Source organism: Pan paniscus, chromosome 13, assembly GCF_029289425.2.
Source record: "Pan paniscus chromosome 13, NHGRI_mPanPan1-v2.0_pri, whole genome shotgun sequence".
Taxonomy (NCBI): Eukaryota; Metazoa; Chordata; class Mammalia; order Primates; family Hominidae; genus Pan; species Pan paniscus.
The window spans coordinates 51,898,885-51,970,973 of NC_073262.2; the positions used below are offsets into that span (position 1 = coordinate 51,898,885).

Consider the following 72,089-nt stretch of genomic DNA (forward strand, 5'->3'; position numbering starts at 1 on the left):
CGGTGCTCCAGCCTCTCCTGTACTGAAATACAATGAAAAATAATTTGCTAAACAGCACACTCAACAGAGTCTAGGAAAACTTCTTTGAGGTTTATAATAACCTCTTATTAACTTACCTGGCCAACTTAAGATCAATAATAATAATCAGTCACATGAGTAAAGAATAAACATGTTTTTCTTTAAAGTTCTAAAAATAAAATTATTCTTAAACTGCTTTCCTCAGTCATTATATTTCTTTACCTTCTTCCCAATATGACCTAAAATCAAAAGTCTATTTTAAAGATAGTTCTTCCGGATACCTCTATTCTTGGAAGAAGCTTTCTGCCACAGTAGAAACAATAACGTTGATTCTTGGGCACAAGAGGTTATTAGACTAAGAACATCTGGTGCATTTTGTAAAATGTCAGAAGATTCTGAACTGATCTTTTATTGTACAGTTATATTAAGAATGATTAGGCCAACTTATTGAATCATTAAAATTTAGTCCATTTTTCAACAAAAACAAATAACTAAATTTGCTTTTCTATTATCATTATTATGCTCTATTAGGAAAAAAATGTGTTTATTTAAAGGTAAAATAATTTTTGCTCAGGTAAGATTTTCTGCAATCAGAAAGTAACCAACCTTTAGCATTTATATAATTTAGACACATTATCACAACAGTTTTAATATAAGAAAAAGGTTATTTTGTACCAAGTTACTTTAAATAAGTTTATACCACAAGGCAATGAATACATTATTGGCATGATCTTTTAAGAAAGCAGGGTAAAAGTGAGACGTATAGCAGCACATGGAGAAAACATAATTTAGAAACAATAGATTCTAGAACAACGTATTGATCCTAGATTTAGTTCACACTGTTAAGAGAAAGTTACACTCACTAAGGAAAGTCATAAAATTTTCCTTTACGATGATATAATTTAATTTACACTGTGGAGATTTTTAGAAAACTTTGTTTTACTCTAACCGAAGCTGTTGAGAACCAAAACTTATCACTTCAAAAATTGCTCAATAAATAAAATGAAAAAAAGGTGATGATATTGATATATAGAAATATAATGTAAGGCAGAAAGGCTCTTTGTGACATGGTCTGACTTTGTCTTTCTCACTCAAATACTTATTCCTTCCATGGATATGAAGGGATATAGACTGTATTTCTCTGTTCTCTCACTGCTATAAAGAAATATATGAGATTTATGAAGAAAGGCTATTTATAAAGAAAGGTAATTCATAAAGAAAGGATATTTAATTGGCTCAAGATTCTGCAGGCTGTACAGAAGGCATAACAGCATCTGCTTCTGAGGAGGCGTCAGGGAGCTTTTACTCATGGCGGAAGGCAAAGGGGGAGCAGGCGTCTCACATAGCAGGAATACAAACAGAAAGGGGGAGGTGCCACACACTTTTAAGCAACCAGATATCATGAGACCTCACTCACTATACAGTACCAAAAGGGGATGGCACTAAACTATTCATGAAAACTCTGCCCCCATGATCCAGTCACCTTCTACCAGGCCCCACCTCCAATAGTGGGGATTAGAATTTGACATGAGATTTGGTGGGGGCACAGTTCAAACCATATGACAGATTCTTTAAAAAGTTACCAGAATAATAAAAATAGAGTAGACTAACATCACAATGAGCTGTAGGAGTGGATATAAACCAGCTCATTGAATTACACTGAAGCACATTAGTAGGAAAGTAATTTTCTGCCTTGGTATAAAAAAAAGACTAAATACAAACAAATAAAAAATTTATATATTGTATATACATATACTATGTAAATACATGTTATATATTTATAAGCTTAAGTAGGGAAATAGTATGAAATCCAATAGAATGCTGAAAAGCAGATACAGATTCAGACTTGAGGAAAGCTTGGATAGAAGTATATGATGCCCCTTCTTTCCACCTCTGCAGCAACAACAAACACAATGTGAGCATAAAAATTATTGCTCACTATTGGAAAGGAGGGAAAAGTGATATTGAGATGTTCCTACCTTTGAGGAAAGACAGGACTGATACTTTACTTCTGAAAAGACAGCTTGGTCTTTCAGGAAGTAACAAAATCTTGAATTCCATGAGTCCTCTAAAGTTTGAAACGGAGAGAGGAGGCTGAGTTATCTGGAGAAAGTGCCACTTGGATCCAGTGGACAGAGGGCTATGAGTGGTGAGTATGGAACTGAGAGAATGTTCCCACAGTGGAAATGTGCTGTCCCACAAAATCAGTGCTCAGAGCGACGTTGATAGCAATGTATACCAACATTAAAAGAGGAAGATTTCAAATAAACAATGCAATCATACACTTCAGGGAACTAGAAAATCAAAAACAAACCAAATCCAAAATTAGCAGAAGAAAAAATAATACAGATAAGAGCAGAACTAAACAAAATAGAGACTAAAAAATGAGAATAAACAAAATGAAGTTTGTTCTTTGAAAAGATAAAAAATTGGATAAATCATTAACTAGACTAATCAAGAAAAGATGAGAAGATCTAAATAAAAGAGAAATAAAAAAGAGATTTTAAATAATACCACAGAAATAGAAAAGATCATCAGAGACCATTATGAACAACTATACACTAACAAACTGGAATACCTAGAGGAAATGGGTAAGTTCCTGGAAATATACAGCCTATCAAGAAGATTGAATCAAGAAGAATTAGAAAACCTGAACAGACTAATAATGAGTAGTGATATTTAATCAGTAATTAAAAAAAAAAAACTCATGACAAAGAAAAACCCAGGACTGAATGGATTCGCTACTGAATTTTACCAAGTGTATAAAGAAATACTAATCCTCCTCAAACCATATTTAAAAAATTGAAGTGGAGAAACTTCTTCAAACTCATTCTACAAGGTTAGCATTACCTTGATACCACAACCAGACAAGGACACAACAACAAAAGAAAACTACAGGCCAGTATCCCTAAAGAATATAGATGCAAAAGCCTTCAACAAAATATTAGCAAACAAAATCCAACATCACCTCAAAAAGATAATACACCCTAATTAAGTGAGATTTATCTCAAGGATGCAAGGACGCAAGGACAGTTTAACGCACATAAATTCATAAATGCTAGGAATCATAACAATAGAATAAATGGCAAAAAACATATTATCATTTCAATAGATTCAGAAAAAGCATTTGACAAAATTCGACATCCCTGCATAATAAAAACTCTCAACAAACTAGGTGTAGAAGGACCATACCTTGAAATAACAAAGACTATAAACGACAAACCCCACAGCTAACGTGATACTTAATGAGAAAATATTGAAAGTCTTTCCTGTAAAAACTAGAGCAAGGCAACGATGCCCACTTTTACTCCTATTCAACACAGTACCGGAAGTCCTAGCCATAGCAATCAGGCAAGAAAATAAATAAAAGGCATATAAATTGTAAAAGAGAAAGTCAAATTGTCCCTTTTTGCAGACAATATGATTTATATCTAGCAAAACAAAAAGACTCCACCAGAAAACTCTTAGAACTGATAAATTAAGTAAAGTTTTAGGATACAAAATTATCTTACAAAAATCTGTAGCATTTCTGTATACCAATGACAAACTAGCCAAAAAAAGAAAGAAAGAGGGCAATCTCATTTACAATAACTACAAAAGAAAACCCTAAGAATAATTTTAACCAAGGAGATGAAAGATCTCTACAAGGAAAATTACAAAACACTGTTGAAAGAAATTGAAGAAGACACAAACCAATAGAAAGACATCCTATGATCACGGATTGGAGGAATTAATGTTGTTGAAATAACCATACTGCCCAAGCAATCTGCCGATTCATTGCAATTCCTTTCAAACTACAAACATCATTCTTCATAGAAGTAGAAAAAACAATTCTAAAATTCATAAAACAAACAAAGAGCCCAAATAGGCCAAAGTGATACTAAGCAAAAGAACAAAGCTAGAGGCATCACATTACCTGAGTTCAAAATAGATTACAAGCCAATAGTAGCCAAAATAGCAAGACACTGGTAGAAAAATAGATACACAGACCAATGAAACAGAATAAAGAACCCAGAAGTAATGCCACATACCTACAACCAACTGATGTTTGACAAAGTCAGCAAAAATATACACTGGGAAAAGAACACCCTATTGAATAAATGATGCTGGGATAATTGGAGAGCCATATGCAAAAGAATGCAAATGGAGCCGTATGTCTCACCATATATAAAAATTGAGGTAAATTAAAGACTTAAATGCAAGACCTGAAAGGTCTTCTATAGGTCTACAAAAATCCTAGAGGAAATCCTAGGAAAATTCTTCTGGACATTGTTCTAGGCAAATAATTTATAACTAAGTCCACAAAAAGAAACACACACAAACACACAAAAAAAAAAAAAAACAGAAAGAGGCAAATGGGACTTAGGTAAACTAATAGATGCCTGAACTGCAAAGGGAATAATGAACAGAGTAAACAGACAACCAACAGAATGAAAGAAAATTTTTGAAAACAATTCATCTGAAAAAGTTATGATTCAAAATCTAAAGGAACTTAAACAACTCAACAGAAGAAAAGCAAATAACTCTATTGAAAAGTGAGCAAAGAATATAAAGAAACATTTTTCAAAAGAAGACATACAAGAAGACAGCAAAGATATGAAAAAATGCTAAACATCACTAATCATCACAGAAATGCAAATTAAAACTATAATGAGATACCATCTTATATAGATTAGAATGGCTATCATTAAAAAGTCAAAAACCATCAGATGTTAGTGAGGATGTGGAAAAGGAAATGCTTATTCACTGATGGGAATGTATATTATTGCAAATTCTATGGAAAACAGCATGGAAATGTCTCAAAAAACTAAAAATAAAACTACCTTTTGATCCAGCAATTCCATTACTGGGTATCTACTCAAAAGAAAATAAATAAATATCAAAATTGTCACCTGTACTCATGTTTATTGCAGCAGTATTCAGAGTAACAAAAATCATGAAATCAACCTCTGTGTATCAATGGATGATTGATTTAAACTGTGGTGTGCGTGTGTGTATATATATGTATATATATGTATGTGTATATATATGTATATATATGTATGTGTATATATATGTATATATATGTATGTGTATATATATGTATATATATGTATGTGTATATGTATATATATGTATGTGTATATATATGTATATATATGTATGTGTACATATATGTATATATATGCATGTGTATATATACACCATGGATTACTACTCAGCCATAAAAATGAATGGAATAATGTTTTTGCAGCAATATTTGTGGAACTGAAGGCCATTATCTTCAGTAAAATGACTCCAAAACAGAAAATCAAAAACCACATGTTCTCACTTAAAAGTGGGAGCTAAACAATGGTACACATGGACATACAGAGTGGAATAGACATTGCAGACTCCAAATGGTGGGAGGGTAGACATTGCAGACTCCAAATGGTGTGAGGGATTATATACCAACTATTAGGAATGATGTACATTATTTGAATGATGGGTACACTAAAAGCTCAGATTTTACCACTGCACAATATATACATGAAACACAGCTATACTTGTACCTCTAAATCCATAAAAATGAAAAATTTAATTTAAAAAAGTGAATGTCATTCCCTGACCCTGAAGGTGACAATAGCAAGAAAGCAGGTAAGCCTCATGAGATTTGGTGCCTAGCAGAGGTAATGTAATTTCCCCTTGTGAATTCCCCATGTCCCTGGCCCACTGTATATGTCTAGAGTGAATCAACCGTCCAGCCAATATTCAACAGAAAAATCTAAACATAAATGTGAAGAGTCAAGGACAATTATTTTTACTTTGTTTTAGAATAAACGCTAAATCTTACAGCTGCCTCCTTTTAAATAGATAAGGACAGGAAGGAAAAAGAATAATACTATTCCAAAGGAAAGCTTCTATTATGTTATAGAAACAAAACATAATAAAGGCAGAAGTACATATTTTTTAACAGATTCACTGTAGGGAAGAGAAGTAAACTTTAAACAGCATCTGCTATTATCTCAGTCAAATTTATGGAGCATAGATTCTATAAAATGAAATAAGATAGGAGAACAGTGTGAGGTAAAAAGTTAATTGAGAGGTAAGTGGAAATTTACAACAAAGAAGCTAGATAATATAAAGAAAGAATGCTTTAAAACCAAAATGCATCCACATAATTATAAACAATACACATTAAACATTAAAAAAGAATAATTTAAAAAGCAAATCAGTGATATAGTGGACATTTGTATGTGTGCCTTTAAATTTGGGAGTGTCTAGCCAACAGATGTGCTAGCAGTGACAAGAAACAAGTGTTTGAATATTCAAATGAGTTTGGAAAGCTTTGGATGAAGAACAGTTCACCAGATTTCTCAACTACAGGGCTTCTCAGCCTCGAAATGCTAGTGTGCCTGGTGGTTCTTCAAGGATGATAACAGTATATTCCACTTACCAAATTATTCGACCACAAAGACTTTTAACAAGAATATATCACTTGAGTATATTGTCTGACCTAACATATCAGCAAATGCTAAAACACACATATTCTTGTGAAAACCATGACCTTCGAAGTTAAGTAATTAATTATTTTAGCACCAGACATAAAAAAAGGCAGTACCTTACAGAAAAAATAAAATAAAATAACAGTGATATGCGACTTTTCTATAGCATCACTGTCAGGAAAGCAATTAAGTCAATTGAGAATTTTGAGAGGAAAATAATATGTTTCAGAAATGTTCTACCTAGCCACGTTGTCATTCATATGAGAAAGTTACAGAGGACATTCTCAGATTTGAGCAGTATCTGAAAATATAACATCCAACTACTGTCTCATATTTTTGCCTGTCTGTGAAAGATATATACAACTCATTCTAGATATATAAAACTAATTCATTTTGTAATTGAATAAAATCACATATGTTATAGGACTCAATATGTGGTACGGTGGTTGGGAAATTGGAGAAGTCATAATACAACAGCCAGAAAGGGAGCCATATACACCTTCTCTTTCAAGCCATCTTAGAAAAATGAGATAGCAGTTTGCTCATGTGGTCATGGCTAAGAGATGAATAAGGGGAACATTATATATTATTATAGTCTATGTATAACTTTAAAGACCCCAGGAAGTGTAGAAGAGGGCCTCTGAGCTTTAATATATCCAATAAGGGTTTGCTGATGACAACTATCTGAGTAAATAACATTGTACTAGGTGCTATGAAAAATATAAAATAGACTGAAAGCAATTTAAGTACATTCCCCTGAGTACTTGAGAGGAGTCACAGTCTGCAAACAATCATTCCAGATACTTTCCTACATTAATGCCATTTTTTAACAATTTGAAATGATATAAAAATACATAGGTAGCTTTTAAATTAATAGATTAACAACCTTGCAAGCTGTGGAGCACCAGACTGTAAGCAGATGGCTCAAGCATAGCCCTGTAGGCTGGTCTCGTTTCCAGTTAGCACTTGGTTTTACAATCTCCTGACCATATGCAGTGGTCTCCCCCAACTCTCTTGTTTTTATCTTCCTTTAACAAGATATGACAGTCACAACAGACTTGTTTATTCAAACTGCTTTATCAGAGTCATAATTGATTATAACAAGGTGAGGCAGAGTTTGATGTTGTCAACCCAATTGAAATTTAACGATGATCTGGTGCTAGATATAAGGTGTATATTAATAATAATAATAATAATAATAATAGTTCTTCTCTTTTTGAAATGAATTTAGATATTTTGACTACACTCCTTGCTCTGACTTGGATTATAATGTTTTTAAATTATATAATTAAATAACACAGAGATTCAATTTTTAATACAAAACTCTTGGGACCAGAAATATTTCATATATATGAGTTAAGAGTGGGAATACAGTGTATACATAATATATATTATAGTATACCTTCCTATACAAAAAATAAAACACAAAAAATATTAGTTACCTAAGTGGAAAAACTTAAGATGATAAATACTTCACATCATTTGCAGTCAATTTTCAGCATAAATGAGTTCAGGTAGGGTGAGCTACTTCTATTGCCAATACAAAAATAAAAATAAAGATAAAAGAAAGAAAAGCTTTTAGTTTTCTGAGCTTTATGGATTTCAGAATTTTGTATAAATTGTTGTGGGCCTGTAATACATTTTGGACAACTCTTTCATATTCATGAGTGTACACATATACCTTATTTTATGCAGCAGCTATGTTACTAAGGAATAGTATCTATATAAAAATCTTTTCTTATACATTAAAATGTCAACTCTTTCTTCTCACTTGCAACCAGAACTATCCAACCAGTTAACAAGGTGTAGAGATTTTCTCTCTGAAGGTGTTTAAATTCCTCTAACTTTGCTGACAGAGTGTTTTTCTAAAACACAAATTTATGCACAGAATTTCTCTACATGAAATATGTCTCTAACTTCTCACAAATTCCAGTTGGGAGGTCCAGAACTTCCCTAGAACACAATATACTTTTGTCCCTTGCCTTCATCACTTATCCTCTGCTGCTGCTGGACCATGAACTTCTCACCTTAGTTTCCACTGTGGTTCCTTTCCACGGGTTTGGTTTTCTTCCTACAGTCCACAGTCCTGCTTCTCTTTTCATCTATTTCTACTCATTTAGAGTTATCTTCTCAATCATGTTTGCACACCCCATTTCTGAGCTTCCGTAGAATCTTGCAAATGCATTTATCAAAATACTTAAACATTCAACTGTATATGTTTTTGCTTTTTCTTATCTACCTTTGGTTTTATGTGTACTATTATACATGTACAGCTAATGAAGGTTATTATATGCCAGAAACTATTCCATATTTTTCATTTAATCTACGAGGTTGGTTTCTATCATTAGCTTTCTCATGCTATAGTACAAATAAGAATTCAAAAGTCAAAGAGTAATACCCCAAATCATACATCAAAGAAATAACCAACCCCAAATTTGAATCCAGGTCTTCTCTATCTAAAGCTTGTGACCTTAATTACTATATTATTCTCCTCCACAAATACTCTATAAGTGATTGCTTGATTAGTATTCTCAACCAGAGGATGTGGAAATTGGTTTTAAAGGAAATAGCATTATATTTATATAATCCCTAAAAGGATATTTAAAACTGTATATGCTTCCTAAAAATCTTTTATTTTTATTTTTTATTATTATTATAATTTTTGAGACAGAGAGTTTTGCTCTTGTTTTGCTCTTGGAGTGCAGTGGTGTGATCTTGGCTCACAGCAACCTCCACGTCCCGGGTTCAAGTGATTCTCCTGTCTCAGCCTCCTGAGTAGCTGGGATTACAAGCACAACCTCCTAAAAATCTTTTAAATATTCCATGTTTTATGGTGATGCACTGGGTTGTCACAAAACTGACATCAATAAATCACACCTTGCTAAATTCATCCCCTGTGTGTTCCCTTCCACACTGAACCATGGCTGATGTTAAAACTTGCTTAGATAAGGAGAATCTAAGTGTTTCATTGTGAAAGTTGTAATGCTTGGCCTTAAGAGGCATTGTACTTTATGCTTTGGTTCTGCGGTTGCTCTGAGATTTCATTTAAAAAAGCTCAGACTAGCCCCCTAAAGGATGAGAGGCCACATGAAGAGACAAGCCCTGGAAAATAAAAGAATTAAAAAATAGAGAGAGGTCCAGCCAGATCCCAGCCTTGCCAATCAAACCAGCTGAGACAGTAGATTTTTGAATGAGGCCATCTTGCATGTTCCAGACAATCACTAGAAATGCATGAGTGAGCCAAATAGTATAGAGGTAAAATACACAGTTAAGACTGAATGCAGAACTGTGAAGATACAACTGGTAGTTGTGGTTTTAAGCTACGGAGTTTTGAGGTGTTTTTTATGTGCTGTTACAGTAATTGCTGTCAGTAAATGAAGTGTTGACCTAACAAAAACCTAAAATGTGGCACTGGCTTTGGGACCAGGAGGTGGGTAAAAGTTGAAAGAATGGTGATAAAACTGTTATTAGAGACTTGAAAAAGGGCAACCAGTGAAAAACAGCGGCAGAACAATTGGCAAATTGTTTTTTGTGGTAGCTTAGAAGCTAGAATATAAATTTAATTGATGTGTGAAACTAGCTAATGAGGTTTCCAGATGACCTACTGAAAGTGGCAGGTTTTTTTGTTTATTTGTTCATTTTGGCTGCATAAATGATGCATAAAACATAAATAAACTTATTTAAAAACTGTTTAATTTTCTAATCTAATGTATTTTTGATATATTAAAAAAACCATGAAGTTCTAGAATGTACCGAGTTGGAAATACAGCTATTTCTCATCTCCACTCATCTAGAAAATATTCCCAAGGTGAGAAATGGCCCTGAGACAAAAAATAAATTAAAAGTAGCAGAAAACTTTTTTTTAAGATTCTGAATGCGTAAAAAAAGTCCATTAGAACTTCACAGCTTAAAAAAAGAAAAAATAAATAAATGAGGGTTTTATAATAATAGAATGGCATGCCACAGCAACATCACACATGAACAAAGCAGAGAGATGGTTTCCAAAACAATTATAGCTATGTCTATCAAGGAATGAAGAAAATCTCAATCATAGTCCTAGAGCCAAGCTTCAAGAAATCAGAGCCCGAGCCATTTACAATGTGCTAAAAAAGGACTCACAAGGGAAAAAAAAAATAGATGTTTATCAAGGACCATACCCTGCTGTCAAAGTTGGGGAAACTGGCAATGTATGCCAGGTTGAATTACAAAATTGCTACAAATCAGTGATTGCTATGTGATCCCATTCTTCCTGTTTTTTAATGTGTCTGATGATTATGCTGTCCTTGTCCCATCGTTGTGTACTGGGTGAAGGGATGATATAGATAACTTGTTTTTCTAATTTGTACATCTCTGGATTAAGAGGAGTTGTACTCAAGAAGTCTATCTACATATAGGTCAGATTCAGATCACGGTATCCTAATTTTGAGCATGATGCCATAATTAGATAAAACTTTCATGGTCCTAAGAGTGAAGGAGTATTTTTTTTTTTTTTTTTTTGGCAACAGGATCTCGCTTTGTTACCCAGGCTGAAGTGCAGTGGTATGATCATGGCTCATGGCTCACTGTAGCCTCAAGCTCCCGGGCTCAAGAAATTCTCCTACCTCAGCCTCCTAAGTAGCTTGGACTACAGGTGTGCACTGCCACATCCAGTTATTCTTACTGTAGAGATGAGGTTTTCCTATGATGCCCAGGCTGGTCTCAAACTCCTGGGCTCAAGCAATCCTCCTCCCTTGGCCTCTCAAAGTGCTGAGATTACAGTCATGAGCCACTGTGCTGGGCCAGAATGAGTACATTTTTAAGGATGAAGATATATAAAGAATTCTAGTGAGAGAGGGTTTAAAGTAGATTTCAATATTTGGTCACAAATTCTTCCCAATTTCCTATGCACAACCTTTGGATTCTGACTTTGCTAATCCTCCAATCCAAAGGTGGAATCTGTTTCCTACTCCTTAGATGTGGGCTGACTTTGTGACTTCTTTTGACCAACACTATTAAACAGAAGTGACATTGTGAAAGTTCTGAGACTAGCCCTTGAGTGGCTTTGCATATTCTGTCTTCAATGTCTTGGAATGCTGTCCTAATACGTTCATGTCTAATGTATTGAATTATGAAAGGCTGCATAGAGGAGAAACTGAGGCTTATCAGCCACTAGCCAACAACAACTTTTGGATATGTGAGTGAGGTCATCATTCCAGAAACTGCATGTCTAAGACCAAGATAAACCAACAAAAAACTGACAGAACTATAAGAAGTTTGTTGTTTTTTTGTGGGGAGGGTATTATGCAGTAGAGACTATTATGTGGAAAAAGTAGTATGTTTTCCTGGCTAAAAATCACTGATAATTACAAGAGTTGATGCTGGTGAGAAAATGACAGAAATGTGAGCCAATTGTGGAGGTAGTGAAATAAGGTTGATCACTGCTATGTTCTACTGGGGCCATTAAATTGGGGTATCTCAATCAAAGCAGCATATACTCTACCCTGATACTATTTCAAAATTCTTTTAAAACTTAAATATGATAATTTCTGCCAAATAGATACTCAACATTTAATAAATTTAAGGTTAAATTTAAGTCAAATTTAATCTTATTATTGCACATCCTGCTGTTTTTCAACACTTGGCTAATTTTTAAAAATTTTATATAGGATTTTATGTGAAAAGTGTTGGCATTATAAATATCTCAAATGTCAAAAAAAAAATTGCTTACATTTGAGGAAACAAAACAAGCAACACTTAAGGTCAAAAGTATTAGCTTAATCTTCCTGGTTACTTCTCAGGGAGAAAATGAAAATAGCAGCTAGAATACAGAGAACAGATATGAGGTTATTTCTATATTGATGGAGCAGATGGAGACTTTCAGAGATAGACCACTGCAATGTCACGTGATGAAAATTCTAAAATAGGTGGTTTTGAATAATATTAGACACAAAGATATAAAAAAATTGACAATGTCATTTCAAGCAGGTGGACATTAAAAGTATGCTTTTGTGCTGGAGCCAGTTTATTTAAAAATATATCCATCTAATTATTGCTAAGATGAAACACTATTTTAGAAAACAATTTTAAATATATAACAAAGGCTAACATTTCATAATTTAAAAATTTGATTTTTGACTTTTATAAATTTATTTTTAGATAATTTAAATTTGGGGAGAACGTTGCTTTCTGCTTTGCTTGTAGACATGTCTGTCACAATATTAGACATAATAGGGAAAAATCAGATCCAACACAAATCCCAAAAGTAGCAGAGTAGCTACTGCAAACATGTTTTACTAACACTAGTAAATGCTATGGAAATATTGCAAACTGTGTTCACAGCCATTTTAAATGAATACATTTAATTTTTAGTATAAATTAAAACACGTTAAATTTAAACAGGAAAAAGAACTATAAAGACATGCCTATCAACATTAATGGTAGAAACTTCTGAATTATGAGATCTTTGAGTATTATTTTTCGTCTTCATACAAATTTAACAACAATTAATACATGTATCTTCTATAATAATTTTTTATCGAATTAATTTAATTGAAAGTAAGTAAATAATTTGTGGCAATGATAAAACTTAATTTAAAAACAATACATGCCTAAGAATCTGAATAAGTGATCAAACATAAGGAATAAATAGAACCAAAAATTTTATCAGGAAAACAATTCCTCTTCTTAATAAGCAGTATATTACACAAGAAGAAAAATAGGGATTTCAGAAAAATAACTAATATCCCGCATTTGGAAGTATAAGAGCTGGAATAAAGGATAATGTATAATGGAAATCTAGTGTCAATGGGGAGCACTTATAGAGCCAGAAAATAATTTAGTGGGTACTATTTTTACAATCTTAATGTAAGAGAAACAAAGTTTACTACATGCAGAGAGCGTATGCTATACTTAAAGCAGAAAAGCCAGGGATTATCTTATTTTTCCCTGACTCAACTTCTCATTAATATAATTGTGTCATACAAAAATAGGAAATGAATACCAGTGGGTTTTGGATACTCTTAATATTTTCAAAGCTGACCCACAGTTAATTTAACAAATACTTGTTCAACCATGGTGGACGACAGTGTGGTAATTCCTCAAGGATCTAGAACCAGAAATACCATTTGACCCAGCAATTTCATTACTGGGTATATACCCAAAGGATTATATATCATTCTACATGCACATGCACATGTATGTATATATACACATGCACATGTATGTTTACTGCAGCACTATTTACAATAGCAAAGACTTGGAACCAACCCAAGTGCCCATCAATGACAGACTGGATAAAGAAATGTGACACATATACACCATGGAATACTATGCAGCCATAAAAAAGAATGAAGTCATGTCCTTTGCAGGGACATGGATGAAGCTGGAAGTCATCATTCTCAGCAAACTAACACAAGAACAGAAAGCCAAACACCACATATTCTCACTCATAAGTGGGAGTTGAACAATGAGAACACATGGACACAGGGGCTTGTCGGGGTGTGGGAGGGCAAGAGGATGGAGAGCATTAGGACAAATGCCTAATACATGCGGGGCTTAAAACCTAGGTGATGGGATGATAGGTGCAGCAAACCACCATGGCACATGTATACCTATGTAACAAACCTGCACATTCTGCACATGTATTCCAGAATTTAAAGTAAAATAAAAAATAATTTTAAAAAATGAATGTAGATAAAGATTTCTAAATCTCAGATTTTTCTCGACTCCCACAAAAACTGATGAGAAGATGGATAGCGTGAATTGTAGAGGTGGTTGCTGCCATCAAAATCCCAACTTTGGATTTCATGCATTGCATTTGCTGAGAAATGGCTGCCCACCCAGGAACTATATTTTCCTGGTATCTTCCTGTCTAAATGTTGCCATGTGACTAGTTTTTTTGCCTGTGTTGTATGAACAGAAGTGATGTGTTAATTCCAGCGATGCCAGTTATCAACTCATTGTCTCTCAACTATAAATTCAATATTTTTGGCTTTTTTTGTCATGATAAAGCTAGGTCCTGAAAATATTTTTCCTACCAGTGGTCCAATGTCAATCCTCTGAGTAGAAAGTACAAGAGAAACACTGAAGGAGAGAAGGGCTTTCACTTCATTGCTCTAGAGTAACTCACATACTTGGCCGCTATAGGGCATACTTTCTCCACTGAATAGCCCCCAGTTCTAGGTTTCTGTAGGCCACAGCATTCTCCATCTTTTAGATACCACACTTTTACCAGCTCTTGACCCAGGCATTGAAAGAATAGCCAGGATACCCATGTGGTAGGGGCCTATGCCCCAGTCAAAGTTATTGCTCCTCATACCCTCTCCTCCAGCAAGGAGAAAAGTATCACAGATGTTAAATTTGGAAGCCTGTTTTAATAAAAGGGTAAAATATTTAGTAAAATATTTTCCTGCTATAACGTAAATAGCAAGTCAGATTAAGAGTATTCCCTTCTCATTATGGCCTATTTCTTTTACATAACCTATGTGACCTATTCGTTAAGGCCTATGGGGTAGGGGAGGAAAAAAAAAGGGTTAAGACCTTAGCTTAGGTCTAAGTTGTAATTTTCACCTTGGTTCCTCGGACTTTGAATAGATTGGAAGCAACTAGATCAAACGCCTACATTGCTCCTGACAGAAATAGATTGTTGGAGAGAACATGTTCCCAGTGTAAAAATCCTATGATTTAATGTGGGCATTCTGCCTTTTTTTTTTTTTTTTTTTTAAGAATGAGTACTCTAGGTACGCATTCAGAAACTGGGGAAAGAACCACAGAAGGGATCTGCAGACCTACTACACTTGTTTTATTTAAACTTGGGTTAAAATTCTATCATAAGCTCCATTGTAATTTGTGAATCACAATAGCCACCAGGGAGTAGTGACATAGAACCACTGTCCAGCAATCTCCAGAAGATCTACATAGTTCTTTTTCCTTAGGCATGGTCACTCAAGTAATTGGCCACAGGCTCCTTAGACAAAGGATTGGAGGTTGATTTACAATGACACAGATAAAAAGAGAAGGGAATTGGCCTCTCTATAATCAAGAGGCTCTGATCTGCAAAGTGGCTTAAGTTTGAAAATAGGGTGAGAAAGTGTGATTCTCTGTTGTGTGACTCAATCCACATTTCTGGACACCAGACTGGAATTCTCCTGTTATATCAGGAAATACTCATCTATCTAATTCCTGGGATTGCTGTCATAAAAGTAGCTACTGCCGGTCACTCTGCTCTTCAAAACATTCTGACAACTACTTCATCTCTGCTAACCATTAAGATAAATGCATTGGCCATGTCTTTAATAGCTAAACACTGTCAATTGGGACCTGCTACTCTGAGATCTTGTTATTCCCATTGAAATTGATAAGTTTACTAGTGCCCTTTGACATAGTAACCCCAGGCCAAGACAAGACAACACTACAGAGCTTTCCAAGAACATTGATTGTCCCTTCACTAAAGGATTTTTCAATGCTTTAGTGAATGGAGTGGTCTCTGGGCTGTCTTGGGGAATGAAGTAGAGGATGCATGTGATCAATACCTTCCAACGTTTCTGTCTCCAATAGCTGTTTGTTTTCTTTTTCTGTTTTGCAAAGGAAGTTCTGACATTGTAACTGCATTAACTATCAGTCATTTTTAAGTATAAGTTTCAATCAATTAACCAACTAAATGTTTGAGCCATTTCCAGAGTCCTTAGTAAGTGCATTCACGTCAATAAAATAGACATAATTCCTAGCTGCTGGCATTATTATACTATCAACTGACCGTAACCTGTTGGGGTCTGTCTCCTCCAACTAACACCCTTTGAATGCATTGCATATGTATTCCTTGGGTTTCTTCTCATTTAAGTTAATAATGGCTTGCAATACTTTAGGTGTATACATTGCCTTCTACTAGATCAGAGTTTGTACTTGACCCCTGCAATATCCTTACATCTGACCCTTGTTGTTGGTCCAGTGGCAATAAAGTGTTGTTAAGGTGGTATCTTCTGGAAAATTAATATCTAAATATAAAGCAACTGGCCTATATAAATTTATTACAGGATGGTCAAGAACAGGAGGGCTAATCTTCTCAGCCTTGAAAGGGGAATGCTCTCTCTATATGCAAGGAAAACTGAATGACTTAGATTCCAAGATTCCTTGCTTCACGTGAATCCAACCAGATGATCCAATTCCAAGTTTTAGGAATGCTCTAACTTCTACATGAAAGGTTGGTGAGGCTGTGAATTCAGGATACATCATGATTCTATAACCCACACAATTCAATTTTGGTTTTGATTTTCAGCAAAATTATGTCTGTGGCCACAAGAAATAAGGTCATGTGTAGGGTTTTCTTAGAAGAACTCTGGTTCTCTGTGACTTGAGCCAGCAGGTTAGTGACCTGAGCTTGTTATTCCCTTTCTGAAGATGCTCCAGAGTAATTATGAGAACTGACCCTGCACCAGCGTGTCATTCATCACAACTGCCATGAGTCAATAGTAGCAGCCCCTTGATTACCCAAGTTACCTTCTCTAGTTAGACTTTATTGCATTCAAACACAGATGAAAGTTTGGTTAATCATAGTGCTATGATATTCCATGGATTAGCAGAATACCATAACCCTTTATTAAAGAGTCAACGTTGTGTGTAAACACAGGAATGGAACCCAACCTATGTTTCCAAACTCCATTGTAGAGGTTGTTTTTCCTACTACCTCTTCTGGCACAAATTGTCTATATTAGGTAGGGCCCAGGCAAGAAATGAAAATCACAGGAGTTATTTTACTAGAGAATATATAAAGAATGACTAATCAAGTATAAAGTTATTAACTGGCTAACTTAAAGGATTTAAAAGAGACTAGGACCAAGATATCTCAGATAGTCACTTCAGGGAGCAGCTACTATCACTAGAGATAGAGAAGCAAAGGAAAGAGTTTGAATTTTTTTAATCTCAGAAGTTTTGTGAAGGGGATTTATTGAGCAATAAAACTCAGACCTGCGACCCTGAGGAGCTGCTCAGCTGGTGCTTGTGCCTCTGAGGGATGTGCAACTTAGCTAATTCTTCAAGTATTAGACAAAGCCCAAACTATATTCAGCTGTCATATAGGAAGGAACTACTGTAGCTGTGGTGAAAAATCATTAGTGTGGCATGCAGACAGTAAAGAGGAAGTCTCTTCTCTCTCCTTTTTCCTAACAACTTATCTTTAGCGTCGTTATTGGCAGAGAATAACAAGGGCTCAGCTGGCAAAACAGAAATTTGGTTTGTGTAGTTCCAAGATCAGTATCATAGACAGGAAATAGAAGGGCAGGAGTCAACTGAGGAACAATTCCTTACTAGCTGGCATAAGGAGCGAGCAGTATATTGTCCAATAAATGCATATTTCCTAGGGGCCACCGCAGAGATGGCTGGGGAAGAAACAAGGCAGCATATCCATGAAGACAAGGCAGAGGCCATATGGAGAGCCCTGGACAAGGTAGTTGTTCCCAGGAAGCAGAGCCAGCATCTAAACAAGGATCTCCCATCGCTCAGCATTGCCAGGACAAAGGCTCTTCATGTCACCTGTCCAGCAGGTGTTATGCTGGATACGTGATGTTTATGTTTCCTATGCTTCCCTTTTCTGAATGGGAACTTTCATTGCACTTACTTTGTCTTCTTTCTACCACTGTGGTGGAGGAGTGACTTGTCAAGACCACAAACAACCACACCCAGAACTGAAGGGGAAAGACTGCACATCACCCAGACAGCCTACACCCAGAGCTGGATGTTGTGACTAGATGGGGCTTTGAGTTGTCTTCCTTAGAGAGGGTTAAATAGGTATTACATGTGAGAAGGATCTTCACTGATAATTCTGTCAGAGGGACAGAATATGACAAAATGGTAGCTGTTCATCAACATGTGCTATCTCCCTCCTGTTACATAGAGAAATACATGTAAAGAAGTTGCCCAGGCAGACATCACACTTACCAGCCCCCCACCACACCCTCATTTCTAGGTGTCATTTTGGGACTAATTTTGTCAATAAAGTGTTAAGGAATTTAATGAGTGTCACTCTAGGACAGGGCATTTTTAGCAGCAGCTGAATCTCTACTTCCTCTTTTTATCCATCTGAATAAAGGATGAATAAACTATACAGCCTTTGGGAACAGGATGGCTATAAGATGGAAGGAGTCTAGGTCCCTCAGGTTCCTGTGACCAGGAAGACCCACATTGGATTGTTATGTTAGCAGGAAACAAACTTCTGTTTGATCTGTTGAAATGTTGGGCTTTATTTGTTGTACCTGACAGCATTGCCCTATATAATTTAGAAATTCATGGCCTTGTACTATAGTTGTGTTTCCAAAGGAATTATTGACACGATGCAATGGTAAACAAAAGAACCAAGAAGAATCTTTTCAGAGAAAAAAAGGAGACTTGAATAGAAATGTTTCTACTCAAAGATAAACAAATAATGTAAACCAATAAGCCATAAGACCTTGAAAATCCTTTTTGAAAAGAAAAGGAAAAAAATACTAAGTGAATTTTTAGAGACGAATATAGTTAGAAAAAAAATCAGCTCTAGAAAATCACATAATTCTAAGCAGAAACTATTTTACTCTCTAAAGGAAAATAATTGAAATATTAATGCAATGAATCAATAGATAAAAGTTAAAATTTAAAAATGTAGACCAAAAAAAGTATATGGCATTGAAAGTAGTGAAGTGCTCCAAGGAAGACAAACAATTTATAAACTTGGAGCTTCTCAAACAGAGAACATGATTACAAAAAGGGTAATTTTATAAAATGAAATTAGAGAAACAAATTTCTATGCTAAAGGGATTTGTAGATAAACATAGTCTAGTACGTCCCCAAGATAGATGGAGGTAACAGGCATGGGGTTATGTTGTTGAGTATTTAATTTTAAGCACAGTTAAAAAAAATCCTACAAACATGTAATATTAAAGTAAAAAAAATTAGAATACTCTCAAGCTTCTACTCAACAACATCATATTCATATTCCAGAATAAGCTAGAATATAGTCTTTGACTTTGAAAAGAAATCTGTGTTGAATTTAGATATCAATATATAGATAAGCTGTCATAGACATGCAAATTCAAGGCAAAGACACCTCAGCTATGAAAAAAAAACTAATTTTTTTATTAAAACTGATTTGTCCTGAGGAAAACAAAACTAAACTAGCAAATATGCACTTCAAGTTGTGATTAAAAAATAAATTCCGTTCAAAGAAAACTTAGAAATTTGCATATGAAAGAATTTACAGACAACATTTTTTTCATTTAAAAATGAAATCAAGTTTATACAACTGTCATATAATACACAGTGTAAATGTTACAGTTCTTAAAATAATAGTCATAAGACATAAAAATAGTTTAACAATTAATGCTTTAGGCAAAAAATCTCATTTGACGCCCATAAAACCAGGAGGTGTGGGGGTAGAACAAGTGGGAAGAATTGTAAATGTGCTAATTTCCTCATCTTTTATGAAGGGTAGTCAACAACTGCCATTCCATTTATGAAACTGATACATGCAGAAACATAAGTTTAAAACTTTTCATTAAGGCCAGGCGTGATGGCTCACGCCTGTTATCTGAGCACTTTGGGAGGCCAAGGCGGGCAGATCACCTGAGGTCAGGAGTTCGAGACCAGCCTGGCCACCGTGGTGAAACCCTATCTCTACTAAAAATACACAAATTAGCCAGACATGGTGGCGGGTGCCTGTAATCCAGCTACTCAGGAGGCTGAGGCAGGAGAATCGCTTGAACCCGGGAGGTGGAGGTTGCAGGAGCCAAGATTGTGTCACTGCACTCCAGCCTGGGCGAGAGAATGAAATTCCGTTTCAAAACAAACAAAAACCTTTTTATTACAAAGCTTATCTAATTTAGTTTTGAAACAAAAATGAACAAGTTGGTAACAGTTGGCAGACTTTGGAGAAATATTGAATTATTTTTCTGTAAGAATCAGTTTGGATAAATGTAATTTCAAAAATTATAGTTTTGATTTATTTATTTATTTTGGATGACGTCATCTGATAACAACAAAATACATTATGACTAAATTGCTTCCTTTCCACAGCTGCTTGTGGAACTCCCTTAGTCCTCTTTCCTTCTTGAACAATGATGTATAAGTAAAGATAATATTGTGGACAATATAAGGTAATTACACTTTTTTAATGGCTCTTTTCCATGTTTTGGTGAACTGTATGACTTTTACCAGTTTTTGCATCTGGCCTCACAGAAGTCTGATCTCATATCATAGACCCTGGAGAGATGTTAAGCAAATATATAAACATTATATGCATGATTTGCCTGCAGTATGAAACTTGACTATTGGATTTTTAATTCAATTCAATGAACTCAAGCATTACATCCTTGTCATTTCATTAAAGTCTCAGAAAGTGATTGCGCTTTAAACTTTCACTTTTATTTGCTGGCTTTGATCAACGACTCACCCTCATCTTTCTCTACATGCATCCCAACTGCAGTTCTACTTTCTTTCCTGGTAATCCCTAGATTTTGGTCCATGAATTTAAGCTCTGTGTGATTCTTTTAGTCCTGGAGAGTACACTTTCATAAGGTCTGACTTAGGAAAGAGCAAAAATAAATAAATAAATAAAACTCAATTCCCACCAAAAACAAAGAAAATATTAACGAAAGAAAGAAGGAAAGAGATGGAGAGAAGTCAGGAAGGAAGGAAAAAAAGGAAAAGGAAGAAAGAAAGGAAAGAAGGAAGAAATAAAGGAAAAAGGAAGGAAAGAAGGAAGGAAGAAAAAGAGGAAAAAAGAGAAAGAGAACAGAGGAGAAGAAAGGAAGGAGGAAAGAAGAGAAGGAAAAAAGGAGGGAAGAAAGACAGGAAAGAAAGAAGAAAGGGAGGGAAGAAAGAAAAGGAACATAAATGGGAGGAAAGAAGGCAGGGAGGAATGAAGAAAAGAGAAAAAGAAGGAAGAAAGGAAAATACACTAATGATATTTGTCATCTTTTTATGTACATTTGGGCTATTTGCATTTGGAAACGTGTATTCAAGTCGTTGTCAATTATTATTTGTCCTTTTTATGTTAGGTTGTAAGAGTTCTTTATGTATTCTGGATACTAGAACTACCTTAGCCTGTTAGGCTGCTGTAACAAAATACCACACACTCGTCAGCTTAAATAACAAATATTTTTCTCACTTCCAGTATTGGAAGGTCCAAGATCAAAGTGCTGGCAGATTTGGTATCCGGTGAGGGTCCCCTTTGATTACAGACAGTAACTTTCTTGCTCTGTCCTTACATGATAAAGAGACAGAGGGCTCTGATTTATTTCTTTTCTTGTAAGGGTGCTGATCTCACCAACAGAGTTTCACCTGACTTCATCTAAACCTGATTAACTCCCAAAGGTCCTACTTCCAAATACTATTGGGATCAGAGATTCAGACTTTAACATTTTAACATATGGAATTTGAGGGGACAAAAACATTCAGTAAGACTTTATTAAATATATGATTAACAAATATTTTCTCTCACTTTTAGATTTTGTTACAAAAAAATCTTGCAGAACTCACAGGCCCTCAGTCCACTTTGGGGAGCTGCCTGATGTTGACACGGATGCATTGCTCCAGAGTAAAGCCCACATTATGCACCCCACTACCCTTTGTGGAACAAAGCAGCTACATCATGGTATCATCTTGAAACCAGAGTCACTGTTAGAGGGCTCCCTGCTCTGGGGGCCAGTTGCCATTGTGTCTCTTCATCCCTGAGTGCTCACCATTATTTCATCATGCTCACACAAGTGGTTGCAGTGCCATGACACTGACTTCTTGGAGCCTAAGCTCAGATAAATGTCTGTCACTCTGGTGCCTGAGCCCACACAATACTATGTCCACAGGAACAAGTGGTTCTTCACAGTGTTGAGGCCAACCCTGGGCTGGCTGAACCAAAATGAGTAAGCATCCCCCTCCTGAAAATCAGCCCAGTAACTCTATCTCTGGCAAGCCTGCCCCTCAGCCAAATGAACTGCCATGCATGTGCAACCACAGCTGGAGAACTAGCCCAGTGATCTGCACCAAGCCCACCCTAGAGCCATCTGAACTGCCATGCATGTACACCTCCAGCTTGAGAACCAAACTGGCAACTTACACCCAATAAGACTATGCCACAGACACAATTAACTCCTGTAATCTAGGCCAATGAGGCATTCACAGACGTTGCTGTTGTGTATTATAGGTGAAGAAACTGCAAGGAGGTTATACTGCTACATTCACCAAAGCCAAAGTTAATGTGCCATACCCAACAGACACCCTGAGATTCATCTACAGAAAACAAACAAACGAACAAACAAACAAACACCTCTTTGCCTACAAAAGCTGCTTCAGGCAGCTACCCAAAGTGTACTGAGGACCTGTTTGACCTGCAGGATTTTTTTTGTAACAAAATCTAAAAAATGAGAGAAAATATTTGTTAATCGTATAGTTGATAAAGGTCTTGCTGAAGAGACAATTGTTGGGTGAGATATGAGCATCCAGATCAAGGATGCTCAAAGATCCATGAATACATACAATTCACAAAGGTCCTGATGTGGGCACATTATAATCAAACAGTCAAAAGTCAAAGACAAGGAGAGAATTCTTAAAGTAGCAAAAGTGTCAAGTCACATATAAGAAAAGACTACCAGAATATTAGACTATCAGAATATTTTTTAGGCTGTAAGAATACTTACCAGGAGCTAATTCTCAGGATGATAATTCCTGTAATGAAAACATGTGAAAGTAAAAAACCCAGTGGTAAAGCTAAACTTATAATCAAACAGGATACTTCAGTACCATAATCATGCTATGTAAATCTTTCAAACCTCTACCATAGAGGTTACAAGTCAGAATGGTCAAAAATGATTAGAGCTACAATCAGTTGCTAAGAAACACACTATACATAAAGATGTAAATTTAGAATAACAAATATAAATTATGAGGGCAGGATAAAAGTCTAAAATATTTTCATTTCACCAAAATTAAGTTATTATTGGATTACATAAGTCTATTATAACTACAGGTTTCTTTATGTTAGCTTGTCAGTAACTACAAAGAAAGAAATTGCAGCATATACAATGATGAGAAAGAGAAAGGAATAAAAGTTTAGCAACACGGAAAAATACCAAACCACAAAGCTAAACAATGATAAACAATTAGAGAGGAAGAAAATACCAAAAGATCTATTTAAAAAATCCCAGGAAACAATTAGCAAAATGGCAGTAGTAAGTCCTTACCTATCAATAATAACCTTAAATGTAAGTGGATTAAATTATCCAGTCAAAAGATGTAAACTGGCTGGATGGGTAAAAAAAAACAAGCCCTCCTGAAAAAAATAAAACCCAATTATATGCTGCCTATATGTACAAGAAGTACATGTAGTATATTCTCTCTACAATTATATATAGTATATTCTCTCTACAAGAGAATCACTTCACTGGTAAGCACCGCACAGACTGAAAGTGAAGAGATGGAAAAGGTATTCCATGAAAACAAAGACCAAAAGTGAGCAGCAGTAGCTAGATTTATATGAAATAAAATAGATTTTGGGTCAAAAACTGTAAAAAGAGACAAAGAAACTCACTGCATAAAGATAAGTGGATTTATTCAGCAAGATAATATAACATTTGTAAATAGATATCCACACAACACCAGAACAGCCAACTATATAAAGCAAATGTTATTAGATTTAAAGGGAGTGATGAACCTCAATATAATGATAATAGGGGATTTCAACACCCCATTTTCAACAATGGACAGATCATCTAGACAGGAAATCAACAAAGAAACATAAAACTTAAACTGCCTTCTGCACCAAATGGGCCTAATTGACATTTACAGAACAATCTATCCAACAGCTATAGAATACACATTCTTCTCAACTAACATAGTACATTATCCAGGATAGATTATATACTAAGCCAAAAAAAGTCTTTACAGAGTCAAGGAGATAAAGATTACATCAAGTATTTTCTGACCTCAGTGGTATAAAATTAGAAATCAATAACAGAAGAAACTTCAGAAATTTTACAATACATAGAAATTAAACAACATTCTACTGAAAACCCAGGGTTCAATAAAGAAATTAAAAGAGAAATTCAAGTTTCTTGAGACAAACACAGATGAAAATACAATATACCAACCAAACTTATAGAGTACAGCAAAAAAAAGTTGTAGAGGAAAGGTATAGCAATAAACACCTATATCAAAAAAGTAGAAAGATCACAAATAAAATATTTAGCATCATTACTCAAGGAACTACAAAAATAAAAGCAGATTAAATACAATATTAATAAAAGAAAATGTAAAGATCAGAGAACAAATAAATGAAATCGAGACTAAAAAGCAGTACAAAATATTAACAAGAGTTAGTTTAAAAAAATTAACAAAATGGAAAAAACCTTTAGTTAGAAGACGAAAAAAACAGAAATGACTCAAATGAAATCAAGGAAGAAAAAGGTAACATTAAAACTCTTACCACAGAAATACAAAAAATCATAATAGAATATTATGAACAATTACTGTCTGAAAAATTGGAAAACCTAGAAGAAATGGATAAATTCCTGGACACATACAACCTACCATGATGGACTTATGAAAAAATAGAAAATGCACATCTGAAGAAACCACCAAGTCCAACATTACGCTGCTATCAAAATTGGACAAGGATACAAGAAGAAAAGAAAACATAAATGCAAAAATTCTCAAAATAAATATGAGTAAAATGAATTCAACAACGCATTAAAAAGATCATCCGCTTATTATCAAGTGAGATTTATTCCAGAAATGTAAGGTCGGCTTAACGTATGCAAATTAACAAATGTGATACATCACATTAACAGAATGAAGGATAAAAACTTACGATCATGTCAATAGAAGCGGAGAAAGCACTTTTCAAAATTCAACATTCTTTCATAACAAAAGCTCTCAACAAAGTAGGTATAGAAACTATGTGCCTCAACACAATAAAGATGATACATGAGAAAACCTCAGGTAAAATTATATGAAATGGTAAAAAGTTGTAAACCTTTCCTCTAAGGTCTGAAACAAGACAAGGATCCCCACTTTCATCAACTCTATTCAACACAATACCAGAAGTCGTAGACAGAAAAATTAGGCCAGAGGAAGAAATAAAGGGCATCCAAGCTGGAAAGGAATAAGTCAAATTATTCTCTCTCTCTTTTTTTTTGCAGATGATATAATCTTATATTTAGAAGCACCCAAAGACTCCACAAAAATTTCTTAGCTAATAAACTTATTCAGTGAAATTGCAGGATACAAATCAACACACATCAGTAGAATTTTTATAAACTAACAGTGATCAATCTAGAAAAAATGAAAAAAAAATCCAATAGTTACAAAAGAAAAAAGATACCTAGAAATAAATTTAACCAAGGAAGTGAAAGATCTCTACATGAAAACTGTGGAACATTGATGAAAGAAACTGAAAAGGAAACACATAGTAAAAAAATCCCTTGTTTATGAATTAGAAGTATTAATATTGTTAAAATGCCCATACCAGCCAAAGTGATTTATATGTTCAATACCATGTCTATCAACTACTAATGACATTCCTCACAGAGATATATTTTTTAAACTCTTAAAATGCATATGGAACTAAAAAAGACCCTGAATAATCAAAATAATCTTGTGGTGTTGTTTTTTTTAAAAAAAATACAAACATACAAAAACAAAGCTTGAAGCATTGCACTACCTGATTTCAAAATATACTACAAAGCTATGGTAACCAAAGAGCATGGTATCGATACAGAAACAGACTCATAGATCAACAGAACAAAATAGCCCGGAAATAAATCCACACATCTACTACCAACTGACTTTTATTTTTCAAATTGTAAATGTATTTTATTTTGTAAGCAACAATCAAAATATATTGTACTACTGATTTTTTCAAATATTAAATGGGATATTAACAAAATGTGTCCACTTTTATGAATTATTGTATAACTTTAGAACCTGCAAAGACCCTAACTAAAGAAACAAAAGTAATTGCATAGGTGAGACTGAAGGTTACAGTGCTACAAATGATGCCAAATGTCTTACATTTAACCAAATACATCTTCAGAGATCCCTTAACTTTGAGCATTAGGAACAACAGAGAAATGTATACTGAAAGCAACACTAATAAATTTTTTGTTGCTTCACTTAAACACAACAGTATTCAACATAGCTTCTAAACAATATTTGAAGTCATGACTAAATCCACTTGTTCCTCCAAGTGACATTAGTGTTCTGCTAGCCAACACTCTATTGCCAGCTGTTTAGGTGTCATCTCATCTTCTTCATCTACAGCCTTTTTGTAATTCTTGGCCAATTCCAGCATCTATTTCAATACTAAATCATTGTATTTATAACGTTCATTGTAATCCTGAAGTGTCAAACCTTCCATTCAACTCTTCTTATGCAAATTTAGCAACATCTTCTATTCCAGTTTATTTTTCTGATAGTTAACAGTAATAGAGTAATAATGTCTGTTTCATCCATCAATTAATGCCTGGATAGATGGCTTGTTTAAGTGACTCATATTTGAAGTTGTTAGTCTTGGTTCATGTACCAAGACCATCATATTAGCATTGATTAACCTGAAGGCATCACTAACAACCTTCCCTTTTACACTCTGAATGGAATCAACAACCACCGTCAAAGCTCCCTCTGACAAGCCTTTAAAACTCGGCTGAGTACTGATATCCACCCCAGAAACCCCAGCAACCAAGCCAAGTGACTGTGATGCCAACCAGTTACCATCTCAGGCTTTCCTATCCGATTCAATATATTCACCGTTTTAGCTTGGAACATTAGATGAAATGCCTCCACACTGACACCTGTGGCATAGTCAACATGTCAATCACTCTGATGGTATAATAATCAACAAATTCTCCAAGCTTCAGACCCGTAACTTCCATTGGAACTCCAGCATCTCCGTGCTTTAACATTTTTAACAGTGCCAGGGAAGAAATATAGACTTTTTCTGCTGTTTCCACTGCAGGAGCATCTGTAGGTGGCCACGACCCAGTCCAGGCATATCTTCTCCGAGTCTAAGAAGTCTTCCTATACTTCTGGTCAGTAACTACAATTATTAAGGCATTCAGCTTCAATTTCTTGTTTGACAAATTTCTTCTTCTTTTTTCTTTTTTTTTTCTTTCTTTCTTTTTTTTTTTTTTTTTTGAGACGGAGTCTTGCTCTGTCGCCCAGGCTGGAGTGCAGTGGCGCGATCTCGGCTCATTGCAAGCTCCGCCTCCCGGATTCACGCCATTCTCCTGCCTCAGCCTCCTGAGTAGCTGAGACTACAGGCGACCGCCAACACGCCCACCTAATTTTTTGTATTTTTAGTAGAGATGGGGCTTCACTGTTTTAGCCAGGATGGTCTCAATCTCCTGACCTCGTGATCCGCCCACCTCGGCCTCCCAAAGTGCTGGGATTACAGGCGTGAGCCACCGCGCCCGGCCGACAAATTTCTTCTTAACGAAAGCTCTTGCTAATTCTGGCAGGTGTAATTTTCCCGTGTGATGTGACTCTCCAGAAGGCCAACAGGTGAGCGACGCCGCAGTCCAGACCTTTGTCTTGCCTCTGCGGTGAAGCGAAGACAGAGGCAGCAGCTGCAGTGGCTGAGACTTAACCTAGTTCTTGTTCCACAAACCAGAGATGAATCAGCCCAATTCCATTCAAAAGAGTTGCCTGGGTCTCCTTGATTTTTTATATATCATATCAATAAACATCATATAAGCAAATCAACGTGTCTACTCAGAATACTCTGTCTACATTCTAGCTTTTCATTGGACTCTGGGCAGATTATTTAGAGTATCTTTAATGGTTTAATATTTTAAGTAAAAAATTTTAAAATATATTTTATTCAGAATTTTTATTGTTTTTTACTAGAAGGTTTTATACAAATAACCTGACATGACTTACAACTAGAAATTGCTTTAAAAGTAATACTATGACAGAATTTATTATATTTGCATCTTAATATCACAAAGGTAATTTCAAATGGAAACTTTCAGATCTTATTCTTTCTTATATGAGCATAATAATGTATTATTTGGATTATTAGTGTATATTTAATTGGTGGAGTATTAATGGGGAAACTCCAAACTATTTGGAAAGGTTTAGCAATCTAAGTAATTTAAGCAAACAGAAAATAAAAAATAAACTTGTAGAATATATAGAACATTAATTAGAAAATTACATATTAGCATTATGATAAAGGTGTACCACAACAGCCAGCCATCCACCCCCGCCAAAAAAAATCACTGTTAATTGTAAATTTAACAGAAATGTTTAAAGGGTAACTTTTATATAACCAGTAAATATTCTCATTACATAGTCAGAAATTTCGAACAACATTTTACAGTTTCTCTAGAGATAACTTTTCTATAATCATTAAATATCCTTTTTACATACTCAAAATAATTTCCCTGAACATATGGAAATTTTGCTTTTGATGGCCACAAAGTTAGCAGGAATCACAAGTTAAACACTTTTAGTCAGTAAAAAATCCTTCTCACATTAGGCTAAAGGCACAAAGGAACTGTAATGTAAGGGTGACGATAAACCAGATCTAAAATTTCCATCTACCACATCACAAAGAACAGGAAGAATAAATATTGTGGCTCAGAATTGCACGGCTGTCCTGAGGTGCTACAGCTAAAACCTGATCATATGCCTAAAACTAAAGGAAATAAAACAAATAAGCAACAACAAAAATTACAAAAAATCCACAGGATGTAAATTTAGTTTAAGAAATTAGCTTGAATATTTCTGCAAGGACCAAGAAACTATAAAATGTTACCAAATAGATTTGAAAGAAGAATCAAATATGTGCTCTAAAAATTGCAATAGCCAATATTAAAAACATAATGTATGGGTTGACTAGTAGCTAAAGAACACTTAAGAAAGAACCGTGATGATAAATCAAAACAATCTTCCAGAATTCAGGAAAGACAATAGAAAGATGGGAGAAAAAACATGGAGGAAGAAGTGATTAAATGGTTGGAGGAGACCGAGACTGGGTCAGAAGCAATACTGAAAATACTTGATGAAAATGAGGCACATCTAACTGGGGAGACAGCAGAACAATAATGACAAAGAAAATCTTAATAGGAGCCAGAGATAAAAAGACACGTTCACTTTCATGTAATGATAGAATAGCAATATTCATAGAAGCTGGAAAATAATAGAAAAATATTTTTATTATCTTACGAGGACTTCCAGTGTAGAATTTTATACCCAGGGAAAACAGTCTTTTGAGAAATAACAAGTTAAAGACAATTTCTAGCCAACAAAACTAAAGAATTTGATAACAGAATAACTTTATGAAAAGAAAATTTCAAGAAAGCACTTTAAGAGGAAGGAATGCCCTACAAAGGACATGAACTCATCATTTTTTATGGCTGCATAGTATTCCATGGTGTATATGTGCCACATTTTCTTAATCCAGTCTATCATTATTGGACATTTGGGTTGGTTCCAAGTCTTTGCTATTGTAAATAGTGCCACAATAAACATATGTGTACATGTGTCTTTATAGCAGCATGATTTATAATCCTTTGGGTATATACCCAGTAATGGGATTGCTGGGTCAAATAACAATTAAAAAAAAAAAGAAGAAGAAGAAGGAATGCAATCCCAAATAGAAGATATACTAAACATACAGAAAGAAATATTCAAGAAAAGGCTAAATCTATGATTAAAACTTAACATTCATCAGGGGTATTGCCCGAAGTTTTCTTTTTTGTTATGCCCTTTCTTGGTTTTGGTATCAGGATGATACTGACTTCATAGAATGAGTTAGGGAGAATTCCCTCCTTCTCAATCCTTTAGAATAGTTTCAGTAGGATTGATACCAATTATTCTTTCAATGTCTGGTAGAATTTGGTTGTAAATCTACCTCACCCTGGGCTTTTTTGTGTTGGCAGTTTTTTTTAAAAAAATTACTTATTCAATCTTCATGCTTGTTATTGGTGTGTTTAGGATTTCTGTTTCTTCCTGATTCAAGCAAGGAAGGTTGTATGAAATTTGTCCATTTCCTGGCCGGGCGCCGTGGCTCAAGCCTGTAATCCCAGCACTTTGGGAGGCCGAGGCAGACGGATCACGAGGTCAGGAGATCGAGACCATCCTAGCTAACAAGGTGAAACGCTGTCGCTACTAAAAACACAAAATTTAGCTGGGCGTGATGGCGGGCGCCTGTGGTCCCAGCTACTCGGGAGGCTGAGGCGGGAGAATCGCTTGAACCCAGGAGGCAGAGCTTGCAGTGAGCCGAGATCGCGCCACTGCACTCCAGCCTGGGTGACAGAGCAAGACTCCATCTAAAATAAATTTGTCCATTTCCTTTAGATTTTCTAGTTTGTGTGTGTAGAGGTATTCATAGTAGTCTCGAATGATCTTTTGTATTTTTGTGGTGTTAGTTGTAATGTTTCCATTTTCATTTCTAATTGAGCTTATCAAACAAATTTTTAAAAGATGTCATCTACAATAGCATCTGAAATATCATGTACCTAAATTCACTCTAATATAAGATATGCAATGTATTGCCTGGTATTGAAAATATGAATGTAATTAAAATAAAATGAATGAAACCCTATTGAGGCATTATAGGTTATCTAAAATATAATAAATAAAAAGATTTACAAATTCGGCTAGGCACGGTGGTTCATGCCTGTAATCCCAGCACTTTGGGAGGCCGAGGTGGGCGGATTGCCCGAGGTCAGGAGTTCGTGACCAGTCTGGCCAACATGGTGAAACCCTGTCTCTATTAAAAATACACACACACACAAAAAATAGCAGGGCGTGGTGGCATGCACCTGTAATCCCAGCTACTCTGGAGGCTGAGACAGGAGAATTGCTTGAATCAGGGAGGTGGAGCTTGCCGTGAGCCGAGATTGCGCCACTGCACTCCAGCCTGGGATACAGAGTGAGGCTCCATCTCTAAAAACAAACAAACAAAACAAAAACAAACAAACAAACAAAAAGGACTTACGAATTCATAGATTACAGGACTCAATATGGTGAGTGTTAGCTCTCCTAAGATTTATTTATAGATTCAGTGTAATTACAATAACTTGTCAAGTCAGGTTTATGTCAAAGTGCAAAGGGATACAACCCAGACACATTTGAAGATGTAGAATAAACAGGTTATGTGCCATCCTAGATTACAAGAATTGTGTTAAAACTATAGTATTTGAGATGATTTGCCATTGGTTCGGATATCTAAAAAAATACTAATAGCACAAGAAAGGAGCTTACATGGAACCACATAATTAATGAGAACTTTGTTAATGAGATATATGGCACTGGCAGTTACTAAGAAAAGGACAGAGAAGCTTTTCTATTAATATTGATAGGTATTTGTCTGTGCTTATTTGTCTGTTAAATAGGATCTGAAGTTCATACCAATACACAAAACTCAAGTCCAGGCAGACTGTAGAGGTAAGGTGAAAAAAAAGCTATAAAATAAAAAGGGAATATAGGAGAATATCTTCATCACTATTACATAGGGAATAATTTCTTTAAAGAAAAACAAAAGCAGTAAGTTATCACAAGTGATAATAAATTCAGCCACATCAAAACTAAAAAGTTAATTTTATCCAAGAACATCCTAGAGTAAAAAGTAGTCAATTCACAATAGTCTACATATGTATATAAATATATATGCATGTATGCATATTGATATAATGACAGACTAGAATTCATTATATGAATAATACAAAGAAATCACTAGGAATAGGACAGATATTTTAATAGAGAAAGTGGGCAAAGGACAGGTACAACATTTTGAAAGCAAGAGGTAAAAATGGCCAAAGGCTGTATTGAAAGGAGGCCAAACACAGTAAATGAGGAATTATGTAGAAAGGAAAATGGTTAGAATTTTAGGAGACTGAATTTTATTTTATAGAATCTGTAAAAAATAAACTTCTGCATAAGAAATTAGGCACAATTTCAAAAAGATGATAAATGTCATAAATTATATTCAAAACCAGAAAAAAATACATACATGATATGCTTAAGATTTTTGTCCCCACTCAAATCTCATTCTGAATTTTAATCTCTAGGTGTTGAAGGAGGGACTTGGTGGGGGGTGACTGGATCATGGGAGTGGTTTCCCCCATGCTGTTCTCATGACAGTGAGTCAGTTCTCGAGATCTGATGGTTTTATAAGGCAATTTTCCATGCCCTTTCTCACTCTCTCACATGCCACCATGTAAGAAGTACCTTTCCCTTCTGCCATGATTGTCAGTTTCCTGAGGCCTACCCATCCATGTAGAACTGTGAGTCAATTAAACCTCTTTCCTTTATAAATTACCCAGTCTTGTACCACTACAGTGTATGTGCGTGTTTTTATGAACCAACTGCCTGACACACAAATTGTATACTATTTTTTTCTACATGTTTTGGCTACATGCTTTTGATAGACTCTTCATATGACATGGATTTTGAAATATTTTTCTGTAGGTTATAAAGATGATTCTATGTTTTTTGTGGCATTATTGATAAGCATTTTAGTTGATAATTTGAAACCGTTTCTTTCAGTTTCATAATTGTTATTGATAATATTATGTCCCAATTGAGAGATCTCTATTAAGTTTGTTTGATACATCAGCTATAAGGCTTAACGAGATCTTTTTTTTTAATATATATATATTTTTTATTATACTTTAAGTTTTAGGGTACATGTGCACAATGTGCAGGTTTGTTACATATGCATACAAGTGCCATGTTGGTGTGCTGCACCCATTAACTCGTCCTTTACATTAGGTATATCTCCTAATGCTATCCCTCCCCACTCCCCCAACCCCACAACAGGCCCCGGTGTGTGATGTTCCCCTTCCTGTGTCCAAGTGTTCTCATTGTTCAATTCCCACCTATGAGTGAGAACATGCAGTGTTTGGTTTTTTGTCCTTGCGATAGTTTGCTGAGAATGACGGTTTCTAGCTTCATCTATGTCCCTACAAAGGACATGAACTCATCATTTTTTATGGCTGCATAGTATTCCATGGTGTATGTGTGCCACATTTTCTTAATCCAGTCTATCATTGTTGGACATTTGGGTTGGTTCCAAGTCTTTGCTATTGTGAATAGTGCCACAATAAACATACGTGTGCATGTGTCTTTATAGCAGCATGATTTATAATCCTTTGGGTATATACCCAGTAATGGGATGGCTGGGTCAAATTGTATTTCTAGTTCTAGATCCCTAAATTGGAAACATCATTCTCAGTAAACTATCGCAAGAACAAAAAACCAAACACTGCATATTCTCACTCATAGGTGGGAATTGAACAATGAGATCACATGGACACAGGAAGGGGAATATCACACTCTGGGGACTGTTGTGGGGTTAGGGGAGGGGGGAGGGATAGCATCAGGAGATATACCTAATGCTAGATGACGAGTTAGTGGGTGCAGCGCACCAGCATGGCACATGTATACATATGTAACTAACCTGCACAATGTGCACATGTACCCTAAAACTTAAAGTATAAGAAAAAAAATAAAAAAGAAAAAAAAAGTCAGGAAACAACAGGTGCTGGAGAGGATGTGGAGAAATAGGAACACTTTTACACTGTTGGTGGGACTGTCAACTAGTTCAACCATTGTGGAAGACAGTGTGGTGATTCCTCAGGGATCTAGAATGAGATCTTAAATGCACTTGCTAAGGAACATTTTCTTCTACCAGTTGCTAATTGATGCCCTCAGGGTAGCGTACTATAAAATATTTTCTAATGTCAATATTCCAAGTCAAATTAGCAAGGTATTTATTTTTTCTCAATGTTTATGTGATTCAATATTTTTATTAATTATTTAATCAAGTAACCAAAAGACTTATTTATTACTTCTACTGAGAATTCAACTCTTTTATTTATTTGAATGTACTGGTTAAATTAAAGATGGTCTCAAAGCTATCTCTTAATGAATCATCACTTTTGGTATAATCTGTACAAAAATTGGTGTTACAATGTGCTTTTTGATATCAGAAAAATATATACATATTGATTTGAACACCCATATTCATTATTTTATTGTTTTGTTTATATTCAACATTCTATTATTTCTGTTTTTAATCTTCAGTTAACTTATTTTTCTGAAATTATTCTTTATACCCTTTAAAACACATGTAACTCCTACTGTCAGCTGTTTAGTACATGCACGTGGTAAAACCTTTGACCCAGTGTCCTCATGATGACCCAGCGTCTACATGATGTGGCATGGGGTAAATCAGTACAAAATATTCCTGAAAGTCATTTCTTACACATAGACTGCTAGCAATCACCTAATCCATACATAACAGTGATGGTCATCAACATGAAGCATTTCCATTGAGCATGGAAACTCAAACTTCATTAGCTTCAAAGAATATCTGCCCCAAAGGAAGTAAAATAAAACCACAATAAGATACACCAAATTTGCAATAATTAAATTTTCATAGCAAAGGAAATTCTCGTACACTATTGGGAGTGCAAGCTAGTAAAAAAAAAACAGAGAATGAAATTTGATTGCTTAGTGATCTTGAAGATAATCTCTTGACTTATTGAGACAGTCAGGTGGGAAGGGGTCCCTGGCAGAGCCTCCAAATGACCTGTGCATTGACAGGAGTGCACACTGGGGTGGAGCCACAGAAGTTCACTCCGTTCTCAGCCTGGAGGAACCTGGCCCCTTCTCTTCCTGGGTGGAATCTGGAATTCAATCTGTGAGGCCGGAAGCCCATGCGCAGGAAGCACACTTTCTTGCTTCTCTAAGAGTCTCTGTTTCCCCTTTTCTTCTTTTTCACCCAATAAAACCCTGCCCTAGATCACCCTTCAAATCGTCTGCGAGTTTACATTTTGGTGGCCCTGTGACAAGGACCCTGTCTTTAGCTGAACTAAGGAAAAGTCCCGCAACATTGTGACTCAGTAATTCCAAATTTTAAGCCTCATGATAACTAAATATATGGTCAGCAAAATACTCATAAAATAATGTTTTGGAAACATTCCTTGTAAAATCAACACAAAAAGTCATATATATCATCTGCCAAATGTCTATCCACAATGAATATATATAATAAATTGTGAAATAGCACATAGAGGAAAATAATGAACTAAAGCAATACACAACAGCATGGATAAGGTCCACAAACTAATGTTGGGCAAAAGGAGCAAGTTGAAATTGCCTACACATAGTGATTCTGTTTAAGTACGTCTCAAAAGCAAGCAAAACGAACTTGTATTGGTTAGGAATGCATTTACAGATACAAACATGAAGCAAACAAAAAACCTAGTACCACATTTTATTTCAGGATTGTAATTTCCTCGGTTGGATTTGAGGGAGAGGTTTATGATTAGAGAAAGGCATATTGGGTGAGGAGATTCCAGGATTCTGGCAATGTTCTGTTTCTTTATCTAGATGTAAATTGGTGTTTGCTTTATGGATATCTGTTTAAATTTACATATACATTTTATGTCCTTTTTGGTAAGTATATTTCACATTAAAAGTAAGGTAAAAATACACTCCGGGTATATGCTGATCCTATCAACTGCTTTTTTGACCTTGTCCATCTATTTTTCATCTCACCAGCCCTTTGTTTAATAGGAACCTAAAAATTAATATACTCAAATTTCAACTGCTATTTCTCTCGATATACTCTCCTTCCCCCAGCCTGCCCTATCTCAATTAAAGACAATAATAATTCAGATCTCTGGCTCAAGTATACAGAGTCATCTGTGATTATTCTCTTTTATTCATAGGCCACTTTCAATGTGCGAGAAAATCCTTTTGGCTTTGCCTTAAAAATCTATCCTGAATCTGACCACCACCTGTCATCTCACTGTTAACTTCCCTAAGTCACTCTCACTTAGCCTTTTGTGATAGAATTCTTTCCAGAGAGTAGAAACAGTGCATTTGTATTTCTTCATTCACTTCTTTAAATATTCCTTCCTCTTCTTGCTCTCCTTCATACTTCCTTCTCTTGAAGACACCACATCTCCTTTAGCCCTCGCAAAACTTCGCCGTTCTCTCTCTCTAACTTCTTCTACCACTGGCCTAGTGAAAGAGCAGGTGCCCTTCTTAATATTTACACTGAATCTAAATCACTCTACCCCCTTTTCTTCTAAAAAACAAAACAAAACAAAACAAACAAACAAAAAACACTCAGTTTTGAATTGACAGGAGACTCTGCCAGTCAGTACTCCACATTTATTTAAATATCGAGGTTCACGAAGATTCTAACTCCTGGATGGCTGGGACTTTCTCCAACTAACACTGTGCAGATTCTTGGTGGTTTCACTGTTCTTCACAACCTAGCCCCACTTCATCTCCCCCACTTCCCTTCTTAATAGTTTAAATCTTATGGTCAGCTATCACAGTCTCTTTCCTACAATGTTAGCTCCTGTCTAGTCTTCTTCCACTCACAGAATTTCAATTCTGGTTAAATCTAGTTCAAATCTTAGTGTTCCACATGATCATCTGAATGGATCTGAAGAAAAACTCATGGTGATTCTAAATGATTTTATCTTAAGCTCACGCTAACTACCCTCAAGTGGTCTCTTCATTCTGACTCCATTGTCCTGATCTCCTATAGTTTCCAGCCTTTCAGATGATTATTTAATTATTGCTTTCTTTTCAGTCCCCCAGAACCTCCTCTCAGTATCTTCACTATTAGTCATTGACCTTATTCCTTATTTCAGTAAGAAAATAGAAGCAATAAGAAGGTAACCATGATACTTCTTCCCTACATACAGCCACCAATATGAATCTGGAACTATAAAATCTATATTCCCTTCTGTTCATATGGATGAATTGTCCTTGCTCCTAATTAAGTACTTTTTTCATATATTACTTGTAAACTTCAATATCCACTTTTGTAAAATACCTTTTTAAGTATATTGACCGTATTTCATTATATTTTTTTCTTGATGTATAGACATGCTTTATACCTTTTGTATATAAACTTTGTCTTTATAGTCTTTCTGACGTATGTATTGAACTTCACATCACGGTCTTTTTGAATAGACAGGATTTCTTAAATTTGATGTAAAAGTAATATCTAGATTCTCATAAGTTATGATCCATACTTTTTGTATCCTATTTTAGAAATTGTTATTGTTTTGCTTTTTATAGATAGTTCTACAATCCACCTCAAATTAAATTTGGGGAATATGTGAAGTCAGTCTAAGTTTCATATTTCACCCATACAAATCTGGTTGCCTCAGTATCTTTTTTCTTTTCCTTTCTTTTCTCTCTCTGTCTCTCCTTTGATTGCTATTTTTACTGTTCTGCAAAGGCATCTACATCGTTATGTGTCTACTTAGGTATAGGTCTGTTTCTAGTCTCTTTATTCTGTTTCATTGGCCTAGTTGTCTAACTTGTGCCAATGCCATTTTGCCTTAATTAGTGTAGCCTTATGAGAAATATTTATATTTGATAGAACAAATTCTTCCTCCTCAATCTTCTTCATGAATGTATTGGCTATTCTTGTCACTTTACACTCCTGTATTGTTCTAGATCCACTCTCTATCTTTGATCATGCTGCTCTTTGTCTTGAGAAACTGATTTCTATGGAATACAGCAAAAGCTCCCATGCTGTTTAACTTCTGGTTGGGTTTAACCAGTTGGAGGGGCAGCAGAGTAGAATGCAGCAGAGCAGAACATAGGTAGTAAGTAAGATTTGGGTCCTTTTTTCCCATGTTTAGTGATTTGGCTGCCTCCCCCTGCTTATGGCCTCACTTCCAATATACAACTCTCTTATATAATTGCCCTCTCAGGCATTCAGTAAGTTTCTTCCCTTTGCCCTTTCAGGAAAGCTTATTGGAGATGTAACCACAGCAACAACATCTAACACAAAAGTCACAGTCTCAGCTTTATATCTGGTACTGGAAACACATAACTAAATTAATTAACATTTAAGTGTTACCATGTTTTGCCCTTCAGGATAGTCAATCCATTCAAAATTGACTATCTTCATCCATTCATTCATTGAAGGCTGTCTGCTTTTTCCTATGATTCATGCTTTTTGTGGTCTTGTTTAAAAGAATTTTATTGTTTTGCTTTTTAAATTTAGACCTACAGTCTACCTAAAATTGATTTGGGGAATGATATGGGGTAGGAATCAATTTTTATTTGTTTTATATTATACCTAATGATTCCAACACCATTTACTGAAAAGATTGTCCTTTTTTTCTGCTCTTAATTCCATACGTCTCATACCTTGTTTACACATGCCTATATTTATTACCCTAGGTGAAACAGAAAATCATAGAGGAATTTTGGCTATTTATAACTAGGTGATGTGAAGTTTCAGGACAAGCCGAAAGATATAGAAGCAGGACCTATATGAGCAAACAGGCAAAAAATAATTAAATTAAGGAATTGTAAGTATGTCCATAACATAGGTGTCTGGTGCCAATTATTTCAAAATGAGGTTGAAGTAGAAAAGATTGAGGGGGATTTCATTTGCAGGTTCCTGATCAAACCAATCTATACTTTACTATAGACCAGTATAACCCACTGGGTTTCTTTTTTGATCTCATAAACCCACGTGTATGTATGTGAATATGTATATTTATTGTCTTTACCCTCTTTATTTTAATACCATTTTATTTTTATTTGCATTGATATGTTTAGGTCTTACTTGAAATTTTATTGTAAAGTCCATTGTTGGACAAATGGTATAGGTCAATCAATAATGTAAAAATAATTTTTTAAAGTATTCAGATTTTATTCCAAAGTTTCTAGATTCTTGAGAATTATTCTACAGTGGAAAAAAAATGCAGTTTGTAGGAAATAAATCAACATTTCAACCACTGAGAGTTAGTTTCAAGGTAAAACAGCTTAGCAGTGTAATCATCTGTCTACCCAATGTCTACAATGTAACGGGCTGGCTGTTTTGTTTACATGGCTATTCCTGAAATGTTAAATTTGATTAAAATGAATTCTCCCTCTGGGTGCCCTTGCCTGCCATAAAACAGGTACACTGACAATGATTAGAAAGTCAAATTCTATAAATAAATATAGAGTTACTAAAAAAATACTGGACACAGTGAACATTTTATTTTTCAATATGTTTTTTGCTGGTGGCATATCTACTTATTTGAAAAGATCCATGTTTCTCTAAACCAGGCAAACATTTCATATCTAATCCTTTAAGACTCCCTTTAAATAAACAAATGTTCTTAGGCACTTAACAAATAAAGAATATAGATCTTTGCAGAAACCAAAAGAACGTTAAGATGTTGAAAAGTAATACTTTCAAGCTCAGCAAGAAACTAGAGCTCCAGAATATCAGAGTGGAACCATTCTATTTCTTTCTTATTCTGTGTGTGTGTGTGTGTGTGTGTGTGTGTGTGTGTGTGTGTGTGTGTGTGTGTGTATGTGTGACACAGTGGCTCCCTTAGAAATGTATTCAACATTATAAAACAGAAACATTAACAAAAAACTCTGATTAATTAAAAAGTAATCTGCCACTTAATTTCACTGAAACATTGTTGAAAATGAATTGACTTTTCTGCAGGGTAAAAATAATACTTAAAATTATTGTAGCTGTTGAGGCTGCTGAGGCTATAAACACATTGACGATGCCTGACTACAGAAGAGTTATAAAGTTTACTTTCCAAAATTAGATATGTGTGTATTGTATTTTTCCAATAACCTTGTTTAGACTTTCCAAATTCTGTGCTTTCATTAACAAGGTGAGGATCAGGTGGGAAGATCCGTCAATCTCTAGATGTTTTAGTTGCTTCAATTTAACAGTAACTTTTCAAAGCTTCCAGCACCCCAATCGAAGACTTGCTTTTTCCTAGTGAAAACAAAGTGACCTTGTGAAAAGAGCATAAACTTTGAATGAGATAAATACAATTTCTGCATATCATAACTTTACACATGACCTTAGCAAGTCACTTAATATTTCTGAGTCGCAGTATGATCATGTGTGAAATGGAGATTATAATACTGAGTTTATAATATTTAACGTATGCATAACACTAATATTTGAGCATTCTACCCAGTATATAATATTAATATTTTTGCTTAACTGATGAGTGTCAACTGTAGTACATTATGCCCAAGGACCCAAGAAATAGGTTTGTACTGGCACAGGATGCATTGATAAGAAGAGAAGAAAAACTTGTTTAGTAGATTGTCAGAAAAGTGAACCACATGTAACGCCTGACCCTTAAGCAGCTGCCTGTCCAAGTTCTATCTGCAAGAAAGGGAAAGAATTTGCCACTAAAACCATTCCAAACTTTCATTTGTTCATTGTTTTCACATTCAACAAATACATGAATGTTTCTTAAGATTCAGGTCTTGGCAACAGTGAATAAGGCAGATTTCAGATAGTCCTCATCATGGAGGTGACGCAGAGAAATACTCTATCCATTTATTATCCATAAAATTATATGTAATGCACAATGGTGGCTATGCCTCTGTTCATTAATTAAACTTGTTAATATAATTTTGAGATGATAATTATTTTAGATTAAAGTATTTTTGTTTTTGTTTTTTTGACCATCACAAAGTCAATAATAACTACATACGTTACTATACGTTACTAGAAAAGGTCCAGAAAACTCATCCTCAATGCAAATCTGGGCATGCTATTGAGCACAGAAGCACATATGCCTTGTAAAGACCAAACATTAACAAGCATAGGTGTGCTTTTCTTTTAACTATAAAGAAATAATGAGAAATGCAGTCATTTTATAAACCCATTGTAAGCTTTGGAAACTTGAAGGAAATCGGGGACTAAGATGAAGTTTTGCTAATGTTAAAAACAAGGGGGTCTCCCCAACTCACACACGCACTCTTCTCAGATGCTGATGTCAGAAAATACATCTCTGTATGTTTAAAATACATTGCAGGCTTCATTTGTACAATGTGAGAAAAGAGCTTGCCTATTTGTTTCTGAGCAGTTGACACAAACATTGTTCTTGTATTGCGATAGTTGGCCGTATTTTCAGATACTTTATCTGGGAAGTTTCACAAATACTGTAATAATGATCTTAACTACTGGTTAATAACTCATTAATGTCTCTTTTTCTCATTTTCCACTCAAATTAGATATAATTGGACTTACTTAAAGTTGAGGTAATTCACCTATTTCACTTCGATTTTATTATAATTATCCTGTAAATAGGATAATTATATGTCCTAGCTTCCTTGGGACAGTTCAGTTTTGCTCTTGTCCAGGTATTTTAACTGGTTTAGTATTTGTTTCATCATCTTTCACTCTTAAAAGCTCCATGTCTTAAACCATATGGGCCATATTTGGATCATATGATCACATTATGACAATGAAGCATAATTCAAACTACAAATTCTTGGACCTAAGATATTAATTAAATCATGTAACAGAATGTGTTATCTAACTGACGTCTTAAAATAAGGGTTCTGTAGGTCAGACTATGCATAAACTTGAATTTGCAGGGCAAAAGAGATTGACTTTCCCTTGAGGAAAGGCTGCAGGGTTATATGAATTGAACAGCAAGACATAATCTTGTAAAGAAGATTAGAAATTAAGTCTCCTGACTTTGCAATAACAAGTTGCATGACCTTTACTTCTCTGAGCTTTGTTCTTTCATTTGTAAAATGTAAAATCCCAATTACTGAATGGCAGATGTGCTGGCCACTTTAAAACATCGTTTGTTTTAATCCTCAAAACAGCCTATTATACCAAATGCTAGTATCCCCATTTTACAGATTAAGAAACAGGCTTACACAACTCTCCCTACAGTGACACATCAATACGTGGCAGGGCCGGTTTTCAAACCCAGTTCTTCCTGATTACTAAGTCTATATTCTTTCCACAATATATCAGTTGCCATTCAAAAATGAAAATGCATTATACCAAAGCTTATCTTTATTATGTATGTGATGCCAGTTACTGATCTATGTTCTTTGCAGGATACACTGACGACTGTGTCAGTGATGTTGCTTGTCCCCTCACTAGTTAGGGAAGTAAGGTGTTAGCAAATAAACAGAAATAAGGGAGCTACAGAAGAGCTTTACAAACACAAAAAGTGAGATGCCAAAAAAAAAAAAAAAAAAAGAAGGCTTGCATTCAGAAGTCCAATATGCAATTCACATGGAAGAAAGATCTTTATGTGGTTTTTGATTGTTTTTGTTTTTTGTAAAATTTACTTTGCTAAGTCCTGTCCAACAGTTTCTGTGTAGAAGTGGTTTTCAAATATATATCCTTTGATGCAGGGAGCCAGAGCTGCACAGACTTTCATAACGTCAAGTCTCTGAAATGGTAGGTGATAGTAGACTACGATTATTATATTACTTGTTCAATGTATACAGATTTTATAAATAAATCTATATTTTTATAAGGGACAACTAAAATAAGACTTTTTTCTAATAAATGTAAATATATTTTTCTCTCCAAGAAAGAGACAACAAATAATTTTTATTTCATTTTCTTGGTTTTTTTGTTTTCTGGATAGAGGGTCGTGACTATACTATTGATTGTAAAATTCAATTTTGTAAATCTATGGATTCAAATTAATTATAAATTTTGTACAGAAGTGTTATTTTAGGAGGTAACAGAAGGTAAAACCAAACTTAGTACTATTTAAATTTCCAATTCTGAGTATTCCAATATTTTTCACAAGTGCTTACAAGTTCAGAAAGCAGAATTTTGTGGGATGAGTAGAAGCTTTGAATTCAGACAGAAATGGTTGTAGATCCCAACTAAGGATTATGGATTTTAGTAACTGCCAAACTACTATAATCTATAATAATACAGTATGTTACATGCAAAATATAGATAAAATATCTATTTAATTTTAAGAAATATATGATCTGTGACCATAGGACACATATACTTAGAAAACCTTGTGATTGCCATGTTAAGGAAGCTGGGTTATGCTGCAGAAACAAACAGCCAGGGCATTTTAGTTTTTTGAAACAACAAAGGGTGATTTCGTATTCATGTACCACACCCTCTGAAAATAACCAGGGTTCTCTGTTCTATGCTGTCTTTATTCTACAACCCAGGATCCTGGGGCAGTCCCTCTCTGGAACATTGCCTGTCTCCATGGAAAAAAGAGAGGGAAATGGTGATCCTTGTCAACAATTAGTGTTGAAATACTGTTGTCCTTCTGCTGACATTACATGGGCAAAACTTGGAAAGAATGTGGAAGTGCAATCTTATCATGTGCTTCAGAAAGGCAGAACTGGAGTCCTTGAAGAGTTGTCAATATTTTTATATCTTTCCTAGCCATCTCCTGATTTCAAGAATCACAGTAAGATAAACTCAGAGCCTTATAAGCACAAACTACAACTACCAGAAAGGAAGACTAAAATGTTATCACTACCATTTCCTTATCAGCAGCAATCCGACATTGTGTGAAGGTGTACTACTTTAAGTCAGTGTATAATTCATGTTAAAGAAGAGACATTTGTTTTTGTGATTCAACATAATATGAACTAGCAATAAATGCTATTATTTACATGGCCCTGGTAGTGTACACTTTCTGCATGCATCTGAAGTTGTTTTTTGATTATCAAAATTAAAAACTTCTGTGCTCTTGGGAGCACAGCATTGAGGAAGTCAAAACTCAATTCACAGACCGAGAGAAAATATATAAAATTCATTTATGTGATAGGCAATTTAAATCCAGAATATATAAAGAACACTTACACTCCCAAAATTTAAAAATGTATCACCTAATTTTAAAATAGTCATAGGATTGCCATACATAAACAACCAATAAGCACATGAAATGATTTTCAACAGGATCGGTCACTAACAAAGTACAAATCAAAATCACAATGAGATACTACTTTAGACCCAGTAAATGGCTACAATAATAAATAGAAAATAATGTGTTGACAAGATATGGAAAAATTGTAAGTCTTATCATTTTCTAGTGGATATGTAAAATGATATATCCACATTGGGAAATAGTTTGACATTTTTCTAAACTGTTCAACAGAGTTGCAATAAGACTCTGAAATTTCACTCCTAGGTATCTAACCAAGAGAGTGAAAACATAGGTTCACACAAAGATGTGTGAGTGAATTTCATAGCATTATTCAAAACTGACAAAATGTGGCTGTGCGTGGTGGCTCACACCTGTAATCCCAGCACTTTGGGAGGCTGAGGCGGACGGATCACATGGTCAAGAGTTTGACCAGCATGGCCAACATGGCGAAACTCCATCTCTACTAAAAATACAAAAATTAGCCAGACGTCGTGGCAGGCACCTATAATCCCAGCTACTTGGGAGGCTGAGGCAGGAAATCACTTAAACCTGGGAGGCAGAGGTTGCAGTGGGCTGAGATCGTGCCACTGCACTCCAGCCTGGGTGACAGAGCGAGACTCCATCTCCAAAAATATAAATAAAAAAATTAAAAAAAAAAACAAAATAGAAAAAATGTGAGGACAACCCAAATGTCCATTAACCAATAAATGTATAAACAAAATGTCATACATTCAGACCTAGAATATGGTTAAGCCATAAACAAGAACCGATACATTTTATAACACGTATACACTTCAAAAACATGACAATAAGTGAAATAACTAGTCATAAGAGGTCATGTATTGTGTGATTCAATTTTTATGAAATGTCCACAATAGACCAGTCTATAGAGATGGAAAGTTATTCAATGATTGCCTAAAGGTGGGGTTCAGAGTGGAGAATGGAGAGTAACTGCAAATGGGTGTGATACTACTTTTGTAGTGATGAAAATGTTCTAAAATTAGATTGTAGTGATGGTGGCATAAATCTATAAATATGCTATAATCCATTGAATTTTATACTTAAAATTTTAATAGGAAAATTATATATATACATATATATACACATATATACATATACATATATGTGTGTGTATATATATATAAAAAATATATATATAATATATATATTATATATATATAATATATATATAAAATATCTCAATAAAGCTGTTAAATCCAAAGAGATTTGAGGGGGGATGTTGAGGGAGAATTTTTCTTCATTTGTTGTTGCTGTTGTTGTTGAGACAGGGTCTCACTCTGTCACCCAGGCTACAGTGCAGTGTCACAATCATGGCTCACTGCAAACTCTGTCTCCTGGGCTCAAGTGATCCTCTCACCTCACCCTCCTAAGCAGCTGGGACTACAGGTGTGCACCACCACATCCAGCTGATTTTATATATATATATATATCAAAATATATATATATAAATGATATATATATCATTTATATATATACAAATGATATATATATATTTTGTTGTTGTTGTTGTTGTTGTTTTGTAGAAACGGGGCCTTGCTATGTTGCCCAGGCTAGTCTTGAACTCCTGGGCTCAAGCAATCTGCCCACCCAGGTGTGAGCCACCACACCCAACCACAGGTCTTTTTTTCTATCATTTATTAGAAAAACTATTCATTCAATATCTATGTTACTGAGTTCCCAATACTATTATGCAGATCTTCTTTACTCTAATTACTTCTGTTTAAAAACTATAATTTAAAAGCCATAAATAAAACAACTTCTATCTGAATTTGGTGATCCAAAATAATCTGATAGAAAAGAAACAGCTTAAATGAAATCTGAATTTATCTACAGAATATTACTAGCTTGCTTTCTGAATGTTAACATATTACTATTGAATTAGTTCACTCTTCATTAGCATGTTAATCAGAAGCAATATAAAAGTGTGAATTGAAACCCCTGAGGAATTCAAGAATCTGCCTTCAATATTTATGGGCAACTGCTGTGAATTTCAGAATCCTAGAAATAAGAACAGAACTTAATTCTTCTTTCATCAGTCCATAGTCTTATTTTGAACCATATTTGAGAAAATTAGTTTCAGTTTTTACCCTACCAATCAATGACAATATAAAATTCCCTGAAAACTGGTCAATTCTGATAAAAAAGTAAAGAGACAGTCCCTTTAAATGTAGACTATTTTGAGGATATAACACCTATTTTGACAGCCATCTAAACAGAAAACATACACTTGGGGTCACATAAGATAGGGAACATGGCTGTGCTTAAAAACCATACTCTGGACGTTTCATTGTATTATCATCATTTACCATTTTTTAAATCTCAAATTTAACCAAAAATCATTAATGTTTTTCTTTGTCTTATACATGCTATGTACTCTGTCAAAGAGTACTGGAAAATCACTTAAATTTACTTTGACCTATACCTTCTATATGTAGCTTTTTTTTAATACTTATTTTTAAATTTTAGTTTTCAAATTGCCTTCCAGTAAAACTTTTTTGTAAATCAAAGAAGTAAGACTTTGATGAATTTCAACACACTCATAGATTCATGTAGCCCCATGACAATCAGAAACCAAAACAGTACCATCAGTCTAAAAAACTCCTTCTGATAATCCCTTAATAGTTATGTCTTCCACTCATAACTTTCAAAAAAATACTGATCTTTTTTCCATCATGCTAGTATTGTCTTTTTGAGAGAATCATATAACGGAAAGGATACAGCATGTAACTTTTGAAACTGACTCTCATTCATCATAATGTCCCTGAGGTTCGACTAAGTTGCTGTATATCTCAATACTGTAGTTCATTCTTATTCTTATTCTATTCCTTAGTATTCCATTGTATAGATGCAATCCAGTTTACCATTTAAAGGCATGTGGGTTATTTCTAGCTTGGTATGAGTATGAATAGAGTTACTATAAGCATTCATGTATGGGTTTTTGTGTGAATGTAAGCTGCCATTTCTCTTGGGTAAATACCCAAGAGTGGGTTTGTTGAGTTATACGGTAAATGTATGTCAAATATTACAAAAAACTTCACCCGTTTCTACATTGGCTGTAACATTTTGCATTCTTACCAGGAAATGACTGTTCCAATTAATTTTCATCATTTCTTCATCCTTTCCAGTGTTGGCACTATCAGTACTTTTCTTTTTCTCCTCCTCACTCTCTTCTACCTCCTTCACCATTATTATTATTATTATTATTATTATTATTATTATTAGAGATGGAGTCTTGCTCTGTCACCCAGGCTGCAGTGCAACAGTACGATCTCAGCTCACTGCAACCTCTGCCTCCCATGTTCAAGTGATCCTCCTCGCTCAGCCTCCCGAGTAGCTGGGATTACAGGTGCCTGCCAGCACGCCCAGCTAACTTTTGTATTTTTAGTAGAGACAGGGTTTCACCATGTTTGGCAGGCTGGTCTTGAACTCCTGACCTCAGGTGATTCACCTGCCTTGGCCTCCCAAAGTGCTGGGATTACAGGTGTGAGCCATGGTGCCTGGCCCTCCTTCACCATTCTAATAGATTGTATATAAGCTAATTGCCATACATTGAACTATATATCAGGATGTATTTTATTAGATTTACCACAAGCCTGGCTCCTTTTCTTAGCCTCACTTTCTGTATGTATCAAATGGAAATTGAGATATTTTTTCTATTTCCTATAGAGTTGTTTTGTGGAGGTGAATTTGTTACAAAATTTGTGGAAAAGGATAAAGTATACATATAAAATATTTGTTAACAATTTATAATAATCATTTTTTGATAACTGTTAATTGTTATTTCAAGGTAGGTAGAATATTAATGATAAACTATTAAGTGCATCAAATGAGGTTATGTGCCCTCGTGGGGATGGATAGAGAAAGTTTTAACAAGATTTATCGTATTTTACCACGTTTTTATTTAATCCAGAATGAATAAATATTCTTAACATGTTACAGACTCTAAATGTGGAAGTGTCAGATATAGCTGTGAAGGGTCTGCAAGTTTTAGAAATTGCAAATGAAACTAACAAATCTATTTAAACAGTAAACAGACAAGGAAGAATTGCATCTTAAGAGATCAGAGCTGTCTCATGTATGCATATTGCCAGCATTGTTTCATAAGCTTTAAAATAAATATGTACACATTTTTGTAAAAATATAACTGTGATTATTCTTTTTCTTTCCACAAGGAAAATTTTTAAGTAAAGGGCTGATAGATATAATAATCATAAACTCCATAGTTTATTATCTTTTGAGGTGGTAATAAAGAGAAAAACTCAAGCATACAATGTTGCCATTTTGACCTGTATAGCAAGTTCCAAATTGTAATAGATGAAATAAGAGCATTAAAAATAGTATACTCTACAAATAAGCCTTTAAGAGTCAACTAGGAAAACTTGTTCTGCATATAAATATTTCATGGAGGGCAATGGACTATGTCTACTAAATATTTTACTTTGTTTTACTTAGATACTGCCTTTCTTTTATGTTTCTGTAGCTTTGTCATTTACAGAAAAAAAAAAGTTGTTACAATAAGTTTTTCACTTTCCAAAGTAGCTTACAAAATCTACTGCCACTTTAAATTGGATACTACATTGTTATCTATCTTGCCATTTATCTCATTAAAAAGCTCATTTTCATACTCCGTCACAAATGATGGCCATCTTAATTATAAAATTTCTAAATTTTGATTAAAATATTAAAGTTTATTTCTTTATCTTATTCATACCACTGTCCTTTAATATTTATGTATTTATTATTTTCTTATGGTCAAAATATTTTATACTCAAAACCCAGTAAATGATAACAGGGGCATAGAATGGCATTTCTTATAGAAGTTATTAATTATTGCAGATACAGTTACTGCCAGTATTCTGTGAGCAAGATTTCCATCTCAGATTGTCTATCTAATATCATCTATCAGGTACCTGTGCTGCTTTTTTCTTTAAAAATATCGACTTAGAGTTAGAAGATATGGTTTTAGGACTGGCTTTGAAACTTATGACCTGCTAAACACTGGTCCAACACAGGAATTCACTAACCTTAACCATGCATAATAACTATAATTAAAAACATTAGCAGCATCTACTACACAGAGCTGTTATGGGGATGAAAATTATGTAATGCACATCAAAATCTGTTATGAAATACAAATTTTTTGAAAATGTGGATGTTAACTATTAATATAACATTATTGAAGAAAAGTCTATTATAATTTTCAGTTTCCCATTAATTCCTACCTATCTTTACTTAAATTCAAAATTAATATTTGTGAAACACGTATTAGGAGTCTAGTATTTTGTCATGTCTTCAGTAAGTGATATGAGACTCTTTTGTTGGATTTGTTCAAAGTCTAGGTTTTTAGGATTTGATGTTGGTGGTAGAAAAAGACAAGCTGCTCAAGGAGAGGGAAAGCCAATAAGAGACACATGAAACAAATAAGAATAAATCATCAAACACGTATGTTATTTAGATAATTATAAGAATCATTCCGTGAGAACATTTATTTCTGATCAGACGTATACCCTATGTCCCCATCCCTGAAACCCTTGGTTTGTACAGGCTGTGGGTCTGACTACCGCTAACAAGTTAAAAGCATTCATTTCTTTGTTCTTCCTTTTTTCCAAATTTGTCTGATCCAGGACATCCTCTTTGTTTATACAACTGGCAGGGAATATAAACACTATGGAAAGTTAATATAAAATTGAATGAGCAACATCTTAATGAATGAAAAGGTTGGGATTGCAAGATTTAAAATCTCCTAACTCAGGATATCAGAAAAAGTGATACAATTGGGAGGTCAGTAAGCTAGGCAGCAAATCTTGCCCAGTGCTACTGAGCAATATGATTTATCAACCTCGGCAATAGCCTATGCTGCTTGCCTAAAAATAATCCATGCATTTGTAATGAATGGAGAGGAGAAAACAATAAACATGCAAATGCACTAACACTTTTTAGAAATACATTTTACATTTTTCAGTAGAAGAATGGGGGAAATTAGAACAGGGAGACAAAACCAAAGTTTAACATTCTCTAGGATGGAAAAAAGAAAACTTGAAAATTTATATAAGGTAGTCTGGAAGTATTTCCTGAAATTATTAGAATCTCAGGATAACAAATATATCCTACATTACAATCAGCCATTGATTATTTTTTATTTTTTATATTATAAATTTCAGACAATATTAGTTCCCTCACTTAGAAATGTTTTCTAAATATCTAAGAAAATATAATAAGAATAGCTAATACATTTACCCTATAAAACTTATCCAAATTCAAAACCTTCAATATCTAAAGTGGCATGCTGAAGAAACAAAATGCTTACAAAATAAAAAATATATCTCCTTGGTAAAGTTATGGAACATGTGGAGTGTTACTGGCAATTAAAAAACAATAATTTTGACATGTTACCATCCACTAATCCAAACAAGCCTTTTAGAAAAATGTTCTAAAAGTAGATATAAGGGAAGTGATATCAGCAAAATGGCAGACTAGAAGCACGAAGCTCCCCAAGACTTGGGAGCACTAAGCTGCCCTTCCTCCCCTGAATAAACTACCAGAAACTAACTGATCCAACTTTGTAAGAGGTCTGGAAAATAGCCAAAGGTTTATATCATCCAAGTAAATTTTCAATCAAGACAAAGCTGTTTACAAAACAGTCATAGAGTGTTGTGGTATATTTACTCACCCTTGCTCTACATCCTGCTCAGTGTGGCAATAATTTTAGTCATGAGCAGTAGCAGCTGGCTACTATTTCCCCCTTGAATCAGAGGAAACAGAACAGGTCTTATTTGCAAATGATTGTGTAAATGTGTTCTAATCAGGCTGGAGGATATCTAAAGTACTGAAGCAAAATGATGATCTCTGTTTGCCTAACTCAACGAGGAAAAACAGCAGACACTGTTCACAAAAGCTACAAGGTGATACAGATGCTGGGGACAAATGATTCCAGGTGGAGATGTATGCCATAGGACATCTTAGACCTAGAGGAGAAACTAGAATGAAACTCTTTTGGAAATTTAGACATTAAAAAGCAGCCACATAAACTACTGAGAACTTAAACTTTCACCTTTTGTTGAATCCTAGGCCCAGATAAAACCTATCTAAGTGTTGTTGGAGTGCCCCAGCACAGAATGAGAATGATTGCTGTTCTTTATTTTTCTAGGTTTATTATTTGTTTTGTTTTAACTCCTAGGATTCCTGAAAACCTCTGACTGAACATTAGCTGAACATGAGCTACAAGAAGAGAGGCTTCAGGTATCACATTCAACAAGTCATAGTCTTTGCAAAAGGAAGTTTGGAAAAGTCTCAAAACAAAAGAAATACTACAGTCTTTTACAAAAAAAAATATACATACAGACATGCATGCATGCATACATACATAAAACCTTTGCAAAAGAGGAGAATATGATTTCCAGAATTACTACATTGTAATACTTAAATGCTCAAGTTTCAAGAGAGTTTGTAAGTCGTGCAAAGAGAAAAGCATAGCTAATACAATGGAACAAAATAAGTAAATACAAACCACTCTTAACAATGCCCAGATATTAAAGTCAATAGACAAATATTTTAAGTTATTTGTCTTAAATATTCTAAAAGAGTTATGGGAAAAATATGTGCAAAGAACTAAGAAAATCAGAAAAATAATATATGAACAAAATGAGAATACAACAAAGAGGTAGAAATTAGGAAAAGAAATCATAAGGAAAATCTGCACCAGAAAAATATAACAATTGAATTGAAATATGCACTACAGGGTTTAATGAAAAATTTAAACAGGCAGAAGAAAAAAATAGTGAACCTGAAGAAAGAAAAAATTAAATAATGAGTACGAGTTTAAAAAAAAGAGAAATGACTGGAGAAACAAGAACAGAGCCTACAAGACTTGTGGGATGCCATATAGCAGACTAGCTACACACTTAAGAAATCTTGAAAAGAGAAGGAGGTGTTGAAAGACTATTTTAGGAAATAATAGCTAAAACTTCTGAAATTTGAAGAAAGACTTGAATCTGCAAATCTGAGAAGCTCATCAAACTTCAAGGAAGATAGAGAGTCAACACTGGGTTGTATTTAATCAACCCCTTATAAAAAGCCAAAGGCAAAGAGAATCCTGAAAGTAACAAGAGAGGAGCAACTCACTCATAAGAGGAATCATTAGATTACCAGCAAATTTCTCAACAACCTTAGAAGCCAGAAGGCAGTGAAATTATATATTTAAAGTGCTAGAAAAAAAAAAATTTGTATCTGGCAAAGATGTCCTTCAAAAATGAGGAAAACATTAAGACATCTCTAGAAAACAAAAGCTGAGGGAGTTTGCCACCACTAGATTTAACCTACAGGAAAGACTAAAGGAATTCCTCTAAGTTGAAATGTAGGAATGCCAGACAGTAATTTGAATTCATACACAAAGTTATTTGGTAAATGTAAATACATGGCAAATATTAAACCAAATATCATTATAATTTTTCTTTTTAATTCAACAAAACTTTCTATGTAATTTAACAAATAAACATATAAAAACAATTATAAATCTATGCTATTGGGCATAAATGTATAAAGATATAATTTTTGACATAAATGATGTAAAAAGAGATATAAATATATAGGAGTAGAATTTTTGTATATAATTGGAGTCAAGTTGTGATTGATTAAAAATACATTCTTATGACTTCTTATTTTATTTAATCTCTGTTAATCAGAAAAATTCTATAGAGTATATAAAACAAAAATGGTAAACAAAATGTGTCACTCTAAAATCTCAGCTAAATACAAAAACAGATATAATGAAGGAAATGAGGAGCAAAGAAAACTAAAGAACATACAGAAAACAAACAACAAATGGCAGAACTAAATTCTTCTTTATTGGTAATTACATTAAATGGAAATGGATTAAACTCTTCAGTTATAAGACAGAGGTGTGCAGTATTAATAAAAACACAAAGTCCAGCTGTATACTACCTTCTATGAGTGTCTCGCTTTAGTATTAAATAGACAAATAGATTGAAAGTGAAAATATGAGAAAACATACTTCATGAAAATAGTAATAAAAACTTATTTCATGCAAATCAGGGACAGCTGTACTAATAATAATTTCAGACAAAATGGACTTTAACTAAAGACTGTTACAAAACAGTTTTAAAAAGCACATTATATATTAATAGGAGAGTCAATTAACCAGGAAGACATAACAATTATAAACATATACTTACCACATATAAAAGTCCCAAAGTATATGAAACAAATATTACTATAATTGAAAGGAGAAATAGACATAATAATAGCTGGAAACTTCAAATCTTCAATTTCAGTAATGAATAGAACATCTAGAAAGATTTACAATAGAAGACTTAGGCAACACTTTAAAGTAACTGGGCCTAACACAGATATATAGAAAACTTGACCCAGTACCAACAGAATACATATTTTTCTCAAGTAAATATAAAACATTCCTCAGAATAGACTATGTTTTAAGCCACAGGACAAGTCTTAATAAATTTATAAATACTAAAAACATGTGAAGTATTTTTTCAATCACAATGGGATGGAACTAAAAATAAATAATAGAAAGAAAACTGAAAAATACACAAATAAATGGAAATTAAACAACACAAACAACCACTGAGTCAAAAAAGAAATCACAAGTACAATTAGGAAGTACTGTTGGGAAAATAAAAATAAAAACATGACATACCAAAACTTATGGAATGCAGTGAAAGCAGTGCTAAGAGGAAAAGATATAGCTGTAAAAATGTACATTTAAAAAAAGGTCAAATCAAGAATCTAACTGCACCTTAAAGAACTAGATAAAGAACAAATTAAAACTAAACTAGCATAAGGAAGGAAATAATAAATATTCATACTGAGATAAATAAACTAGAAAGACAATAGATTCAATCGGATAAAGCCAAAATTTTTTACTGGAAAAGATCAATGAAATTGACAAATCATTAGTTAGATTGTTTAGAGTAAAAGAGGGAGATTCAAATTAATAAATCATACATAAAATTTGCGATATTACTTCAGACTTTACATAAATAAATTAATACTATGAACAACTGTATGCCAACAATTTGGATAACCTAGATGAAATGAACAGCTTTCTAGAAACACACTCTCTCCCAAGACTGAATTATGATTAGCAGAAAACCTGAATAGACCTTTAATTAGTAAGTAGATTGAAACAATCATTGAAAATCTCCCAAAAAAGAAAGCCCTCCACCAGATGCTTCAATGGTAAATGTTACCAAACACATAAAAGAACTAACGACAATGCTTCTTAAGCACTCAAAAAATTGAAGAAGAGGAAATTCCTCCTAACTTATTTGCTGAGACCAACATTATCCTATATCAAAATCAGAAAGAATTGCCAAAAGTAGAAAAAACTATAGATCACTATCCTCTGTGAGTACTGGTACAAAAATCTTCAAGAAAATACTGGCAAATTTGACAACATAGTAAAAGGATTGTATACCATGAGCAAGTGGAATTTATTCTCGGATTGTAAGAAAGTTTTAAGATATGAAAATTAATTGATATAATAAACCACATTATTAGAACAAAGGGAAAATGATTATCTCTATAGAGGCAAAAAATGTATTCTGAAAAATTCAACACCTTTTCATGATAAAAATACCAAATACACTAAAAGCAAGTTAACTACTCACCATGATAAAGTCAATACATGAAAAACCCACAGCTAATATCATAGTAAATGCTGAGAGATGAAAGATCTCCCCCATTATGATCAGGAGCAAGACAAGGGTGCACGCATTTCGCACTTCTACTCAGCTTAGCACTGAAAAGTCTTAGAAACAGCAGTGAGGCAAGAAAAAGAGATAAAATATATCCATATTGGAAAAGAAGATGTAAAAATATTCCTGTTCACAGATGACATAATCTTATATGTAAAAAACTCTAAAAAACATGTACACACATTTATTAGAATTAATAAATAAATTCCCCAAAGTTATGAGATACAGAATCAATACACAAAAATCAGTTGTGTTTCTATACACTAACAAGAAGCTATCAAAAAGAAAATAAAGAAAAAAATGTACTTACAATAAAATCAAAAAGAATGATAAGCATAAGAAAAGTGGCAAAAGAATTGCACACTGAAAACTATAAAACTTTACTGAAAGAATTCTCAGAAGACATAAATAAATGGAGACAAATTTCGTATTTATGGATTGGAAGACTTTATATTGATAATATAACAATATCATCCAAAGCTTTCTACAGTTCAATACAATCTCTATCAAAACCACAATGGTGCTTTAGCAGAAATAGAAAAAGAATCCTAGAATGTATTTGGAATCTCAAGCAAACCCTTACAGAAAAAACAATTTTCAAAAGGAAAGATCAAGATGGAGGACCCATGCTTCTCAACTTTAAAACCTATTTAAAAGCTATAGTAATCAAAACAATATGGTACTGTCATAACAGTAGACATTTTGGCCAATTAAATAGAAAAGAAAGCCACAAAATAAACGTTTGTGTAAATGGTCAAAAGATTTTGAACAATGGTTCGAAGACTATTGAATGAAGAAAGGATAGTCATTCTAAGAGATAGAGCTAGGAAAACTAGATATCCGTATAAAAAAGAATGAAGGTTAACTCATTTTATACCATATAAAAAATTAACACATAAAATCAAAGACATGAAAGTAACAACTAAAATGACAAAATTCTTAGAAGAAAACTTGGTAAAAGCTAGATGTCATTGGAATAACTGATGATTTCTTGGGTAAACACCAAACTCACAGGCAACAAAAAGAAAAGTAGATAAACTAGACTTCATTAAAATTACTATTTTTTTGCCAAAAGACACTATCAGAAGAGTTAAAAAAATCCACAAAATGAGAAAATATTTTCACATTATAGATTTAGTAAGGGATAATATACAAAATATATAAAGGGTCTCTACAACACAACAACAAACAGAACAAGCAAATCAAAAATGAGCAATGGGCTTGAATAGATATTTCTCCAAGTAAAACATATATGGCTAATAAGCACATGAAAAGATGTCCAATAACTTGAATCATTAAAAAAATGCAAATCAAAACCAAACTGAGGTACCATTTTAAAAACAGTAGGATAACTACTATTTAAAAAAAAAGCGTTAGCGAAAATTGTGGAAAATCTGACCTTCTTGTTTTCTTTATTGTGGGAATTTAAACTTGTGCAACCGCTATGAAAAACAGCTTGGTGATTCCTCAAAGATTAAACAAAACATTATCATATGATCCAGCAATTTCATTTCTCAGTGTATACCCAAAAATTGAAAACAAATACTCAAACAGATACTTGTACGCCAATGTTCACATCAGCATTATTCACAATAGCCCACAGGTAGAAACAACCTAAATATCTATCAACAGTTAAATAGATAAGCAAAGTGGTATCTTAGATACAATAGAATATTATTTAGCCTCAAAAAGGAATGAAATTCGCGTACATTCTACAACACGGATAAACTTGGATAGACGTATTCGTAGACTTATTTGTTTGAATTTCTGTGAGGCATGAACATCAGTTATTGTATGCTGGCTTGATTCATATCCTAGGGACAAAGAAATTCTATTTTCAAAGAAACGGAGTAACATTTCAAATAAGTAAATGTTAATGGTGATCCTTAAATAGTTACTAAATGGAAGAGTCAGGAATGCTTAGGTCCTACATTAGTACCTATCATTATCCTGGAGTTTATGTGTTATGCACCCATGTTCTTATCTAGGAACAAACAAATTGTTTAGCTAGTGAGTCATGGAGTCTGTCTCCTTAGCCACAATGAAACTAAATACCTTTTCACATTACCTTTCTAGCATTGGCTTCCAGGAAGTTTAGAACAAAATATCTTTAAAAGCTCTGTGATTCTTTATGACTTGCATGCCAACATTTCACTTTCATCATGTTCTGTTCAAATTGGTGTTTTAAATTTATGTATCTGTTCTAGAATATATTTTTAGTATTTATATATTTTATTGATTGTGTCTTTTAAAAATCAGGCTCAAATCTTGTATAAAAGATAAATAAAAAGATGAATAGCCATACATAATTCTAAAATCCCCAATACAAAATTGCTTAATGATTTAATTCTATGATGCTTTGAGTGGTATTAAAATTTTCCTCTCTTGTCTACTTGATTAACAATTCTGTGAATAAGCAATATTTCTCTAGAACAGAAAAAATAGGATCACTTTGAAGATCTTTATTTATTTTGAAGATTCTCTAAAACAAAAACAATAGAATCATAATTTGCTTTTGATTTCACAGAAGTATTTATTTTCTTTTGGAAGCAGTCACTTGCAAACAAGCAAACTTTAATTTCACTAGAGGTTTCTATCCAAACAACAGAATGAAGAATAGGTTATTTATTCCAGTAGTCTCTTGGGAAGCTTGACACAGTGATCTTGTTATATTTGGGGTTGTGATGGTTGGTTTTATGTGTCAAATCAGCTGGACCACAGTGGCCAGAACATTATTCTGAATGTTTCCATGAGCATGTTTTGGATGAGATTAACATTTAAATTGATAGACTGAGTAAAGCAGATCACCCTCTATGATGTGGATGGGCCTCAACCCATCAGTAGAAGGCCTTAACAGTATGAAGACTGATTTCATCAGGGGAAGAAGACATTCTGCCAAAAGAAGGCCTTTGGACCTGAACTGCAACATTGATTTTTCCCTGGGTTTGCAGCCTGCTTCCGTATCCTGCAGAATTTGAAGGCTCATAATTGCATGAATCAATTCCCTAAAATAAATCTCTCTCATATCTTACACACTATTGGTTTTCTTTCTCTGGAAGACTCTAATGAATAAAATAGTTACATCTAATTCTATTACTTTAGCCTTATCCTTGATTTTTTTCCATTGTGTGTATCTTCCTCTGAAAAAAAAAAAAAAGATGTTTTGCTGTTACTCTAATCTTAGATTACTGGCCTTCAAAATGTGCCTCAGTCTTATTTCCTTCTGTCCTGCCCCTACATTTATTTTCCATATGCTATTCTCCGTAGCACTACAAACACTACCTCTTTCTCCTATCTTATCAACCAGCCACTGCTTTCAATCAAGCAGTGTTGAGTTGTATTGAGTTGAGTGTTGAGTTGTCATTGGAATTCATGGACTGATTATACAGCAGTCATCTTGGGCTGAATCTAAACCATAGATGTGTTTTGTTTTCCTTAAGCATTTTAGTCTGCAAAATAATTTTATACTTGGATTAATTACTAACTTAAAAATCAGGAAAATTTACATTAAATAAAGATTTCTAACTTCCCTTGAAAAATAAGAGTCTGGTAATAGAGGGCCCTCATGGCATCACTTAGCCTGGGCTGAGTGGAGGTGTCTTCTATATGTGGAGTACTCACTTTCCAGATTATCTGACCCCATCATGTTTTCCTTATTTTAGGCAATCTGCGAAGATTAGTTAGGTTACCTGCCCCCAGCCCCCCAACCCCGTGAACATTTTATTTTAGGGCATGCCTCAGCAACTGCCTCTGAGGGGTCCTTAAGTAAAAATACTCATTATTACTAAACTAAGACATGTGTGATATCACTGCAATACACATGTTTTTTTTTTTTCCAAAGGAAAAGAACCAGCACTCATTTAAAGTTCTAATTCCTGCTACATTTTTGTACAAGCATATACTTGAACGTAAACACGTATACACCTCAACAGTCTCATTACTTTATAGTTCCACTGCATTTAATTTTATGCCGTGTATGCAGTTGCACATGTCAGATTATTGCATGTTCTCCTGCTTTCTGAGAATTATATTAAGTATTAGCTTTGGTCTGTGGTGATAAGTTGTACAATGCATTCAATTAGAATGTATTTCTTTAATTCATTTCTCTGTGCATTTATTGTCCTGGCTCTAGCAATTTCAGTCTATCTGCCTTTTGGTAAGAACATTTGTTTATTGTGTGCTACTGGCAATTACTGCACAGTTGGAAACTTCTCACCTCGAACACTGCATGGCCTCTGCCTCATGTTCTGAGAAGAAATCAGTAGGTTGGGCCCCTTGAATTAACCGGCTAGACAGCCATGCTTTATTTGGGTTAAAGTTCCATTTCTCAGCTCTACTGCAATTTATAATTTCAGTTAACAATAAAAATTCCGATAGGATTGTTAAAGTACATATTTCTTTAAAGTGTATTGTGTTAGAGAAGTTTCACTGACACCTTCAGCTTTCCTTTGTGTTGCCTATTTTCTATTGTTTCTCTTGTTATTTTTATGTCTTTACAGAGATGCCGAGTTGATGGCCCTGGAATCTCATTAATTAAAGATACTGAATATTATCCCCTGAACATTTTGAGAGGGAAAACTAGATACTGCCACTGCCTGTAGGTGAGGACAATAACAATAAATGCCATTAAATCATTCCAGGAAAAATTGAATTAGCCCTGCGATGTTGTCATTAAAAGATATGGCTGGATGCAGTGGCTCATGCCTATAATTCCAGAACTTTGGGAGGCTGAGGTGGGAGGATTGCTTGACCTCAGGGGTTCAAGACCAGCATTGGCAACACAGTAAGACCTCATCTCTACAAATTAAAAAAAAAATAGCTGGGCATAGTGGCAGGCAGCTGTGGTTTCAGCTACTCGGGGCTGAGGCAGGGGGATCTCTTTACTCCAGGTAGTTGAGGCTGCAGTGAGCCATGACTGCACCACTGCACTCCTGCCTGGGCAACAGAGTGGGACCCTACCTCAAAAAAAATAAAATAAAAAATAAGGAAAATATGTTGTGAGTATGCATTGAATTTTGTAGAAGATTGTTTTCTGTATTGTAAAAAAAAAGGTGTTATCTTCTTGATTTTCAGGATTTCTTTTTCTAGTAGAACTACAATTTAATAAGCTTCTCTTATGCCTAATGCTTGTGAGATTTGAGAGTTATTTTGTATCCAGGCTCCATTTTAATTTCTAAGGGTATTCAACTCATTTTAGCACCTGAGAACATGTCTTATTTTGGAAATATGTACCTAAATTGGACAGTACATTGGACTGTCCAAATCATAAAAAAGTAATGAGATTGCTAAGGTGTATGTATCTGTGTGTTTGTGTACGTGTACCCATAAAAAAACACAATAAAGTTTAAACTCCCAAAGCACGATGTGCTAGGGTTCTATTGCTATGATTGCTAAAATGAAGTGGTTTGAAACAGCATTCATTATCTCACATTTTCTGTATACCTATAATCTGGATGTAGCTGAGCTGTGACCCTCTGCTTCAGGGTCCAACAGACTGTGAGCAAGATGTCAGCAGGAGCTGTGGTTTCATCTCAAGGCTTGATTTGAGAATGACTTTATTCAGGCTTACTCATGTGGCCTGATGATGTTTCTTGTGAGCCGTTGGGCTGAGGACCTTATTTTTTTCACCGTTAACCAAAGGCTGCCTTCAGATCCTTGCCAGTGGGCCTCTCTGTATAGCAGTTAACATCATAAAAGCTAGGAAGCTAGATGACCAGAGAAAGTGTCCCAGACAGAAATCAGTCTTTTATAAAACAATCTTGAAAGCAACATTCCATCACTTTTGTCTTATTCTATTTTCTTCATTTTGAACATTTTATTTTATTTTTAATTGACAAAAATTGCATATATTTGTGAGGTACAAGGTGATATTTTGATACATGTATACATTGTGAAATGATCAAATTAGAGAATTAGCATATCCATTTTCTTAATTGTTTATTATTTCCTTGTGGTGAGAACATTTCAGTCTTCTCTTTTAGCTATTGATTTATGTACAAAACACTTCAAAAATGCTGATTTGTGCTACACTCTATAATTTTCTCTTTTTTTCCTTTATCTTAAAATAAATATAAAAGCCAAAACTATCTCATACCTGCCTTTTACTTCAATAAAATGTCTTTTCCTCCCCCTTTCCCCGATACATCTTTGAGTTTGCCATTTCCCCAACCAGGTCTCTGTTCTTCCTTGAAGAGGCAGCATCTCGTGAAGAATAAAGGACTGTGAGTCCAGGATGCCTGCTCTGCTTCACAGCAGCTGTGTGAGCTTGGTCTTAGTTTTTTCATCTCTACAATGATGATAAGTACTATCCACCTTCTGGTGCTGTGAAAATTGGGGAGATAAGTCATACAAAATATCTATATCCATCCTTAGTGCCTGGCAAACAGTAGTAATCTCCCTTATTCATCTTTTAAGTTCCATATTCCAAAGGCTTTCCTGATTTCCTTAGCCTGCAATTCTCCCTCTTCTGAGCACACAGAATGTGTTCCAACTGCATCTCAGATTTGGCCTGCACTTTATATTTTTTGAGTATTTCTAAGCCTTTTTTGTGTATAATTCTTACACATACATCCCTAAAGGGCTTATTTTATTTGTTTTTATATATCTCTCTGTATCCCGTCCTTGAAAGATCACTTACACCAACTTACATAAAATGGATTTACTTTCTTGTCCCTCTTCACAGATAAATGGATACATAAATACATAGAAAATAGGCTAATGGATAGATTATATGTACATGCTTAGGTAGTTTATTATATGTATGGGTAATGTTGGCTATGTGCAAGGCACTGTTAAAGCACTTAATTTTATATAATGTGTCTGTTATTTAATTGTCTCTCATTGTCTGAGGGGTTACACGGAAATTAACTAATTCATCCTATGAGATAATGGCAGCCAGTTTTTTAGATGAAATGAAATTTCCCCTCTAAAAATGATATGACTAAACTCAAAGAATGCATATAGAGCACTGAGAGAGGTGTTTTCTACGTAATTTTCACAGCATTGCAAAGCAGTTATTATTTATCATCTTTTACAGATGGATGGAATCGTGGATTGAAGAGGGATAAACGTCAGCTCTTCTCCCACGATTTTGTACCTCTACTCTCCCATCAGAATGATCAGGCCTGAGCCAGGTGAATGATTGCAAAGAGGAAGCTGACGTCTTGCAGGGTTAGGCAGGAGCAAGAAGGAACGCGTGGGTGAAGGACTCTGAGCTGCTCACAGTTGGCTTGTAGCACCTGTGGAGATCACAGGTGAGACAGGTTCCTGGATGTTCTATGTCATGTCCTCACCTTGCTTCCACGAACAGCTTGACTGAGATTTGAGTCTCGCGTTGAGTCTTGTCAGTAATTCTATGTGCCTCAGCCATGTTGCCTGAATTGGAGAGACCAGTGGTACCAATCTCATTTTCTTCCTCCTCTTTCTATCCTCAAAGGTGCTGGACATAAACTCAAGAATGGCTTCCTATGGTCTTTCAGTGTGTCTTAGATTTTAATTCATTTAGGAGGAGAATGGTTTGGAATGATCATAATGGTGTTTTTATTTTTGTGGGCTTTTGTGTGGCAACCCCAATTCAGGGGCACAATTGTTATGAAGAGACAGTTAGGATTATCCAGGTAATTTTTTTTTTTTTTTTTTTTTTGAGATGGAGTCTCGCTCTGTCACCCAGGCTGAAATGTAGTGGTGCCATCTGGGCTCACTGCAACCTCCACCTCCCAGGTCCAAGTGATTCTCCTGCTTCAGCCTCCTGAGTAGCTGGGACTACAGGCACATGCCAACACGCCCAGCTAAATTTTTGTATTTTTTTTTAGTAGAGACGGGGTTTCACTGTGTTAGCCAGTATGGTCTGGATTTCCTGACCTCATGATCTGCCCACCTCAGCCTCCTAAAGTGCTGGGATTACAGGCATGAGCCACCACGCCTGGCCATCCAGGTAATTTTTTTCCTCTTGTAGGAAACCGAGACTATTTAAATGTATTGAAGTCAGAGCAACATCAGTTAACTTATCATAGATTCTTAAAATTAACATTTTGTAATGAAGAAACATGGATAATTGCAGTGAATAGTGACTTTAGAGCAAGTGATTTACCTCTTTTATCCTCAGTTTGTTCCCCTCCAAAATGGTAAAATTTGTGCCTACCTCAAAAAATCCTAACTGGAACCGACATGTGGCCTTCTATGCAAAAGGCAAAAAGGCACAAAGGCACAGTACTTGACGGCCAGTAGATGCTTAGTATATGTTGGTTTAATTCTTTTTCTCTGATGGCCTAAGAAATACTGAACTTCATGGCAAGAGGAGAGTTTGGCCTGGGGAGGATGGCACAGATATCAAGTTAGCCTAGACAGAGAAAATCCAGGACAATCATAAAGTAACAAAGAAGTACAGTTGTACATACATCCTTTAGATAATCAGAGATACGTTAAGTGGGTTAAAACAATAAAATTTTAGCTATCATTCCAGTTTATGTTTTTTTATAGTAGGTTCTCTTGCTTTTTCAGCACTTTAGAGAACTTTGCTAATAAAACCACATACCTTTTTAACCAATCTTGAAACATGAAATCAATATTTTTCACTAATCCAAGGAAGCACATATTTGAAAACTACTGAATTAAAGAGTGTGGCCAGCTTTTAAAATATCCAGATGCTTGAAGCTATTCTGGATATCTTAGCTTTCACAGGATCAGAGAGATTTCTTCCACTGGCGAATTTCTCCATCCCAACCCTGTCTCAGGGGGCAAGCTTGACAGATATTGTACATCACCAGCTGAGTCATATCATTTAGGGTCACCAATGAGGTTTTACCTAAAATAAAGAGGATGCTGTGCTCATGGGTTTTATTTGACTGGCGTCAGAGAAGTTTGAGAACATTTTTGACCATGACAGAAATCTTACGCCAACAGATCAGTCTCCAACTGTGACTATTTGAAGAACAGTGCATAGCACAAAGCAGGGTCCCTCAATAAACACTATTCTTAGTCACTGGAGTCAAAAGTTAAAGGAGATTGAGCTGCAGGAAGGAACTAATGAGGATCCAGTGAGCTGTCCATAACTTCCTTAGACACTTGTAGGCTCAGTGAAGGTAGCCTTTCCATCTTCAAAGCCAGCAATGGAGCATCTCCTTTAGGAAGACCTCAGTGCTGTCTAAGGGCTCATCTGGTTAGGTCACGTCAATCTAAATTCTCCCTTTTTTGACATCAACTATGTGGTATAACATAACTTCATCAGGGACATGACTCTTTAATTACATTCACAAACCCAGGAATAATACGGGGCACATATTTTATGGACTGGGAATCTTGAAAACTATCTTAGAATGCTGACTCCCAAGATGGGAGACCTGAGATTGCCTGCAGTAGACATTGTCATCCTCTTCTTCACAAGGTTGCTATTTAAAGGACTAGGAGTTAGAAACTGGATTTGGGAACTGTCTTAACACAAGTTACATGAAAGTGATTGACTTATTTTTTGAACGCAAAACACTTCTTTTATTGATTAAGTTTTTTGGGAAATGGGATTTAGAAAAACTTTCAACATAACAAAATTGTTTAGATTCCCAGATTATGCAAAGATAAAAATAAAATTAGTTCTCAAGGGCAACAGAGATGCTTGTGAACAAAGGAAAGGAGACAGCAAATCAAGGACTTGTTGCTGAAGCTATAGAAAACAAAGGCTGAAAGCAAACAAAGCAATTCCATAAAATTGAGTTACTCGTAGATACACAGAACAGAATTACACACACATATAAGATAGTAGTTGACGATGGGTAAAACACACAGAGACATACTGTAAGGAGGAATGTGACCCCATTTTTTGATATCTAATTGCTGGCAGCTTGAAAGTCTCACCCTCTCCTCTTCCCCTTGTGCCCCACAATGGGCAAGCCGATGAAAAAGGCTGGGGTTTCCTTCTTTGGTGCCAGTGGGCAATTAGAACCATACAAGCTCCTGACTGCACCAGAGGACTGTCCCATACACTAAATGCAGTGAACACCCAGGCCTTTCTTGCTCTCCCAAGATATTTCAGAACTGCTTGAGAGACCTGCCCTCCTCTCCTTAAGGCCTCAATTCTGTAAGTAAAACCTTTATCATAGCCTCTTGGTGTGTGTGGTGTCATCAGGCCAAATGAACCTTGGGTGGGGCCCCTTCTTGCTCTTCCAGGATGACCATAACACATGCATGTGTACCTGACATTTATCTGATCAACTCCTAGTTCTAGCAAGAAACATTCTTCAGTTGAATCCCTGAAGTTCAAGATTGATTGGCTTCTTTCTGCCTGAAAATTTCTCCTTTCATCCCTGTTTCTTTTCTGGATTGTACAACATGAAGATTTTTTATCATATTTTAAAGTGCTGCTCAAGGAAATAAAATCAATAATACAGATTAACATTACATTCATAATACAGATTAAAATTACAGCATAATTTAAATCAGATTGATTAGGCAAAACATGAAATCCAGTAGGCATAAATATGGGCATATTCATGCAATACTAGTAGAGGTTTAAATTGTTACACATGTTCTCAGACGTGGATTAAAGCATGCATTAAAAACCCTAAAACTTCAAATCTACAGATATAAACACGTAATAATTTTTAAAAATGCAAAGTTATTGAAAACTATGATATTGATTGATTAAACAAGATATTTGCATAGTTATATATTTATTAACCAGTGGGTTAATGAGGTTCATACTAGCAAAGAAAGAATAGGGAAGCTATATGTGGCTCTGGCCTCCCATTCAGACAGGAAATGTGATAGCGAATTGTATGTGTCCACTTGACTGAATCACAGGATGCCCAGATATTTGCTAAAACATTATTTCTGGGTATGTATGAGGGTTTCCAAGAGAGATTAGCATGTGAACTGGTGGATTCTGTAAAGCAGATTGCTGCCCCCATGTGATTCAGCATAATTCAATTCCTTGAAGGCCTGAATAGAACAAAAAAGTGACGGAAGAATGAATTTGCTGTCTGCCTAACTGCTTCAACTAGGGCATCAATCTCCTGCCCTCAGTGTTTCTGAAGGGTTCTCAGACCTTCAAACATAGACTGGAATCTATATTATCAACTGTCTGACTTTCAGGCTTTTGAACTACATGAACAATTTTCCTGGGTTTCTAGCTTGCACACTACAGATTGTACAGATTGTGGGACTTCTCCGCCTCCATAATCATGTAAGCCAATTCCTTATAATAAATCTCTGTGTGTGTGTGTGTGTGTGTGTGTGTGTGTATGTTTATGTGTTTTTGTTGGTTCTTTTTCTCTGGAGAACCATGATGAGTATGATATCTTTATTTGTTCTTCAAATACACATAAAGAAAATTTTGAAATAAACATGTTATCAGAAAAAACCCTCTAGTAGTTAAATGCAAATATTGTAAAATGTATAAATCAGGTCAAACATTATCTTAATTAATGTATTGGAAATCTAAAAAGATAAATTTTCATGGTCTCTTCCTGCATCTGAGAAGTGTACTTGACTAGAAGTACATTGACAGTATACTATATTATAGAGCAAAATTCAAATTTAGACTATATTATGTATATGTTCTGTTGGTGTTGTTGTTTTGTTTTGTTTTTTGAGACGGAGTCTCGCTCTGTTGCCCAGGCTGGAGTGTAGTGGTACAATCTCGGCTCACTGAAACCTCTGCCACCCGGGTTCAAGGGATTCTCCTGCCTCAGCCTCCTGAGTAGCTAGGATTACAGGCACCTGCCATCATGCTCATCTGAATTTTGTATTTTTGTAGAGATGGGGTTCACCATGTTGGCCAGTCTGGTCTCAAACTCCTGACCTCAGGTGATCTGCCTACCTCAGCTTCCCAAAGTGCTGGGATTACAGGTGTGAGCCACCGTGCCCGGCCATGTATGTGTTTTTATATAGACCACTTCTGTACAAAAAAGCTTCCACCATGATGGAAATATTTTGTATCTGAACTTTCCAATACAATAGGTACTGGTCACACACGATTGATGACCTCTAAAATGTGGCTGCAGTGACTAAGAAACTGAATTACTTTTAGTCAATTTTATTAATTTTAATTTAGGTTCAAATTATCATATACGGCTAGTGACAACCATTTCATATGATACAGACCTGAAGTGCATGCAGTGTATGTGTGTGTCTGTGTGTGTTCCTTATACATTAGTCAACAAATACTACTGCCTACTATACCCCTATTCAATAAGTATTTATTTGAGCTGATGACTATAGCCGCAGGGTCTGCTGGTTTTTGTTTCCTGGCGCAACACCATAACTCAAGCAGAGCTACTTCCCTTTCTCTTGCTTGTGAGGCTATAATGCAAAACCTGTCTAGTTGTCAATGTCGTTAGAAACATGATTCACGTGAATTACCCATATGTGCAGAAACGAGTTGAGATATAAGGCAACACCATCAGTACGCAGTTGTGGGCACCACAGGACAGGGCACAGTGGGAGGAATTTCCTTATTTGGGTTAGACTATATGATGAATTAGGCTCAGGAGACTGGTGCCTGTATTTTTCATCGGTGCTCAAGATTAGAGAGAGTGATGAATATAGTGCAAGAAATTGTTTGTTTTATGCTTTGTCTGTGATTTTATTGATAAAATGGGACAATCTCAATATATTCCTTACAGTTTGAGCACCCATGGTTGTCACTTTCTAAAGCTTCAAAAATTTAAAAATATATATATAGCAAAAAGAGATGAAACTTTATTCATCAGTAGGTATTTACCAAATATCTCTTCTGCAGACAACCCAATATTAGACAATTTAGAAAATGTTAGGGTGGGTGCAGTGTCTCACACCTGTAATCCCAGCACTTTGGGCATCCAAGACAGGTGGATCACCTGAAGCCAAGAGTTGGAGACCAGCCTGGCCAACATGGTGAAACCCCATCTCTATTAAAAGTATAAAAAATTAGCCAGGCTTGGTGGCGGGCACCTGTAATCCCAGCTACTAGGGAGGCTGAGACAGGACAATTACTTGAACCCAGGATGGGGAGGTTGCAATGAGTCAAGATTGCACCATTGCAGTCCAGCCTGGGCAACAAGAGTGAAATTAAGTCTCAAAAAAGAAAAGAAAATGTTGGAGACAGGAGACAACATAAAGATTATATACATATGAATTACATACATGCCACCTTTGTACACATAGGCGTATCTGCATATATATTTATTTCTATCTCTTCCTCTCTATGTTCCTTTAAAGTAGAGACTTATTATTATTGGTATCTAACAAAAAGCTTTTCCCACTTGGTCAACAGGAAAAAATTGGCTAATGAAGAAAAGAAAGAAAACACAAATTTTACACACATTAAATTATCTCCGGTAAGCAGAATAATGTTCTCCCAAAGATGTCCACATCCTAACCCCAGAAACCTGTGAATATGTTACCTACCTGGCAAAAGGGATTTGTCATATGTGATTAAAGTTAAGACCTTGACATGAGGAGATTATCATGAATTATCCAGGAAGGGTCAATTTAATCTCTTCAATCCCTAAAAATAAAGAAACTCTTCTAGCTGTAGTAAGAGAAAACTGAGAGGGGTGGAAAAAGTCAAGCATTTGGTGGCTTTGAAGATGGAGGAAGGGAACCATGAGTCAAAGCATCCAGGTGGAAAAGGCAAGGAAACAAATGGATTGTCCTCTAGGGCCCTCAGAACAAAATGGACACCTGCCAACAGACCTTTGTTCTCCATGATGGTGAGACAATCGATGTGTATTGCCTTAGGCACTAAATGTGTGGTAATTTGTTATAATGACAACAGGAAACAAATGTAACTCTGTTTTTCAAAGGTGAAATAAATCCTGTTATACCCTGTCCCTTACACAAAATAATCCTAGCAAATGCATCCATTAGCATACATTCCTGTCCCCTAATCACCTCAAACAAATCTCAGTTAATCCCTCCGTTTGAACACCTCATGTTTGAGTCATGACTTTGTTATTTTAACTTTGTTCTAAGTTTAGCAATATTTGTTTGTATGGCAATTACCTCGGTTGAACTCATATCTGCCAGAGCAAACTGTCATCCCTAACTTTTTTTTCTTACCATATATCATAGTGCCTCGCACATAGAAAGTTTCCCAGTAATGGCCGGGCACAGTGGCTTATGCCTGTAATCCCAGCAGGCATAAGATCGAGACCATCCTGGCCAAAATGGTGAAACCATGCCTCTACTAAAAATACAAAAGTTAGCCAGGCGTGGTGGTGGGTGCCTGTAGTCCCAGCTACTCAGGAGACTGAGGCAGGAGAATCACTTGAACCCAGGATGCAGAGGGTGCAGTGAGCCAAGATCATGCCACTGCACTCCAGCCTGGGCAACAGAACTCTGTCTCAAAAAAAAAAAAAAAAAAAAATAGGAAGAAAATTTCCTAGTAATTAACTTTGGTAAAATTAACTATCTCATTATTTAAGATTGACAAAATTCAGAGGTTGTATATGAAATAATCTATGTATATTATTTAGTGATTCATAATTTTTTATTCTTGTCCACACAAATCTCTCTTTAAACTTTCTATAGCAGTTATTGTTTGTTTCTTTTGTTTAGTATTGATAACATTTGCAGCTGTTTCTTTTCTTCTAATTGGCTCAAATATTTGATTCTCCAGATGAAGAAACCAACATCCTGAAGATAATGGAGCACTTTACATCTCTTAAATTATTCCACTTAAATGTTCATAGATGAATAAATACATTTGTTTGAAGATTTCTAAATCCAAGTGAACATAATTCAAAGGTAGTTTCCTCCTTATCAAATCCAATTTAAGGGTATACAATAATTGGTGTTTTTTAGAGGATTCCTCATCCTATTGAGCCAAGCTATTTGAGAAATAGCTACGATTTAGTGAACCATTGCATATCCAGTAATATAATGGCCCAATTATTTGTGGAAAGATGTTTGAAATATTAAATGATATTAAAAGAGAAAATCACTTAATAAATTATGAAGATTAAAAACACAACTTACAATGATAGAGGGAAATACAACATTTAAAACTAAAGAAAAATATGGCCTTTGTATTTATAGAGTATTTTTTTGATGGTGCTCCAAGCGGCTTGTAAGTCATAAGTAGGAGACACACAAGTCTATTAAGATTTCAATAAGAAAAAAAAGTCATACAGATGCCAGCTTCCCATTATAGCTGCCAAAGAAATTGAAGAAACGTATTTGAGCTGCTGCCTCAACTTCTTAAGGAATGTGATCATCAGCCTCCTAATGAGTACTTGTAAATTATGCAGTGTTCTGCATTATTGATATAACACAGTCACTTTATTGGATTTTGATAACATGTCAAAACATCTTGAACCTCATCTATCCAAGGAACTCAATTCACTACTCTTTTTCAGTTTATGCATCACTGGTTGATTTCATAAACATGACGATGTCCAAATGTTTGCATCACATTTAAGCCCCTCCACAGTCAGTCATGCACATATCTTCCCTGGGTTAGTATTCTTTACAAGAAAGGGATACTTGAGAAGGAAGCGGGTTCAGAGGTTGCATTCAGGAAGGGGAGGCTCTCAGGTGCTAGATAAAGCAAGGCACTGTTTAGGGTGGTCCTTATATTGACAGTACCTTTGGGGATGCACTTGTCACACAAGATGTTTGAGTTTTTTGGGGGAGTTAGGATTGTTTTGCATCTTCTTTCTATAGCCAGTGAATATGCTCCTTCAGCATACACACCATGCATTTGCATGATATTTTTTTTAATCTTTGAGATTGCCTAAACAGCAACTTATATATAAAAAACAATCAATGAATACCTGTAAGGTAACTTATTTTGTTTGCCTATAGACATTATTCTCCATAGACAACTTTAAACAGCTATTGTAGTGAGATGGATCTGTTTCTATGTTCATCTCTTTCAGCATTTGTTTCATCCAGAGAAAGTGCATGGAAGATAAAAGCTCTGTACTAGCGAATTGAAATAAAAGTTTATCTTGGAGAAAATAATTTCTGATTACATTTAGTATGACCTAATTAAGAGCAGAGGATAATAAACTGCTTTGTTTAGTTTCGCCTCACACAGCAACATGCTGGATAACCTTTGGCAATTGGTTTAACCTTGCTGGTTCTCACTTTTATAAAAAACACCTCTAACCCCAGCAGAGGTTAGAGGCTGGTGGACCACGAGGTCAGAAGTTCAAGACCAGCCTGGCCAAGATGGTGAAATCCTGTCTCTACTAAAAATACAAAAATTAGCTGGGCATGGTGACAGGAGCCTGTAATCCCAACTACTCTGGAGGCTGAGGCAGAGAATTGCTTGAACCCAGGAGGCAGTGCTTGCAGTGAGCCGGGATCTCTCCATTGCACTCCAGCCTGGGCAACAGAGCGAGACTCCGTCTCAAAAATAAATAAATAAATAAAAAATACTCAAGAAAAAGCTGAAAAACAATTTGATGGCAGTAGCCAAAGGAAGCATCCATGGTGACCATTGCCTGAAGAGGAAACATGGATCCACTTGCCTCAGGTTAATATCCCTTTGGCACTGTGTTCATATATAACCCCAGGGAGAAGAAAGCGCTGATTATTGTCTTGGAGTAGCTTAGAAGGGACAAGACAGTTTAAAAAGAAACAGCTGGAGTGTGATCTAATCTCCATGTTCCAATTTACTTATGTATAAAACATGCATAAAAAATTAAACCACACTGAACAATTTGTCTGCTTTCTGTTCCTGGCATTCCTCCGCTGTCAGAGCAGCAGTCCTGGCTTGAGAGAACCCAGGGATGCCTTTAAATAATAAATACATTATTTGTAAAATACAGCTTTCATAAATTTAATATTAATTTGACTATATCATTATAATTACATCTGAACCAGAAGCATGTCCTCATGTTCAGGCCTCCTTTGTCGATGCCACTTGACCTTCTTAACCATGACAGCAGGAATGGTACAGCTCTGCACCAGCTTTGGGGAGTGACATCAGATTAAATTAAGCACTCATGCATTTATGGATAAGCATAGAAAAGCAGGAAGGCATCCACAAGGAATTAATAATGCATCAGGAAGTTGCTGTGTAGTTCTTGATCATGTGTAAATAATGTGAACTAGTGGTCCTGCATGGAACTTTCAATGTATTCATAAAAGTATATTATATATTTCAATCTTTTTGTCGAAATTAGTTATCAGCAAAGGAATATTTACTTCATCAGTGTAATTTGCTAATAGTGATTTTTGTTGTTGTTGATTTAATTAAGTGCTTACTATTAGTTCAAGACCGTGCTAAGAATATGAAGTCA

General features: G+C 34.9%; 1 pseudogene; it reads right to left on the reverse strand.

The window, feature by feature from the left end:
* Positions 1–26,584: 26,584 nt before the first annotated feature.
* On the reverse strand, positions 26,585–47,320 carry LOC100984747 (26S proteasome non-ATPase regulatory subunit 14-like; annotated as a pseudogene).
* Positions 47,321–72,089: the final 24,769 nt, after the last annotated feature.